The sequence below is a fragment of the Dendropsophus ebraccatus genome, chromosome 1, assembly GCF_027789765.1.
Source record: "Dendropsophus ebraccatus isolate aDenEbr1 chromosome 1, aDenEbr1.pat, whole genome shotgun sequence".
Taxonomy (NCBI): domain Eukaryota; kingdom Metazoa; phylum Chordata; class Amphibia; order Anura; family Hylidae; genus Dendropsophus; species Dendropsophus ebraccatus.
Window position 1 is genome coordinate 176,212,605 of NC_091454.1, and position 72,089 is coordinate 176,284,693.

The window sequence follows — 72,089 nt, forward strand, 5'->3', positions numbered from 1 at the left end:
AGCTAGAGCGCGCAGGACACGGGGAAAAGAAGACCGCAGCAGCAGCCCTGGAACGTAATGTATATCGTAGGCAATGTGTATCGTCAGTCGCGCACCGCTATTACGGTTGGCGCCCGACGAAGACAGGTCCAAACCTATATCAACGATCAGCCGATGATCGTTGTCATCGGCTGATCGTTGTATTTATTATATGGAGCGATAATCGGCCGAATCTGGCCGATTATCGTTCCTTGTAATAGTACACTTAGAATCATAGAGGGACAAGGGTTAAAAGTAGGGACTGTCCCTCCAAAAGGGAGGTATGCAATACGCTCCACCCCATCCTCATGTATTAGCACAGGTGAAGGAAGCAGATTGCCAGAGAGCATAAAGGGTAGGACCTTTCTTGCTCTCCAAATATCTCCTTTAAGACCCTGAATTTGTATTTGAGCTTTTACTAAATAAGTCTCCTTTTGGCCCCTGGTATTTTTTCCCTTAAAACTTAGCATACTGTTTGGGTTTTTGGGGTGTTTTGCGGACTTGAACTTTTATTTTAACAGTTGCAGATTTTAAAGGTAATGTATCTTCAGAAAATATGCTCTTGTTAAAATTAGTTTTTTTGGTAATTTTTTTAAGCATAATTTTCCATTTTACTACATATATTTATATATAGACAAAATCAGCCCAGCCTATGCCTCCCTGTAGAATGGTCTATGCACATAGTTCATAGAGCATGCTTACATGAGCAAGCCCTAGCAGCCTTAGGGCTCATGCAGTTTTTTTTCTGCTTTAGGGCTGCATACTCGAGGTTAACTCATCTCTAATGCTATACAAAGACACAACGAACATCTCCAGACCATACTCTCTGTATGGCATTAGAGATGAGCGAACCTCGAGCATGCAGCCCTAAGGCAGAAAAATAACTGTCTTTCTTGAGCTTCTGCATTTAGTACACTTTACAGCAAGCCCCATGGACATAGACACAATGAACATCTTCAGACCATATTCTATGTCCATGAGGCTTGCTGTAAAGTGTACTAAATGCAGTAGCTCAAGAAAGATGACTACCCCCATAATAATTCAACTAAATTGGAAATAAAATTAGAAAATACTTTAAAGTAGTTTTTAGTGTTCACACATGGAGTCTGGAAGAAAATGCAGCTTTATTTGTGGCAATATTTCTGGGACTTTTGTCTGCATTTTTTGGCCAGAAGTTAATGTAGGGATGCTGTGTATACACAAAAACATACAGCAACCATTAGTCTCCGGTATAAGGGGCAGGGGGTGCGCTCATTTCATGAATACAGCAGGTCCCCTGTTTTCTGATTTTTTTTAGTTAACTTTAGTTAAAAAGCTTGTGCAAAAGTTGAAGGGAGTTTTAGTCCTGTACCGGATTAAGCAGTTGCTCAGTAGTACAATCCCCAGAATGCATTGCTTTCCTTTAGCTCTTCCTCACAATCCTCCAACCCTGCCTACTACTCTTCCACAACACTACTGCCAGTTCCCTATCCAGAGCTGTTGCAGAACATCTCACTTCACTGCAGACTATCGCACAGTGAGGTTATAGCACCTTCTATGTTCATTTCCAGGAAGCTCCTCTAGCTGTGGCATTTGTCAGCAGAATGAAGCATGCTGTAAAGCGCACCTCATTCTCACTAAATGTTACAAGAAAGATATGTATAGGTGTATATTAAAAAAAGTGATTGTTATGTAGGCTGTAGGGGCTGCTCAAAGGCGGTGACATCAATCAGGGGGGGCAGGGCTTCAACTCAAATTAAAGATCCAGGCCTCTCGAGACAGCAGAGGCAGATGCATGGTCTCTGGAGAGACAGAGAAGCCAGGAAGCTGAAGACAAAACTCCAGAAATGAAGGAGCTTCACAGTGTCCTGTCTGGGAGAATCACACGAAAGCAAACTGAACCCAATACTATTTGTGACAATGTATTAGTAACAATAAAGTAATCCCCACAGCATCCAGTGGCATCTTCTGTGAAATTTGTTCATCAAGCAACATACATGAAAGCAACGTTTCAACCCAGCTGGTTCTTTGTCACGCCTACAAAGACCATGCTGGGTCGAAATGTTGCTTGATGAATACATTTCACTGAAGACTTACACTACTGGATGCCGTTGCATTACTTCATTGTTCTTTTGTATGGCCGCCTGGTGTGCATCTACCTTCTAACTTAGGCCCATTTGACTTTACATTGGTGCTGTTGAACCCTCAACTAACACTATATAAGTCATATTTCTCAGGGCGGCTTTAAAAAATAAAAACATGTTTTTGGCCTGCACAGAAATTTATTATGCCAGAAACCTGATGTGCAGGTCATATTAAGTTCCACCCAAAGTTTTTAATGAGCCCACAAGAACTTTTCCGTTTCAGTAAAGAAAAGAAGCCGGATATAATGTTAAAAACCTTTACTTGCATTTTCAATAAATAATTTACAGTATCTACATGAGTCAATGTCAATGAGCATATCTAAGAACAATGTTTTCATCGTGTTTTCCCTTTTGCCGTTGTGCGATATCTCTACATCCATCAGGTCGATCTTGGCAGATTTTAGACAGTAAACTTGATAAGCCAAACCAGAATAAAGTGCTTCACTTAGTTTCTTTTTTCTGAACATTGATTTTACCAGCGACAGTCTATTATTAACCCCATAATGACAGCGGTGTGAACTGCAAAACAGGCAATGCATTAGAAACCTATGTAATCTATGTAATATTCAGCAAACTACACACATTCAGACACACCCTGAAACATGCTTGCTGGGATACAGAGTGCAGCTGCACTACATACTAGCACTTGGTAGGAAACAGGAACGAGAATCGCGGCGGATGATGCCACTGATTCAGCTTACTTTATATTTGAGGCTAATGAAGAACGTCAACTATTGGGATTTAGTTAAGAAGGATTATGGGAAAAAGCTTAGGAGTACAAAAATGTGTTCAATATAGTTTTAATACATTGGTCTGCAAGCAATGGCTTACCAGCTACCATGAAACTACAGCGTCCAGAGTCCACAAACCTCACCAGCTAGGCCAATGTTATGCTGAATGCCAACTTAGCAGCAAACAGAACAATGCTGGGCCAGACCACTATAATAAGGCCATAAAGACAAAGCACAATGCAGTCCAGCCAAATGGCTATTTCACAGTGGATTTGTGAATATATCAGCATAAGTTCACAGCCTGAATTGTGAAACCAGGATGGATCATATATTCAGTTACAGAGGCTCAATGGTAAATGGTGGCAACTTTGAGAGTCGGTTCGGCTGACCACTATCTCTCCCGACTTCCACTTGCACGTGAACTTGTGGGACATCCCAGAATTCGTGTGTCCTTCATGGAGAAGAGATATAATAGGTTCAAGCAGTTGAAGCCCAATATGCCCAAGAGCATCTGTCGGGGAAGAGCTGGGAGGTCACTATACCCTTGAGACAGTTGTCTGAACTTTCCCACGTAGGAGGGGGTTTGGATAACTTTTGTCTACAGTGTATGGGCACCTTAAGAGTGAAAAGTCATGTAAGACAAAAGAAGTATTTATGGAGAATGACAGCTGTGGAAACACCATTCTTATCAACAGAAGCAGCCATTTTATGGAGGTTTTAACAACAATTTTGGTTGTTCTTCAGCAACCGGTGATATTTTGTAGGGTCTAAGCAGGATATACTTCATTGCCTTTTCTTTATTCCTATGTAGATTGGTTGGCTGAATGCTGGTAGGGCCACAAAATGGGTAAGTCCAAAATTTTCTGCGTCTGTTTAAACAAAACCTTAAAATTACCCACGAGTGCTCGAGATGTCTGCGGCACATTAGGGTAGGTCAAAATTCAATTTCATGGCATGAAAAGTAGTTACCACAATCTATTACACTGGAACACGTTACATATCTCCTATTTACAGTGACACCATTTAATAAAACCAAAGAACTACAAAAAGTTCCACATATTACAGACATGATAAATTATATCCAACACAAGTTGCATTATTTTGCTTTACATCTGACTCCTAAAGGTTTATATACACTATACATCTGCTCCAGTAATCAGTGTCACATCAGTAAAACAGCCTGCACTATGATCACTGGTCCAAAGACCAGGCTCTTCTATACATCGCTCCCCTAGAATTTATAGCCATAATATAACAAGCTGCTGCTTCTCTTACCACGGGATGTGGCATCATGGTGACATAAGCGCTCCAATTTCCAGCCCAGAGGCTGTCTGAATTACCTGCCATGTAGTTTCTACCAGCTCTTATCTTGATGCATCTGTAGCTAAAGGGAAGCAACATGTACCTTGACCAACCTACTCATAAAAGTGCTACCATAACAGCGAGATTTAACATAGTAAAATGCAACACGGTAACACAGGTCTGCCAAGATCCCAGTTTCCAAGGTTTTTGCATTTAGTTTGGCATGTATGCAGCACAGCTACATATACAAAGTGGATATGGAACAGCTTATTTCTACATGTCCATATTAATATTGGTCATCGTTGGTAGACCAACCGATACTAGTGAGCACCAAGAACATTGATCATGCAGTTACAGCTAATCATGAAATCACGAAAGCCACGTTCACAAAATACTAAGTTTCACAGCCACCATGATATCTGCAAGTACCAAGTCAGGCAGAGGAGGCAGTCTTCTCTCTGTGACTTCTATAGATGAGGTATGGTTCACATAAGCTCCACTTGGCAGATTTGATGGACAGGCAACACTCGTGCTCCATAATTATCGAGCTTCAAAGAGATGCACAAAAAAAGGTTAGAGGTCTCGACTCGGCGCTGGGCTAAAGGATTAGACACCTGTCCTACAGCAATGGGAGACACCTTCCTTGCTGAAAGATACATTACTACGATGACCTTTGCATTCTTTCTAGGCTTTAGATCATGAATGGCATAGCTTCAGTAGAACAAACCACAGACTTGATGTTAAAGTCCTCAAGCCCAGTTTCTGCAACCGATGTATATGATCAAATAAATTGTGTCATCATAACAGTGTCACAGAAACAAATGCATCCTGGGTAATCTAGCCCGCTCCTCTTACACTGCCCCCCACTACATTGCGTTAGATTTACACAGTAAACATAACATTACAACAACACTGTGCAACATTGAAACACATACACAAAAGCCACAAGGAATAGGGCCAACCCAAGGCCTGATTTAGGAGCTGCAGTTCCAGACCCCAAGTCCGTGGTCCTTTCATACAAATGGAGTTTGTCCTTGTTGGAGTGTAATGACTTCACATCCTCAAAGGCATAATAAGCAGCTAGAGTAAAATTCACATCCCCTGTGGTAAGGAGGTCAAAGACACAGGACTGAAAGTAGAGGTCCTCAACGGGCAGCTTTTCTTTGCATTTGGCTCCTGCCATTTGAGGAGTGAACGAGGATGCACTGGATCCAGTCCCGTGTCTCCTCAAGCCAGTTTCTGGGCTTTGGGAGTGGAAGGTTCGAAAGTCAATTTGCTGGTTCTGAGGACAACCCTGGAGGCACAGATAAAGTCCTTGGTTTTCTTTGTCCTCCACCGCGTTCACCACCTCCTCAGGCATGCGTACTGCAAAGGTCAGGTAACGACCAACTTGCCGCACCACTATTGTGGTACCAATATATTTGGCTTGTATTTCTATGTGTTGCCCAGCCACTTTTTCTATAATTTTCAAGCTGTTCGCTCCACTCTTGTCTCCACCATTCTTAGAGCCATCTACAAAAGCAGCGGGAAGCTCATCCATTTCAGCCTGGTAAACCTTCTGGTCCACACACTCCTGGAAGTTCTTAAAGATTATTGTTATCTGGAAAAAAAAAAGATATAGGTTAACCTATGAGAATTTTTGTTTCTAACTTTTTTTATTTTTATTCTTCTCTAGCACACTATGGCTGGAGGGTTCGCCCATCCATGGCGTTTTACACAACTATCTCTTCCAGGTATATGCATAGTGAACCTGTGACTCAACAGGAACACAAGAGAGAGCTGTGTTTCAGCAGCTTAAGATATTAAAATAAAAATGATCGATCAAGCTCAATGAACACAGATATGAACGCGCCAATGATTTATTACCATCTGCATTTTCCTACAAGCAACCACATGCTTCCACCTACCGGGACACACATGTAATTCTCAGAAAAGTCAAACTAGTTTCACAAGATCCTGAATAAGGAGGACAGGATTCAAACTATATTAACAATGTAGATGATATATCATTTTCTTATGATTTCTTGTGACAGGGCAGCATAGAGACTCTTTGTAGCACAACCTTCCAATCATTCCAAATTATAAAATTTGACCATCAATGTAAATTGTAGTTGACTGATATATATATACACACAGGGAATTTTGAACAAAAAGAGCTTCTACAAAGAGAGTCTCCTGATCTGGAGGACTAGGTATTTCCATTTACTATCATTTTTCTTCTTATTGTATGGTGCATGTTTCATTAATATAATTTTTGTTTTTTACATCAGTTTCCTCCACCATTGGATTTCCTTAGGCAGGGTTTACACAGTATTTTGGGCAGTATTTTACCAGGACCATGTCCAAAAAGCAGAATATGGGGCAGATCTTTCCATTATATTTTTTCTGTATGTGTATCTGCTGGTTTTAGCTAAAAACTGTCCACCCATCCATCCATGCAAATTGCTTATCATGAATAAACCTTACCATTGGAACAGTAACAACTGTAATTACAATATTAGCCATCAAGTATTGTAAGACAGGCTATAATTATTACCTAACCACGACCATGTAACAAAAGGAGAATCAATATATTTAAAAAGTAAATGTTGCTTTAATACAATGCCTTGCGAAAGCACAAATTGCACAAAGACAGGGTTTGCTGATGATCGGTGACAGCACATAATAAAGGTATGCAAATTAACCCTGCTCCAGAAGAAAGCCAGCTTATTTGCATACCCTTTTTCCCAGGGACCATTGCCTGGCCTATAGGACCCCTGGCTGTCTCTACAAGGAGTAACCCAATCCCCAAGTAAAGTCAGTCTATGGGACTGTAGAGGCCTTATAGCTACAGGGTGGAGATAGAGGCACGCAGTAGCTCATTCTTTAGGTCAGGATCAAAACACCTAGGCTGTATTTGAAAAAACTTTTAGTATGGCTCTGTGACAAAAGTTTTTTTTTTTTTTTTTACGACAGGTACACTTTAGAAGCAAAATAAACTAAAATGTTAAACTTCCTTTATCCTTAAAAGGCTAAGGTAATAAGTTAAAAAAAAAATCCAACATTTACCTTGCTGGTAGCTGTTGCTGTTGATCCTGGATGTACCGGAGTGTTGGTGACTTGTACATTCAAGTAATTATTGTCTATGAGAGGCCATGCTCCTTGTATTTTGCAGGTCTGGAAAGTGTCCGTAAACGTCCTAAGATGTGGATCCCCAAAGAGACCACAATGGGTGTAGTTAGGGGTTGCGGAGTGCCGGTGAAAATTCTTTTCATAATGACAAATCTCGGGGCTGTCAGACCTCTCTTGGCTATCCCATGGTGGAGGGGTACGAACACGTGGCTGGGAAGTGGGGCCATCTTTGGAACAGTTGTGTTGACTCATGAGGTCATCAATGCCATGGACAGCTGAATGGTAAGCCAAGTCTCCTCTGCAAAAGCGAGCAGTACGACGGGTGCAATGAGCATAGGTTCGTAGTGCCGTGCAAAATTCCACCGAATCCTCCGCTCCAGTATGATGATGGGAGTTTGAGGTGGTTGACCAAAATTCAGAGTTGCACTTCAGAATTCTACAGGATGAGCTGAAAGCTGCAAGAAAAAAAGAAAAAAGTTGAGTAACTTCATATTGTAATTTTAACATTTGAAAAAAAAACTAACAAAAAAAAAAAAAAACTATTGCCCTCAAGGTGCAGTATGCATCACCTCAACATATGATCTCCACTGAGAGGCCAGAACTAACCACCAGGCACTGACCTACAGTATACAATATACAATATACACACACACAATGGCTTAAGAAGTCACTAGTAACACTGTTCAGGCACGTAGCCCAAGCACCATAACTCACACAAGGTGCAAAGTGCCTCACATTCCCTTGACGTCACTGGTTCCAAGATGTTTGGACAATCTCTTGACTATGGGGAGAAGTCTACCTCCACTGTTTATGAAGGTCCACTACATGTTAATATTTACAAGTGTTCTTCAGCAGTTTTCCCCTCCATTAAATCGGAAAGTAAAGGCCAAATATTCACACTGCCATAGTATTATCATACAGCTCTTCCCAGTGGCTATAGACAAGCACAAGACGGTGGTTTATACTGGACTAAAACAAAGTACAAGTGGAGCATGAAAGCGAGCGGCTATCACGTAGCAGGCAGTAAAACACAGTACAAGCTGGAAGTGCTTCACTAATCCTGACACCAGTCCCCACACCCACACAGCAACCACAATTTATTTGATGTTTATGAGATACAGATGTTTATGAGATACATACTTGTGAAAAGGAGAAGGAGGGGGGAGAGGAGTCGGGGGTCTCTGGATTTCTGCAATATATTACTGAATGAAAAGCCTGGGAGACGTTACAAAGCTCACCACCAAGTAATGGAGCTAAAAATCACACAGATCTCCAAGGAAGAATATAAACAAAAGAATTCCACCCTTTCGAGAATCTTGCCTCGGCTAAAAAGGGTGCATACAAAAACTGCACGGTGTGAACAAGGCTGTGTCCACCATCTTTATAATTTTGCTTCCATTTCAAGATTATAAAAAGATGCGAGCAATAGAGTAAATGGATAAAGTTGTCTGTGGGTGTTCAAGAAAATGCATAATTCGTGGAACGCATTGCAGGCACCAATTTCTCTTCTCTAGTTGTGCCATATTATAGACAGTGCATGTGCCCCACCAAACAAGAATTCCCAGTAACCAGACAACCACAGTCATTGCTTTCTCCACTTCATCAATATAAGCTAATTACTTAATTGCTGCAATGGCTGGAAACCATATTCTGTAGATCTCGAAAGTCTTCTTGGCTTACTATAAACTTAGACAAGAAAAAAAAAAGCTCAACGTTCAGTGTAGTAACTTGTGCTTGGGCTGAGCTGTGAAATCCAAGCCTGGGGCGATGCAGGACAGCTGTGTTCCCAGGTGAGGCTGTTAGAGTCTCATTTCCTCCCACCTCCCTTCCCAAACATCCACAGCATTTAAGAGCACATACTGGCTGCAGGCATTAAAAGCATACGTCTAAAAGCTACAGCGATGCGTCTACGTGTCTTGCAGCGAATGAATGGCTATGTTCTTGCCAAAAAATAAACCAAACAAACAACTAAATAACTGATAGGATATTGAGCAGATCGGCAGCACCCCATGATACACTACAATAGTGCGACGTTCATGAACTACAACTCCAAGCAGGCACTTTTGGTGCAGTTCTGCATCAGTATTTGACTATCTTCCCCAAAGTTTGGCACATTTTTTATATTTTACTGTGTTATATGGAGTCAGGTCCTTGGCGTCTCTCCACCTCACCGTGCAAGCAAACACTGAGGAGGCAAACAGTCAACAGTGTATAGAAATTTAGTAATAAATCAATGTTGAGCCGAGTAGCTAGAGGTGGCGTCAGCGATCTACTACTACCGGGTGCCACTGTTTTCCTAATTCCTCCTCTGGCTGTGCATGCTAACTTCATTGCTAAAATATGTCAGCTCAATAGTGAAGCAAAAGCTTAAACATCTATACTGAAAATATGAAAGAATAAAAAGTTGAAGAAACACATTTAAAGGGTCTTTGGACACTATATAAACAGTTAAACTAAGGTAAGGTCCCGACTTGTTTCCTAAAAGTTAGGATACATTTTATAAATGGCTGTATCCAGGGGCGGAGTGATCAGAAGTGCAAAGGAAGCAATGGCAGCTGACCCTAGTGGTGTTTAGGGCAGGAACCCAGTTACAAATTTTGCACTGTGGCCCAGGATCTTTATATTATACCACTCCTTGGGTCCAGTTTTAAAAGACAGACAGATGCAAGTGGCAGAAGAAGTGGCTAAAGCTGCCATATGTGTTAGCTAAAAGTTGGACAATTTCGGCTTACCATCTAAATATATGTGGTGGTCTCCAGACCTTCTCCCCCAATGGTCAATGTCAGGGGACAAAAGGGTTGGGAATGTTGGATTTCAATGTAACCAACACTTGTGTTCTCATAGACCACCATGGGTGTCTGGTAACTGCCTAGCCCCCGCCCCATTCAGATTACATTCATGTTCAGCCAAGTCAACTGTGCATGTGGAGATCAGCGGAGACCGAGTGTTAAAGCCCTATTACACCAAAAGATGTCGGACAGATTATATTACAGATTTTTTTCAGCCAAAGCCAGGAATGGATTTGAAAAGAGAAGTCTTAGTCTTATCATTACGACCTGTTCTCTGTTTATAGTCCATTGCTGACTGGCTGAAAAAAATCTGCAATATAATCTGTCCGACATCTTTTGATGTAATAGGGCCCTTAGGCCAATAGTTATCTGTAATTTATTGGGCGCTTAAGTGAACTTAGGTATGTTCACTTTGTATACACAGTACACGTGATCATACCTTTGGATTATTTATTGCCTTGTTGCATTGGAGTACCTGATTCCGCTCTGTCGATGCCAATATGTGCATAGGATTTATACTTTATGTCCTCACCAAGTTCATATGCCTTTTCTTGGGGTGCTCTGGTTCAACTCCACAGTCCAAAAACATACATAGGCAAATGTATTTACCACTTAAAGGGGTACTCAGGCAAAAAAAAAAAAATTATTACACGAGTGCAATAATTTTTTCAAATTAAAAAAATATATATTTCAAATGAACTGGTTTCAGAAACTTATACAGATTTGCAGTTTACTTCTATTTAAAAACCTCAAGTCTTCCAGTATTTATCAGCTGCTGTATACCCTACATGGAGTGGTATATTCTTTCCAGTCTGACACAGCGCTCTCTGCTTCCACCTTTGTCCATGACAGGAACTGTCCAGAGCAGTAGAGGTTTTCTATGGGGATTTGCTACTAATCTGGACAGCTCCTCACATAGACAGAAGTGGCAGCAGAGAGCACTGTGTCAGACTGGAAAGAATACGCCACTTCCTGTAGGGCATACAACAGCTGATAAGTACTGAAGACTTGATCTTTTTAAATATAAGTAAATTACAAATCTGTATAACTTTCTAAAATCAGTTAATTTGAAAGAAAAAGATTTGTGCCCCTTTAAGACTGGGAAAATAGACAGTGGCAGTTCAGGAAGATTCTCCTAAGAGAGCTGTGGGTTATGTTAGTGCTCCGGTAAAACAATATACCCATAGAAATTAGAGTCATAATAAAAGCACACACCCTTTAACATTGCAATACTACTCTCCAATACATATTTCACTACCATATATGAACAATTATCCAGATACCTTATTGCCTAGGTGATTAATATTATTTTAACCTTCATTTGCTTTCTATATTCTGTCTTCATCAGACATAATAAAAGGAGAAAGGCCATGTATACCTCAGAATAGAGCTCAGAAACCGAGCGAGCCGCCATATACGAGATGCAGATTCAGTGCGAGACATTTGCTCAATGGCACAGTTGTTTAAAACCTGGAGAGATCACAAAACCTTTCTGTGTGACTCACGCCTGGCAGGAGATGTTGGTATTGTTGGCATTCATACCCTTAGAACTTTATTTACTTGGTTTTGACACAGAGGGGGGAAAAAAAGAAGACGACAAAGTGCCAACATATCTTGGCTTGCGGCTGCCAGATCTTTCAACAGAGCAACCAGAAGATTGAAAAATTAGCTGATCAAAATGAACACTAAGACGTATTCAAGGTTTCTCCTGTTCCCTTCACTGAGCCATGTCGAATGGAATTAGAAATTGTTTCTTCTCAATTGGTTGAAGCCTCACTCTGCACCCATGACATCCTAGGCCTCAGTCCTACCAATATTCAGGAGGCCCTGTTACATATGTATTAGGGAAAGAACAAGTCCTTTTTTCAGAATATTCAGTTTGATCCATTTACCTTGCATGCACCACTATACACCATGGCTCAGTACTTATAAGTATACATGCACACTTGTGGTGACAACTAGCATGTTCTATTCTTTCACCCGACTACTGATTTCAAGGGGCCCATACACGTTACATGCTGGGTTCTAACAAAATCATTGCTATCAATCAAAAACAGCGTAGATGATCCAGGATATATAAGGCTCACCATAGGGTCTTATGTTGTCTTTTTACAAAATTAGTCAATGAAGATTTTTTGTTCAACCCAGGGTGAACAAGCCCATAAAGCTATTTTTTTTTTCCACAAATTCGGTCTCACTTCATGCCAACTAGCTGCCAGCACTGCCACAGACAGGTGTAATTCAGGGCTATAATAAAAGATGCATGCACTATTTAATAATTTAACAACCTGTTGGAGTGAGGCCGAGCAATCATAAACTAACAGACATGCAACTTTATTATGGGAGAATCGCTGGCTGCAACCTGCAGGTTGTCATATCCCAAAGGTCCGGCCAATAACTGTCAGCTGCCGAGCCAGATAAGTAATCGGCCACTATAAGGGCATTAGCCACATGTGCAACACTTCAATTAGATGTGGTCGTGGGTATTGCAGGAAATATAGATTTACAATCCATGCCGATTTGTATGTTGGTGCCCTTTAAAGTGACTGTACCACCAGGCCCAGCCTGAAGCACTGGAGGCGGGCCGACCCACCCTTAGTGGGAAGAAACCCCAGCCCCTCCATGACGTGACTCCATTAGAATCAATGGAACCCTATCATAGAGGGGCTAGGGTTTCCTCCCACTAAGGGTGGGTCGGCCGCCTCCAGTGCTTCAGCCTGGGCCTGGTGGTACAGTCACTTTAAGCTATAACCTATGAACCCTGCCTAAAATTCCTTCAGACATGAGAGGTCTATGTGGCATGTATGTATTTAATATGCTCTACGGCCTTACTAACACCTCAATATTCCAGTCCTAATTCTGGATCTTCTAAATATCAATTAGATCGGAGCAACAGTGTAAATTTAGGCTAAATGGACAGTTACATTGCATGTAATATCTGAAAGGGTCTTCTTTTTGCAAACTTTGCATTCCCGGTAAGAAGCATGTTAGATGTAAGCTATATCATCATTTTCTTATCTACACAGCTGCAAAAACTAAATGGTCTTCTATTTTGCATGCAATTCCCTGGGGTTCTGTCAAATGACATGCAATTGTGATTTGATTTGACTTTAATATCAACCCCCCCCCCTCCCTTTTCAAAAAGAAGCCCTGATTTTACCCATAAGGCCACAATGATCAGAATTAATTGCAGACTAAACTCACAGCTAGCTGAAATTCAGCTAACAAAGCTTCACCTCCCCCACCCACCCACAAGTGCTTAGTTGATCAGAAGCCTCAATGATCACCATCCTAATGAAAGGATTTGCATTTCAATGTCCCAACAATCAGTTTTGTACACTATTGTTTACTGGTTACCCAGGAAGACTGTGAACACAAGGAATGCCCCTATGGACATAGAACTATGTGCTAGCTTCGTGCTCAAGTATTACATAAATGAGGTAACTTTTACCACTCGTTCCAATACCTCAGGAGTAGGACCTTCACTTTTCTTGTTTATTATGTAATGTGTGATTTTTTCATTATTTATATTATATATACACATGTACATATACATACACACACACACAATGTACACACACACACACACTGTATTGTAAAGTGCAGTGGAGTACGTTGGTGCTGTACAAAGATTATTATTATATTATGACTTCTTATGGTAGGAAGCACTACATTACTACAAGTATAATAAAGTTAACAATCTTGTAGGCAGGCCTGAGTTGGGAGAACTTGTTTGCGCGCCCCGGGGTCCTTCCAGTGACCTCCTTCGAACTGCTAATCAAGCAATCTTGCGGAATAATGGGCTGATTATTATTGTCTTGTTTGCATAACAAAGCAGCCCAATAAAACGTATTTGACTGTACTCAGAGGGGTGTGAAAGATCAGCTGAGAATAGAGCCTGTGGAATGTGGCAGCTTCACTAAAGCTCCAACTCAAGAATAAAGACAATGCAATTTGCCATCAAGAAAAGCCCAACAGGCCAATAAATTACCCCATGTGCAAAGGGATTAGATCAGGTTTCAGTTACACAGAAGGGGGATGGGTGGAGAAGGGAGAAAAGCTGTGCACTCTTAAAGGTACAGAGCCTCTTTTATGCAAAGCCTTCACAACAGGAAACCTTCAGAGACCTGTAGGTTGAAGCTCACATTATTACATATGGTAAATAGAACTTTTTCTATGGCTCTATTCATGTATTTGGGCATTAAACATCTGGATGATCGCATCTATGTTCCAAAACAGTTCACCAGGAGTAAACCGCCAAGGAAAACTGTTTTCTTCTTATAAATATTATGGGAATTAATCATAAGCAGTGTTGAGAGCCACATCCCCCATAGTTTATATCACCTACAGAATTTACACATAGTAGTTATTCTACAAAAATAAAACTACAAATGTAGACCCATGAGCTGCCAATATTGTATAGTCGTCTTCTTCTATTCACTTAAATGGCTTTACCAGTGTCCATAAACAGACACCAATACCATATAAATCTGTACTGACCAAGTCATGTACCATATCAATGCAGATGTAATGCCTTTCAGGATCTGTGAAAAGTTGGTTACTATGTCACCTAAAGAGAGAGGGGGGGGGGAATCTGGACATTATTGGAAATATGAAGATGTGTTATTTAAGCGCTCCCTAAATAACTCAAGAAAAAGATGAGACGCTGAGAAGTAACCACATGGAATGGATCAGGTTGACACCACTGTAAATACGTTTTGTGTGACGGTAGCTGAAAAATATCTTTCTCGTAAAACAGCGCTCCATCCAAGTAACCGGAGCTGGAGCGTCTGCAAGCCTAACAGCTCTATTGTGAGCAATATCAGCTTACCCATATCCTGTCCTAGAATCTTTTGCAAAGGAAAAAAAATCAAATCAAAACACCAACTAAGCATTATTATCATGGTGTAAAAAGGGGTCATCATCACCGACTGCTGGCCTGTAAATAAGGGAGGCATATCAAGCACATAATACATAGCTACATGCATTGCCAACTTTATGACTCTAATACTAAAGCGATAAAGTGTTATCATTACAATACAAATCTAAAGCTAGCCACACACAGGATTAGAACTGGTGAGAATGGGCCCGATTATATGCCGGTTCACCAATCCCATGGGAAACGTGCCAGACAGGCCAAAACTGTCAATGTATGTTGACCTCAGGCTTTGTTGTGTGGCTAGTTCAATACAACTGCAAAAGTGGAATCTGAAGAGTTACAAGAGAGAAACTGGTATTTTAACAGCTTGTTCTTCTCACCTTGTAAATCATCATGCGGGCCTTGAATAATGCTTGTACAAATCCTGCGTGACATACTTATCTAGAGATAAGAAACATGCTTCCCAAAGCTGTCACCATATTCCGAATGGCCAAATAATTGGACTTCACACTCAGCTAGGTCTTAAGGTGGGTTTACATGCTAGATCTTGAAGGCTCATCCAACTAAACTGGTAAATTCAATGTAATCACATGTAGCTCTAGGTGTGTTATTCAAGTTATATTGTGTAAGTTCCTTGTATGTGATGGTCAATAATCAGGGCACTAGGACAGAGCCAGAAAGCTGTCTATAGTGTCTGTAGATTTTAAAAAAAGAAAGAAGGAAGAAAAGAATAGCAGTAAAACTGGGCCTAAAAAGTAAAAGTACCCACTGTGATATTCTGTTGCTGCTATTCAGATGGCGCCCTGGCCTACTGCTCGCCCATTCCTGGTGACATGAGGAACTACTTGCTCAGCCAATCACTGGTGACCCCCCTCAGGCACTGATTGGTTAATTGGGCACTTCTGTCATGAGGTGAGCAGCTGGGACTGGGCACCATTGAAATAGCAACAGAGTACACTTTTTTTGGGGTACTTTTTCAGCTCAACCTGGCCACTTACAAATTTTATGAAATCCCTGGATAACCCCCTTTAAGTAAAACATCAATTACTTAGGGTCCCTAAGCCTAACATGTCACAGTACAAACCAGTGGTTAGCATTACCAGGCTTAGTGCTAGGGTGTTGGTTTTAAATCCAAACATGGATAATATATACACAGAAATGACATCCCCCCCCCCCCCCCCGATTATTTGCCAAAGATATGAAGCCAAAGCCAGGAACAGACTATAAACAGGGATCAGGTCATAAAGGAAAGCCTGAGATTTTCAAATCCAGTCCTGGCTTTGGCTTACAAAAACCTGTCAGATAATCTGTTGGTGTAATAGGGCCCTTAGACTCTCCTATGAATTTCACTATAGTGTGAATGCCTGAGATTATGAACTAACATGGAGTGCTGACCATTTTTGTACTGCACTGAAGAACATGTTGGTGCTATAAAAGCAACAGGAATGGCCAAATTAGCCATTAAATGGAGCAGTGACAAAACAGCGGTGTGGATACCAGACACAAAATCTAGAATATACACTCCAGAAGTGGTTACAAGTTCTATAGAAATGTGCACATTATCTCAGTACTAGGACATCCAACAGCATGGTCCTGCATACGGTGGGACAAAGAGCTTCTTATCCATCCGGATGGATAATAGCCTGGACAGAGTATGGGGGAGGGGGGACTGCTGAGAAGTGACTTTAGTATGCGGTGACAATTAGGAGTAATAGTATGCAAGTAGCCAATGTCCTGTGATGGAATAATATGAACAGAAGAGATAAGGTTTATCCTAACTTGGCTATAGATAGTCTCCAGAGTTCCTCTAATGCACACTATACCGCCAGCAATGTAGAACAGAATTCTGCGGCTTATGAATACATCTCTCACTTCTATACATTGTATGATGTCACCTCCCCCCTCCCTCCTTTTTACCTCCAGAAACTGCAAGGGTGTAATGAAGCACACCATCTGTACGGCTGAGGGCAACAGAGCAGTTACAATTCACTGAAATAATTGCCTGTTAATAGGCCCAATTATTTGACCAGGTGTATACATCGCCCGTGTGTTAACACAGGAAGCCAATGTAGTGTGCGCTCAGTATGGCGTGTACACAGGTGCTGGAGCTCACCAAGCCACCACCAATTATCCAGCTCACTAAATGCAGCCATTTGTTGAAAGAAGGGTCTGTAACATGCTGACCACAATAAATTCCCCATCTCCCCCCCCCTTAACCAAACTCTTGGAAACTATATTCAACCTAGGATGAGCACATAGTCGGTCTATTGCTTTTCTTCTTTACAAAGCCCAACAACAAAAAGCTACAGATAGTGTCCTCTAGCATAGTCCTCTAGCATAGTCTTCTTTTAAGTTTCTTCTACTACAGATGTAACAAAACTACACCTAACAGGCATGCTGGGAGTTGTAGTTTTCTAACAAAGCCATGGATTTGTCCCCAGAAACCTCCACAGCAGTGGTCTCAGCCAATGTAAAGCTCCCACAGGGACTTTCTTAGGTTCCAGGCTATTGCTTTATTTACCATAATTTTGTTCCCAGAAGGAGGAAGAAATAAGAATATAAGTTGAGGGAATGTCTAACTTTTTGCTGCAATGAAATTGGGGCACAAAGCAGAACATGGAGACATGAGCTCAATGTGTGACTAAATCCCTGCAGAGGCTGGCTGTATATAACATGAGTGACCTCTAAAGCAATACCTGCATTAGTAATACTGACAGATAACCCAGGCCTGATTGATCTGTCCTTGCTATGTAAATTTACTTAATACCCTAATCTCCAATTCTGAAACCTGGCCTAACAGTGATTTAAATTCAGATTGCCGGGCGCTGGAAGGTCACTTGTACCTTTCATTTGCACCCAAAGAAGAGGAACAACCCCCCTGGCAGGATTTACCTAGTAATGGAATATACAAGCAGTAATGGAAACTCCGATGTGTAAACATAGGCCACAAAGCTTCAGGTGTTACATTTTACTGCCGTGCTACAACCGCATACAAAAATGGAGTTGTTCTTTCAACTTTATTGCATGAGAAGCAGATAAGAATCCAAGAGTGCAGGATTTATGGGTAATGTCTAAACATCCCACAACCTGCACTCTCTGTTCCCAAGAGCTTGCAATCTGTACTAGGCCCACATAAAGCGCATGCATCGAAAGAAACAAATGTGTTTATTAAACTATTCGCAAAACAATACGATACGTAACAAAACATACAATAAGCAGAATGTGAGCAGCTTGGAGACACATGGCCTGCAAAGAAAATATTTTCACATCTGCGCTTCATCTGTGGATACAAGAGACACTGCTATTCCAAGAGGAGGGGTGGTTAACCCTTAGCCCCCCAAAAAATATTGAATGCAAACCTCTTTGCAGGACAAAGGGGATTCATCAAAACTGACAAAAAGCAGGATATTCACCTAGAGCAAAAGAGTCAGGCCAGGCCTGGGGTGAGCGCCTACTTCTACAAAGCACTTCAATCAATTACTGTATCATCTTCAACTACTTGGCTGTCAGGGTCAAAGACATGGGCAAATCAGCCCATTCTTATAAGATAAGGGCTAGAGAATAGTCTTCTAGCTGCTATTTATATCTATTGCTGGGGCAGCTGAGTGACAACCAATACTGCCATTAAATAGGTCATAACCCAACTTTTCTAGAGTCCTGCATTAAATCTTTGCCTAGTTATGTGGTGCTTCCAATCTGAAATAAAAACTAGGCAGATTTGTCAGTATGGTAAAAGCTAGAACTGGTTGTCACCCAGCTTTCCCAGGAACAGATACATAGAATTAAAAACATCTGATATTTGATCACAGTCAAACCTGCATACCGCATAAAAGTTATACAACAATAAACTGTAGGCAACCATAGACAGTCATTGTACTAGAAACTTTTCCAATTTTATTTCTTAATAAAGGAAAAAATAAATAAATAAACATGGAAAAAAAAAAGAATTTTAAGGACCATAATATAAAGAACATAGTGACCACTTGTACAGGTAACTAGAAACACTTGCACCTACTGGACACAATAAGGATACACTATACACAGATAACTCAAAATAATACAATTATTTAGGGATTTAACAGGACTACATTTCCAGGTGAATAAAAACCTTAAGTCTGCAGAAACTCGAGCCTTTGCAAGGAACAAAACCCCCAGTGTGGAGTCTGCCCTCCTCCCCCAACAAAAACAAGGTTGGCAGGAATTTGCAGGCAAGGATCAAGCCAGCAAAACACTAAGATTCATTGGAAACAGATGCCTATCCCGGGACTCATTCTATAGGTCCTGCGGCCCTACCTTGAAAAGCAATAAACAGGGAGACACCACAAATAAGCCAAGCATTTTCCTGATCCCAGCAGCGTTCTGGGGTAAAAGCAAGAGCCAAGAAGTGGGATCCAAAGGAAATGCAGCTAGAAAATATTTGTGGGTTAATAGGTGAGGACCATGTAAATATTATTAGAATGGCGGCACACAATAACAACTAAGCAACTGCAATAATAGAAAACTGCTTATACTTTGTAGCCATCAACTTTTTTCTAATCCAATAGACAGTAAATAATAGGAATGCACAGTGCTGCTCTGGCACACACATGTGCTTCCTATTCAGGGGCCCCTCTCAGGGAAAGGAGATCCTTCTAATAGACTTTTCAATAAATAAGACAGCCAGGGATTTCCTTACCTGTGTGGAATGTGCACAAGAAGACGGTGAGGATTTTGAAGAGTCCCAGGGCTTTGGGTCCTGCCCCTCTCCCCATACCCATCCATCCAGCTCGGGCTTTAACCACCACCCTCGCCCTGGACGAACAGTGAGAAAAAGAAAAGAGAGAATATATCACACTCCAGCAGACATCAACTTGTGCAAAGAGCCTGAGCCAGCAGCACTGCAATGAAGGACTACACACTCCCCCCTGCACTCTTCCCTCCCTCTCCCCTGCACAACACAGGAGCCATCAATCACAGGGATTGCCTGCCAATGGCTGCCCAGCTCCCCCTACCTTCCCAGCCCCCAGGAGGGATCCACCCCCAGCTCTTCTCCAGTTACACAGGCCCAGCGAGGAGGAGTCTCCGGCAGAGATTCCTCCTCACACATCCAGCAACTGAGAAAACACTTCAGCTGCATAATAAGTAAAGCCCTGAAGGGAAAATAAACAGGCACTGTACCTATGGAGGGCCCAGCCTCACCACATGTCACACATGGGGAACAAAGTGATGAAACAATTAGCACTAAATTGGTTTGCTGCATTTGGCCACATTCCTCATAGACGTGAAGCTGAGGGGGGTTTACATGGGACTGCAAGTAAACCTATGAGGTAGGGCTACACAAACACAATGCAAGGACTAAAGTGTAGCATTAGGCAGAACTTATTTATATAAGGCGACATTCACACACAGTATCTTGCTAGTGTCATTTTTTATTTAATTATTTTACAGACTGATATTGTTTGAGGGTGCGTTCACACGTACAGGATCCGCAGATCTGCAGCATATTTGATGGTGCAGATTTGATGCTGTGTTCAGTTATTTAGATCTAATCTTCTCCATATTTGTTGCGTATTTCCTGCGTATTTGCTGCTGATCGCAGCAGTAAATACGCTGCGTATACAGTGTGTGTGTTTATACCCTTTGGGGACGTTCACACTTACCGGATCCGCAGCAGATTTCATTTAATTAACTGAACACAGCATCAAATGTGCACCATCAAATCTGCTGCGGATCTGCGGATCCTGTACGTGTAAATGCACCCTTAAAGGGATTTTCTGACCATTTACAAAACTTTGCAACGATACCGGCATAAAAAACCCGTACTAACGCCTGAACTGGTCATTCCAGTGCATTGCCGCACTTTTTGATTTGGCATTTCATCCCCTGTGTTTTTGTTATTATGAGTCATGTGATTCTTTTATCATGTGGCTTAAAGGGCATCTTCAGTGAATTTTTGTTCTCTTTTAAATCAACTGGTGTCAGAAAGTGCCAGAGATTTGTAATTTACTTCTAATAAAAAAATCTCAAGTCTTCCAGAAGTTAACAGCTGGTGTATGACATAGACATAGATATGCAGGACAAACAGCAGCTGATAAGTATTGGAAGACTTGAGATTTACTTGAAGTAAATTACAAATCTGACACTTTATGACACCAGTTGATTTAAAAGAAAAAAAAATGTCGCTGGAGTTGCCCTTTAAGGAGCAAAAAAATAAATAATTAAATGCCAAGCAACACATATGGCAAATATGGCATTTTTACAGGAAAACACAGGGTGAATCCGACTTTCCTGCTACCATGTGACAGAAGGGACCAGGCTATGTAGCCCTAGCCTTAGAGGGGTTGAAGAGGCTTATAAAAACTGGCTACTTTCTTCCAGAAACAGCACCTCTCCTGTCCTCAGTTTGGGGGTGGTTTTGCAGCTCACTTTCACTGAAGTGAATGGAGCCGAGTTGTAATACTGCACAAAACCTGGGGACAGGGGTGGCACTTTTTTTTTTATTTTTAATCCTGGATAACCCCTTTAAATAGCACATAAAACAACTTCAAACCTGTTCACCAAAACAGTTCAAAACAGGGATCTATACAAACACATTTACTTACACTGATCTCAAATGCAAAGAGGAATACATGGTAAGGGTGGGTTCACACTACGGAATCCGTGCGAATAAATTCCGGTGGATTCCGTCGCTAGTACCCGCTCACGGCCACGCCTTATCCATAGACACCATTCTATGCACGGCCGGATTCCACATTCTGCCGACAGTATTGACTTGTCAATTCTTTTGTCGGATAGCGGAATTGGCCCGTGCATGGAACGGTGTCTATGGAGTCGGCGGAAAGGCGCGCGGCCTTAAGTGGGTACTAGCGACGGAATCCACCGGAATTTATCTGCGCGGATCCTGTAGTGTGAACCCACCCTTAGGGCTCGTTCCCACTGAGCAAAAGCAGCTGAATTTCTGCGCTGAATCAGCGCTGAAATTTCAGCCGTTAAAATAGGTGCAGAGCTAATTTCCATTGTGTTGAATGGAAATTCTGCTCTGCAGTTCACACAGTGGAATTTCCGCACTGAACTAATCCGCTTTCCGCCAGAAGAATGAACATGTTCATTCTTCCGCTAGCGGAAGCCTATACAAATCAATGGGGCTCTGATTTTCTGTTTCAGCGCGGATTCAGCGCGGATTCAGCGCGGAATACAAGCGGAATACAAGCGGAAATTACTCGCTGAATCAGCGCGGAAATGGGGAAAAGGGGGGGGAGGAGGATTCTAGTATATGTTCTGGTATAGTCTAGTTTACTCACCAAATACTCGCTGAATTTCAGCGCTGAATGCATGCGGATTCAGCGCGGATTCCTCGAGTATTCCGCGCTGAATTTGTCAAGAGCTGATTACGAGCTGAACACTTTCCTAGCAGAATACGCAGGGATTCTGCTTGCATTCTGCTTATATTCTGCTCGGAATTCAGTGTCAGTTGATTTCAGGCGGAAATATTTCCTTGCGTAATCCGCTCCTTTTGCTCTGTGTGAACGTAGCCTAAAGGAGAAATTCAGCTCTGCTACATTTGGATTTCTTAAATCGGGAATGCCATGTTTGTTTTACCTCACATTGTGTCATGAGATAATCATTCGCCTTTTTCCATTTGCAGCAGTGTGTTACTGTTCTTAGCCAAGTGATGTCATGTGTCTGCGTTCTCCATTTATATCCTGGAGATCTCACACCTCTATATCGGGAGAGTAGGGGAAGACTAAACATTGTTTTCCTTTCACCAGAAATCTGAGGCGGATATGGCCCTGGATATGAATGATAGAGGAGCATAGTCTCCAAGCAGTACAGTGAAGGTGTCGGGGTAATACATGTGTAGGAAGCTAACCATTTGTGAAATCTACAGATAATAGAGATGAATAAAGGGGAACTCCGAGTTTACTTTTGCAGATTATCCTCATGCAATAATTATGTTTTGTGTAAGAGCAGATATTCATGGCAATTCTATATAATGTGTCTGGTATAAATTGTTCATAACTATAACTTTAGGTGACCATATATAGATAGATAGATAGATAGATAGAGAGAGAGAGATAAACATGTTACACAGATAAACAAAAATCTGTACAAAGTAAAGATTAAATGGGTACTCAGAAATCAACTGGTTTCAGAAAGTTATCAGTACTTATCAGCTGCTGTATGTCCTGCAGGAAGTGGTGTATTCTTTCCAAACTGGCACAGTGCTCTCTGCTGCCACCTCTGTCCGAGAAAGGAACTGTCCAAAGCAGGAGGGGTTTTCTATGGGGATTTGCTGCTGTTCGGGACAGTTCCTGTCATGGACAAATATGGCAGCAGAGAGCACTGTGTCAGACTGGAATGACTATACCACTTCTTGTAGGACATACAGCAGCTGATAAGTACTGGAAGGCTTTTTTTTTTTTTTTTTTTTTTTTTAATAGAAGTCATTTACAATTCTATTTAAATTTCTATCACCAGTTGTTTTGAAAACATTTTTCCCCTCTGGAGTACCCCTTTAATTTCATATCTACTCTTCAAGACCCTGATACAATGTAACCAAGAAACAACACAATAATCATCCTCGTCACGTCATATCCTGAACACACAGAGATAGACGTAGCGTATTTGCCATTTAGAATCTGTCAAACATACATATCACCATGTGCAAGTTTTAGGAGTGGGATGTTTCAGCTTGTGGTCTGGACAGAAAAACGACTTCAACTTGAAGCTTTCCTATTAACTCCATGCATCCTGGAGCACAGCCCATCCAACACGAGACACTTGTAACAACTTATTCACAGCAATGGAATACGGAATAAGTGAGATCATTATCAGGAGTGGCCAAATATTTGCCTGGCAGATCATTTGTCATCTTCCAACTACAACCACATGGTGATCAATTCTTATTGTATTGACAACGTTTACTGTTAAATAACATTTGTTGCATTGTTCTTTTTATATTTAGCACAGAGCAGTACATTTCTAGACTAGTCCCAGTCTATTTTTGTATCTTCCTGGTCTGTAAGCTACAAAAGTGGATCCATTCCCCCCTATTATGTTTGATGGAACAGTCTGAAGAGTTCTGCCAACCCTATGCCCTAGATGTACAGTTACAGACATCAATTGCCATTGATATAAACCCATACTCTATATTGTATACAATTTTTACATAGTTCTATTAAAATTTTAGTTGACTGCAATTTTTGTTTGGCTAATGAATATCTGTATGTATACTGTACAGAGGGAGTATTACCTGGCGTATATACATCAAAACATAGTGTGACCTGGACCTGTGCATATACCCTCATAAGTAATTGCCAATAAAGTGAAACTGGCTCAGTTGCCCCTAGCAACCAGTCAGATTCCACCTTTCATTTTACAAAGAGTCTGTGAGGAATGAAAGGTGGAATCTGATTGGTTGCTAGGGGCAACTGAGCCAGTTTTACTGTACACCATGTTTGATAAATCTCCCCCCATATGTGTAGCATTTCCCAGCATTAAAAGGGTACTTGAAAATTACTATTATTTATAAGTACTTATCAGTTGCTGTATGTCCTGCGGGAAGTGGTGTATTCTTTATAGTCTGACACAGTGCTCTCTGCTGCCACCTCTGTCCATGTCAGGAAGTGCCAGAGTAGGACAGGTTTTCTATGGGGATTTGCTACTGCTCTGGACGGTTCCTGACAAGGACAGAGGTGGCAGCAGAGAGCACTGTGTCAGACTGGATAGAACATACCACTTCCTGCAGGACATACATTATCTTATTTTTTTTTTTAAACCTGAGGTACCCCTTTAACATTGGCAAGATTAAACATCACCCCAAGTCCCACTCCCAAAATATGCTCATTTTGTCAGGGAAAGCCTTAGCCAACCGGGCATTTCTACAGGGGAGATGTAGTATTACATGGCAACCATTCAAATGAATGGTCACTCATGTAACACAAGGACTGATCAAGTCCACCAGAATGTGAACAGCTTGGCTCTCTTTTCTGCCTCATAGAGGGATATCCTGAGCAGGGAATGATCTTTTTTGGTTTCTACATGTCCTAATAGGGTATATAGAATAGGTCTGGCTTATAGAACAATCCCCCTTTCACAGACCCTGCTGAGAAACTGAACCACCCACAGAACCAGGATAACATAACTAGCTGGTCATTTATACAGAGATTTCAATCTATAGGTCATCTCCACAGGTCTATGAAGAAGCTGAAGTTGACATCTATAACTCCTGTCAAGTCACGGGACTGGTTCACTTCCATATAAGATAAACCTCAATAAAATTCTTCCATCTAGAACACAGTAGTCTAGTATTGCTGCTGCTTCGGCAACAGAAAAAAAAAGTTCTGGATCAGAAGGACAAATATCCACAGTCTGGGCGATTGGTAAGAATTCAGATAACTGGCAAAAGGCATGAGGAACAAGTATTAGGGAACAGGAGATCATTTGTCATAACCTGTGTATTAGGCTATGTTCCCACAATGTAAAAATAAGGGCGAACAATGGCCATAAGTAATGTTTATCATAATAACTGCCGTTGTTTTGCACTTATTTTTACATTGTGGGAACATAGCCTTAAAGCGACTCTGTACCCACAATATGACAACACCCCCCCACCTCCACCCCACAAACCACTTGTACCTTCGGATAGCAATCCAAGATCTGTCCTGGGGTCTGTTTGGCAGGTGATGCAGTTACTGTCCTAAAAAACAACTTTTAAACTTGCAGCCCCGTGCCTAACAGCCGGGGCTTAGAGTATCTGTGCCCTAACTTTGTACCCCACCCATCTGTCCCTCATCCCCACCCTCCTGTCTGAAGATTGCACAGGTGCCTTAACGATCCAGCCCATGTTCAGTATTCACACAGCTGAGGAATAGGAGAAAATCTGCCTGGAGCATTCCTAATGATGAGGAGGGCGGGGAGGAGGGACAGAGAGGGTGTGCCAGCCTAATGCATACACAATCTAAGCCCTGGCCGTTGGGCACAGGGCTGCAAGTTCAAAAGTTATTTTATTTAGGACAATAACTGCATCACCTGCCAAACGGACCCCAAAACAGGTACAAGCGGTTTGGGGGGGTGTCAGATTGTGAATACAGAGTCGCTTTAACATTACAAACAATGATCTTGAATCCCTTCATTCCTTGTATGCCAATCTAGACAGTAAAATAAAAGGAACGCCAAAGGACCCCATACACATTAGAAAAAAAAAAGGAAAAATTGTATATTATTGAAAGAGAGATAGATCTGGCAAGTTGCAATTCAACTGCAAGATGTTTTTGTTCTTGTAGAGATAAGCCTCTGCCAGAGAAATTTAGCTGAAGCTTACCCCCCTTGTTCCACTCAAAATGCAAAAACACTTGGCTGGTCCAAACATTCATGTGCTGAATGGGATAGAGAGAGGGTGGCCTAACAGCTATTAAATTGTTTAAGGGCTGTATTACATGGCCTGATCACTATAATAAACAAGTACCAATCTGCTAGAGCCTATTACATGGCTCTATTAGGCCGTGGGCTATATGTATATATCGTTACCGATGTCCATGCAGCCCTTCTCTTAAAAGTATAAAATAATAAAGTAATAATAATAAAATATAGTAAAATAATAAAGTCTTCTTGCTCTCCGCAAGAGCCGGTCTCTGAAGTGACAGACTGCTCAGCCAATCACTGGCCGCAACGGTTCAGTCCCAGTCAGCGATTGGCTGAGCAGGCGGTCACTTCAGAGACCGCCTATGAGTTTGCACTGTCTGCGGGAGCTTCGTTTAGATGAGCGACTTGCTCCTCTCTGTGCAAGATGTTTCATGCAGATTCGCTTAATCATAGTCATGGTTTACGCTATCCCATATACAGATTGCTTGCAATGGTACCTGATGCACCTGCAATCTACTCATCCTAAAAACATGACGTGTCGGTGGCGGGACATTTTGAGAAACACTTTAAATGGTAAAACTGCTAGAGAAATTCAAGGTAAAGAAGCAGGCTTGCTCACAATTAAGTATTATCTTTGTATCCATGTAAATTCTATCAACCCTATGGAAGAATGATCCCTGTGGGAATATTACATGTGTTGGACTGAGGGCATGCTCTACATTTTCAACCATTTGGTAATGAAAGTTGGTTGGGTTAGATGACTATCTGCATACACAGCATTTTTTTTTACTATTTTGCAGGTAGTTTTGCGATTGCCCTAACATCGGAGCAGAGGCGACGCTCCTATAGGGGAAGCTTCAGGATGATGGTGATTCTAGTAACTTCCTTTCTAAAATTCCATGATAAACATAGTTCCTGCGATCTTTCTATAGGGCCCCCTTGGAAATGAAAGGGTTAACAGGGAGAAGTGTCAAATCAAGGTAAGATGAATAATTTTTACCAGGCTTTTAGTATAAACATTTATAAATATGTTATACAGAGAGCTGATAAAAGCAAGTCCATGGTGAGGAAGGATAAGCACCATGTCATCCTCTTCCATTAACAAGTACACGAGTGATTAATCAGGCACAGGAGCTTTCACTCCGCTGCACTCGGAATGTCTTTTAGGACTAAATTCATGTATAATATTTGGCATGCCTGCTGGAAGAGGACTATGGGTAACGCCATGCATCAGGGAAGCCATTACTTGACTGTTGCTGTGTAGGAGGTATTCACATACATGTGAGGAGCACATACAGGTAGCAGATAGCAAGTCTTTACAGGTACAATGGACTGGGGTCAGGTTTGCATATATAGAGTGCCTAAGGTTGTGTGGTCAGATTGGAGACACTGGAAAAGGCTACTAGTCACATGACTAGACAGCGACCAAGCGTGTATGTTCAGAAGGAGGACAGGGCAGAAAGCCACTGCCAGATATCTCTGCTGGTGTCTTCTCTTCCAGAGAACAAAATAATGGAGCAGTTGATATTCAACAGGCCCAATCCATTTCTTCCCTGTCATCATCTGTCATGGGAGAGCTATGAGGCCCCCATATACATCAGAGTGCTGTGCGGTCCTGTCAAAACATCTAATCTGTATGACCAACCTTAGTGCCTTCACTTCTCTTAAACGTCCTAGAGAGTCCAAGATTGTGACCCTTTACTAATAGATCTAATCTAAAACTAATATTTGCGTTAAAGGGGTAGATCATGAATATATATATATATTCTGATGTACAATGGCTGGACCATTTGCAAATAAAGTACTTCTTGGCTCTTGTGTTACCCCAGTCAACCTGGTCCCTCACTTCTTTTGTGTTTTTGGCTGTTTTAATTCTGTAACTCTGTAATGTGTGTATGTAATGTTACCCCTGTATTGTGCAAGAATAGCACTGTTGGCGCTAGTCAAATAAATATTATAAATATTATTATATGGTTGAGAGTGATTGGCTAAGTCAGGTAGTTCCTACAGGAAGAGGCATCCTAGGAACCAGGAAGAGGCTGTGATGAGCGGAGATTGGAAGCCAGTGGAACATCAGCTCTGGGGGGATTGGGGTAAGTGAGTATTACTTCTTTAGTTTTTCACTACCCATATAAAGCACCATCACAGACCATAGTCTTCTATAAATCACAACCGGATCTCCAGAAACCGCAACATTCATATTAGTTAATAAGAATTCTCCCCAAACGCTAACAAGCCTAGGATAGTAGGATATTGATGTGCTCATTCACTCAGGTAGAGTGCAGAATTATTTTTACATTGTACACCCATATGAACAGGAACCTAAACTATTCTAAACATTATGTCATGCGTCGTCTGCCTTTCCTTGTCTCCTATTCTTCACGGCTATATCACTTCCCCCACTGAAGTCAATGTGTTAGAGGAAGGTGTAGGCAAGTCCTGCTCTGTATAAAACTAAACATATCTCCAACAAGACAAATTAGTGTGTACGCACATACCCCTTTAGTGCCTACGCTCAACCTCTTGTAAAAACATAAAGCGGAAAATAAGTGAGATGAGCCACCTGGAAGTTTGACAGGATCTCTCTTCTCATAAAATGTAGGTGAGGTTTATGAGGCTTGTAAAAACGCACTGAATTCTAGGTGCATTAGCAGGAAAAAAAAATGATCTTGATTTCTAGAGAATAAAGCAGGAGCTGCAGAGAACGGCTCCAAATGACTTTTGATTGCCTGCTTTTACAAGCCTCCATTTAGCTGCCCGATTTACAAATTACAAATTGTAAGACTTAAGCGCTCTAGATTAGAGCTCCCACACACTAATAAATATCATTTCTGTGGTTTATGGTACTGGTTTCTCTTATGCAACGCTATAGCCTCTCGTCTGAGGCCATTCCAATGCCCTGTGATCATAGGGATAGAAGAAGGTAAAATAAAAACGGACTGTATTATATAATAAGTTATACTAGGATCGAGCCACAACGAGATTTTACATCTGGGACTTAATCAGTGGTTGGACAGTCTTATTGTGGGAAGCCGATCCATACTTAATCTTGGTAATTCTGCAGAAACCACTTATGCTGAAACATGACTTATTAAGGGTTTCACAATTGGCAGCTGTAGGGATTAAAGGGTTACTCCAGCGAAAATATTTCTCTTTTAAATCAACTCGTTTAAGAGTGTTATATAGATTTGTAATTTATTTCTATTTAAGTTACCATACCTGCCAGCTACTGTATGCCCTGCAGGAAATGGTGTTTTCTTTTCAGCCTGTCACAGTGCTCTTTGCTGCCACCTCTGTCTGAGACAGGAACTGTCCAGAGCAGCAACAAGTTCCCATAGAAAACCTTTCCTGCTCTGGACAGTTCCTGTCTTGGACAAAGGTGGCAGCAGAGAGCACTGTGACAGACTGGATAGAAAACATTTACTGCAGGACAGACAGCAGCTGATCAGTACTGAAAATCTATATAACTTTCTGAAACCAGATGATTTAAAAGAAAAAGATTTTTGCTGGAGCACCATTTTAAATACCCCAGAGCTTTGCCCACAGTATCAAGCCTTAAAGTCACGTGCTACAATGGTGTTCTGATTTATTGGGGCCACTGATGAAAGGTTGGGCAACAAAACATTGGATGCTTCTAGAAGGTCAATGCAGTTATACAAATAGGAAGGGATCAACTTTGGGGCAAAATACTGTCTGCTTTTCAATGTCACATAAGCTATTCAACGTGTGACTATGTTGTACTACTAATCACTAGAGATGAGTGAACCTAGAGCATGCTCGAGTCCATCCGCACCCGAACTTTCGGCATTTGATTAGCGGTGGCTGCTGAAGTCGGATAAAGCCCTAAGGCTACGTGGAAAACATGGATATAGTCATTGGCTGTATCCATGTTTTCCAGACAACCTTAGAGTTTTATCCAAGTTCAGCAGCCAACACTAATCAAATGCCGAACGTTCGGGTTCGGATGGACTCAAACCTGAACCTGGCTCACTCAGCTCTACTTATCACCAACATAAAGGTGGCAGCAGCCTTGTGTGTCAAATTTGTAAAGTGCCACATGAAAAGGATTTTTTTTCCATCCAATTGGCCATTAGTTCCTATAATAAATTCTGATTGACTGAGATTCCTGGTATATACCTTGGGTTTCTATCACAGTTTGATCTTCATGTTGTTAAAGGGGTTGTCCAGCGAATATCTTTTTCTTTCAAATCAACTGGTGTCAGAAAGTTACACAGATTTGTAATTTACTTCTATTAAAAAAACTCAAGTCTTCCCATACTTATTAGCTGCTGTATGTCCTGCAAGAAGTGGTGTCTTATTTTTAGTCTGACACAGTGCTCTCTGCTGACATCTCTGGCCCGAGACAGGGACTGTCCAGAGAAGGAGAGGTTTTCTATGGGGATTTGCTTCTACTCTGGACAGTTCCTGTCTTGGCCAGAAATGTCAGCAGAGAGCACTGTGTCAGACTGAAAATAAAACATTTCCTGCAGGACATATAGCAGCTAATAAGTATGGGAAGGCTTGAGATTTTTTTAATAGAAGTAAATTACAAATCTAAATAACTTTCTGACACCAGTTTATTTGAAAGAAAAAGAATTTTGCTGGACAACCCCTTTAACTCTATAAAGTTATTTAGAGAGGACAGGTGCCTATGGTTAAGGCAAAACTCGCCAGCCACATGGCATCAGGGGACTGCGGTCCACAACTTCCAAAAGTTACAACTTTCTGATAAAAAGACCCCAAAAATCAATTATCGGCTCCGGATGACATATTTTTGGCTGCTTACCAGTGGTTAGCTACCTTTATGGGCTTGTCGGAATGTTAAAGGGCAAAGACAATGGGTGGGGAATCTTAAGGTATTTCTATAAACTTGCATTATCTATGGCTCCACTGACTGTCTTCAATGGACAGAGCGGTCCGATACATTGATAGAGTTGTCTGTTATCCTGAGCTGTCTCTGAGCCGCTAGCCAAGTCTGCTCAGCCCGGTTATATACACTGTATGTATAAAATAATTGCAGTCTACAATGGACTTAATAGCCCCATAAAAGCAAAGCAGGTAGAGGGTGTCACATATTGTATGACACTTCAGTTTCCTATGCAAGTTTGTTCTTCTCTGAAGAGCTTTCCAGAAACAGACTCATATAGTTTTATGGACCTGAATGTGTGTGATCTAGTTACAAGTCAGTGATACTGAAGATAAAGGTGGACTTTCAAACGTACAGAATGCGGCAATAATAGTTGTATCTAGTGACATCACTTTCCCATACTAAAAATAAGACGGGCACATCAATCACAGCGGCAAAATGGTGGAGAATGAGGGATCTGGAAAACATATCAACATAAACCTAACATGGCCACTTGTAGTACTCCATATTACAGCCACAGCACCTGCACCTAGGTTCTATGATGATATTAAAGATATTAAAGTCCGACAAAAATTTTTATTAAAGTAATGTATTGCCCCCCCAAAAGTTGTACAAATCACCAATATAAACTAATAATGGGAAATGCTTATAAAGTGATTTTTTCCCTGCACTTCCTACTGTATCAAGGCTTCACTTCCTGGATAAAATGGTGATGTCACGACCCGACTCCCAGAGCTGTGCAGGCTGTGGCTGCTGGAGAGTATGATGACAGAGGGATGCTTAGTGTCCCTCCAGTGCCCTGTGTCCCTCAGTGTCCCCCTGCCATCATCCTCTCCAGCAGCCACAGCCCGCACAGCTCTGCGAGTCGGGTCGTGACATCACCATGTTATCCAGGAAGTGAAGCCTTGATGCAGTAGTAAGTGCAGGGAAAAAAGCACTTTATAAGCATTTCCCGTAATAAGTGTATATTGGTGATTTGTATAACTTTTGGGGGGAAATACAATACTTTAATTAAAAAAATTTGCAAGACTTCTCCTTTAATCTAAGAATTAGAGTTCCAGAAACCCATTACCACCTGCAGATCTTGCATCTATATCTACTTCTATAGCACCACCACACAGCACAGCGTAGTACAAAGAGTCTAGCTAGTTGTCTCTGTCCCTTTCCAGCACACATAATAAACTGAATAACCCAAAACATATTTTTGGAAATGAAAAATAAAGTTGAAAGCCCAGGACAGAGAAGCGCAGCTACAATATATTACTTCACAGGTTTTTCAGGTTAAGAGACGTTTTGCTTCTTCCAGAAACGGCACCCCAGTGATTTTTCCATGATCCCAGAATGCTGTATAAATCTGCTGTACCTTGATTCACACTACAAGGTTTGGCAGAAGGCTGTGGTCAGTCAGTCTGCCAGAACTGCGGAGATCACACCCTTATATGTGCATGAAACCTATCTCAAGTCCTATCAACATGCAGGGGATGGAAGCAGGAGAAGAGCGGCTGCTCCTGGCTCACACCCAGTGTGGATGCTACGCTAGATGGAGCCCTTGTTGTGTGGCCCATAATTATAAGATGCTTCATATAAACTCATATAGCACAGGAATAGCACCACATTTAACCCCTTAACAATGGATCTTGGAATATGAATATGGAACCCTACTGATCTATACAAACTTACCAGGGCTTGACATATTGATCAAGCACTAACCTGCAAATAGTAATCAGGTATAGGTACAACTTACGATAAACTTTCAATCCCAGTTTTGTTTTCTAAGGTTACGTTCACACGTCCAGGATCTGCAGCAGATTTGAAGCTGCAGATATCATTGTTACTTAAAGGAGAAGTCCGGTAGATTATAAAACCCGGCAGGGGGGAAACTGATTACAAGCACTACTAAAGACCCTATTACAAGAAATGATTATTGGCCGTATTTGGCTGATTATTGGTCATTACAGTTGATAATCGCTTCATGTAACAAAGATTGTTGTCTTTTAACATCTTTCAAAAGACAACAATAGCAATGATCTGCGGCCGTAGCTCCGAGCAACAGTCCAAGTCTATCATCTGGGTCGTGACGTGTCAGCAGCGGAGATTCTGGAGCCTGCCGGGGGTCCCGTGGGAGTGGTAAATTAGTACTTGGAAACAATTTACTCCCAGCCAGCTGCAGGAGCTTGTAATCCGCCAGATTTCTCCTTAATGGTGCGTTCACACCTACAGGATCTGCAGCTGATTTTCTGCAGCAGATTTCATTTAAATAACTAAACACAGCATCAAATCTGCTGCAGATCCTGTAGGTGTGAACGCACCCTAAATGACTGAACACAGCATAAAATCAGCGGCTTCAAATCTGCTGCAGATCCTGCACATGTGAACGCACATGTGCGACAGTGCGAGGGACTAGACTACTATGCGGAATGATATAGTCATTGGCTGTCCAGGCATGATGGGAATTGTAGTGTTGCAGCAGCTGGAGGGCCGCAGGTTCCCCATCTCTGCTTTATGTGCAGGATTTGTATACATGTTTGGGCTGGAATGGCACTTGCAGTTGTCGATCCAGATGAGCTGCAATTTCTCAGCCAAAGCAGAAATATAAAAAGTACAAGTCCTTCCTTTATATTCCCCATTTCTTTTTAACCCACTTTAGTGCATGTGTGATTCCAGCCTCAGTAATCTGTCCTCCCATAGCATCTGCTCCTATATCTTAACTAGGGGTATTGAGAAGTACGCCAGTGCATGATGGTGTGAAAAAATCATTGCTTTTCAACAGACAAAGATAAGGCAGCAAAGCCGATGTAAAATGGCTCAGAGAACGCTGCCGGAAGCAATTCCTGACAGCTGTAATGTGATTACCGTTTTCTATTGAATTTGTGATGTTGGTTTGTTATTTTAATTGTGAAAAACTGCAAAATACACAATCCAGCCGGCTCGAAATATTGTCAGCAGCTTTCTCAGCCAGCTCTCCAAATGAGGTTACAGCAGAAACGCGTCAATAGCTATTAACTGCGACTGTACATTGGTCGCAAAAGGTCTCCAGATATGCCCAGACCTCGGCCTGGTTTGGAAACCCCTTTTCACACTTAGGCGCTCAACTTAGGAACTGTGGTAAAAGGTGAAGACACCTATGGTCCTGTAAAGCTGCAAGCAGTTTTAGTGAGGGGTACTCGGGTGAAAATAAAATCAGCCGGTGGCAGGAAGTTATATAAATTTAAATTCTATTTAAAAAATCTTAAGCTTTCCAGTACTCATCAGCTGCTGTATGTCCTGCATGAAGTGGTGTATTATCTCCAGTTTGACACAATGCTCTCTGCGGCCTCCTCTATCGATGTTAGGAACTGTCCAGAACAGGAGAGGTTTTCTATGGGGATTTTCTACTGCTCTGGACCATTCCCATCATGGACAGAGGTGGCAGCAGAGAGCACTGTGTCAGAGTGGAAAGAATACACCACTTCCTGCAGGACATATAGCAGCTGATAAGTACTGGGAGGCTTGAGATTTTTTAAACAGAAGTAATTTACAAATTTATATAACTTAATTTGGAAACAATTTTTTCCACCATTTTTTAGGACCTGTAACCAACCCCACAAAATGAGAGGTCATTAAATAGCTTATGGTGCCCTGATTACACATAAGTTTACAGGTTCTCCATACACCCTCCTGTCCCTGATATGGGGGTTTAGAGTTTGACACTTAATAGTCAGATGGGCGTGACCTTGGTTTTTATAATGGAAGTACATGTCAGGTGATGGGTGGGATTATACAATCAGGGTGGGTATTAGACATACATGACCCTCAATGTTAGAAACATTTACGCCTCCTGACTGTATAATAACCACCTGATAGTAACTCCTATTAATAAAATTACTTCATAAAATTCATAGTCAGATGGGTTACTGCCCATCTGTCTATAAAATGAGTTGTCACAATATTAACCCACATATGTCTGGAACAGAAGGGTGCATCAATGTGGCATCAGGGCACCCTTATGGTAATAACATCTCATTTGGGGGGTTAGTTCTTAGGGAAATATTAAAAAATATTTAATAGAAAAAAAAAAAAACTTTAAAATGTTTGAGGTCTCACTGTCATAGAATTCACAGAACCACGTCAAGATGATGATGTTGTGACGGGTACACCAAGGCAAGGTCTGATCCCTACGTTGTCTACTATAGAGGAGAATGATAGCATCATCCGCTTTGCAACATTGAGTTTTCCTGGGGGAGGGGGTTAAAACTGCTGATTCTCTTAAAGGGATTTTTATGACCGACATTGTCAGGTCCCCTCCTCTTGCAACTTGAAAGATAAATATATACATTAAGTGATCCATTTTACTAGAGTGTTAATCTTTAAAGTGCATCTGACACCTAAACACCGTGTAGGCTGTCATTTTGTGGGTTAATCAATAGTCATGCAAATACACCCTACCAGTCATGTAAGAAGCAATGACATTGCTGCAGGCTGTCAATGGCACCTTGGGTATTGATTCCCTGTGTCCTAAAGAGTATTGGTCCAGAAATTGGTGATGGTTTTGCAGCGTTTAGTGCTTGGTACTTGGGAAGGAATCACACGGGCAGCTTTTAAGTATAGTGTTTTTGTTTGTTTTTTTAATCTTTTATATTGCTTGATTCCTGCCTTAGTGTCACCTTCTGTGTTCCTTACATGACACAGACATGGCTATTCATTACAGCTATAGTGCCAGAAACCTACATGATGAACAAGTACCTTTTGCTTACACAGGGCTAGGGAACCCTGGCTCGCCAGCTGTTGCAAAACTACAACTCCCATCATGCCTGGACAGCCAAAGCTTTTAGCTTTGGCTGTCCAGGCATGATGGGAGTTGTAGTTTTGCATCAGTCGGAGAGCATAGTTTCCCTATCCTGGCTCTAACACAAGTGATAAAGATGAGCACTAACCTGAACATAGAGTTTATGCTACATACTGTACATGTAGTACACTGCGGATTATTACCAGTAGGTGGCGCTATTAACCCTAATCCTCTTTTTTTTCTTCTTCTTCTTCATAAAGTGAAATATATAAACTATGATTTAGGGCTATCATACACTTAGAGTACATAGTTGCTCCGGATTGTTGATGTTGTGAAGCCGGTATATTAATAGGCTTGCAGGATCTAAGTCATGAAATGACACTGCCTGCTGCTGTGCAATTCCAAGGGAGAAGAAAAAGTGACTGGGAATTGTGAAAAATCTCTCTACTATTCTGTAATCTCAGACCTCTGGTGTAAAACAATGGGAAATGATGGAAATAGGAGGAATCTTCCCATGGTGCGATCATTAGGATGTAATTAAATGAGACGTATGGAGGATAAAGTTGAAGATGGATTGAGGTGGCGGCTGTTCATCCGTTTCATTCTGCTCTATGTTTATAGGGATACATATGTGCGCCCACCATTAGCCTGACAGATTAATGATAAAGCTGTTTAATACCGCAAATCAATCATTATTTTATTCCATTGCATGTGAGGGGCTCAGCTGAAATCACTTGGTATAATATACATGGCATGAGATAGCTCCCAATAAGCTGTGAGACCAATCCATCATTACACAGACACTACAATGCTCACGCCTTTAGCCTAACCTTACTATACTAGAGACATCCATGTATATATATATATATATATATATATATATATATATATATATATATATATATATAATTCTTAGAACAAAAAATATCTGATGCCATTGGGTCCAACAAAAATCTCAGGCGGGGGTCTTATTATAAGGATAGTGGGCAGTCCCATCCTAAATGTTACAACTCTTGTAAAGGAACAGCAATGACAATTATATGCCGCCTGAACATAGAGATACCTGTGCCAAAGTAACAGTACCGTATCATAATGAATTACTGTAATTGTTTCGGCAAACTGGCCATGAAATTCTCATAAAGAGCAATTTGGAGGAAACACTACTTTGTTGCTAGAATTTCTCTACATGAATAAAGGTGTCACTCGAAAGATGCTGCTAAGTATGGGGCATCTACTAAGGAATGATGGGGATCCATGCTCAGCTTTATAGGGTAGGAAGCCATAGAGAATGGGGATACACAGAAACAAGGAGGTCTATACAGCACATAGATAGGATACAGAGTGCAATAGCCAAGATCATTTCAGTAAGATATACACAGGAAAGCTGTGAAAAACGGCATGTCCAGCTGAGACACCGCTTCTGGCTACTTTATATTGTAGAATAGTGCGTCCATGACCAATAGTAGCTGTTTATATAGGTGAAAGTAAACCAACAAGTGCATAGGTACATCCATCTCACAAGACACAGAGAGAGAGAGATAGACAAGGGATAGATAGATAGGAGATAGATAGATAGATAGAATGCTGCACTCCACATTTTATGCAATAAGGTGCAATGTATTGTATACATGGACCACGGGTAGATAACAAAACCCTAATTTAGGTCTAAAACTATGCGGTTACTGCTGAAAAAAAAAACAGATTTTTTTATTATTATTATCATTTCCGAGTGATGTGGAGATTTCTGTGGATTAGCTGGAATCCATAATTACTACATGTTATTCACAACCCATAGTATCCGGACACCTGACAAGTCCTAGACATATGCATGTACTGTGGGCTGCTGTCACAGATGTAACTAAGTCCATGTCATGTAATATCACAGTGGGTTCCTGTGACTTTGTACACCTAGTTCAGGCTGGGAGATGTTCTTGTAGTACTGTCCTATCTGTCCCTATAGTCAGGTGCTTGCTATACACTGCAGGTGCTTGCTATACACTGCAGCTACCTGGGAATCCACAAGCATTTCTCCTGCCTTGTTAGAGACAAGTACCAGATCCAGCAGTACAAGATATACATATATATATGGGGGATGATATAAGTGGGCATATCTGTATATATATATATATATATATATATATATATATATATATATATAAAGCTGAACTTTCTTCACCAGAATAGCCAGCTGCCAGCTATACAGAGGGCAGGAGGTAGTGTCTGGTACTAACACCGGGCAGACTGACAGCAGAGCTATAGACAAGTCAGGTTTAATAGCAGATCCCAATGAATCCCTATTGTGGACATGATAAGCAATGGGTGTAATATTGCTCTATGGCCAGGTCCATGATGTGTCCTCACCTCTGATGGATCGTGCCCCGGTCACACACACATGATCCTGACCACATCCATCACCAAAGTAAAGGTCACCATATTATATTACCAATACCCCCTCCTCTGCCATGCCCATCCATGTCTGCACTACACCCGCTGTGATAGGGGAAGTTCTCAGCAAAGTTGCTCATGACATTGAGAAGCTGCAGCGGAGCCTGAGCTGAATGGAGATCCCGATGAGCCACTCACCTTGTCGGCTTCATGAGCCTGCCCAAGCCGTGGGGTCACCCTCCCATAGGATAGATCCAGCGCTCATATGGGGGGCACCGCGCGTCTCCCCCACATGCTGCAGCAGCCCCGACACACACACTGTCTGCCCGACACACACACTGAGCCGCTGCCTCCCTGCCGGCCGCCCCTCCCCCGGCTCCTCCCCCTCCCCTAGCACTGGCTGACATCACTGCACACACACTGCCCGACACATGGATGCAGCCGGCACACTGCACTATAACAGGTGCAGCAGTCTCCTGCCACAGGGCTATGTAAGATGAAGCAGAGCTGAGTGTGTGATGTGCAGCTGGACTGGGTATACAGGGGGCTGCAGAGCTGAGTGTGTGATGTGCAGATGGACTGGGTATACAGGGGGCTGCAGAGCTGAGTGTGTGATGTGCAGCTGGACTGGGTATACAGGGGGCTGCAGAGCTGAGTGTGTGATATGCAGATGGACTGGGTATACAGTGGGCTGCAGAGCTGAGTGTGTGATGTGCAGCTGGACTGGGTATACAGGGGGCTGCAGAGCTAAGTGTGTGATATGCAGCTGGACTGGGTATACAGGGGGCTGCAGAGCTGAGTGTGTGATATGCAGCTGGACTGGGTATACAGGGGGCTGCAGAGCTGAGTGTGTGATGTGCAGCTGGACTGGGTATACAGGGGGCTGCAGAGCTAAGTGTGTGATATGCAGCTGGACTGGGTATACAGGGGGCAGCAGAGCTATTCAATGTTATATATGTCCCCCAAGTCAGTACAATTATTACAATATGTAACTTGCATAACTTTTATTTTATTTGATGGCTTTTAAAAAATTAAAAAAACAATAATATATGTTCCGTAAAATCGCTCTATTACCAGGCTTATAACGCTTTTATCCTTTGGTCTATGGGGCCACGTGAGGTGTAATTTTTTGCGCCATAATATGTTCTTTCTATCGGTACCTTGTTTGCATATATGCGACTTTTTGATTGCTTTTTATCATAATTTTTCTAAATTTGATGCGACCAAAAATGCACAGTTATGCACTTTAGAATTTTTTTTTCCGCTTACGCCGTTTACCGTGCAAGATCGGGAATGTGATAATTTAATAGTTCAGGCAAATATGCACGCGGCGATACCAAAGATATATATATATATATATATATATATATATATATATATATTTTTAAATTTTTATTTATAGAATGGGGGATGATTCAGACTTTTATTAGGGGAGGGGATTTTTTATTAAGAATTTTTTTTTTTTTTTAACACACATACTAGAAGTCCCCCTGGGGGACTTCTGGTATTACTACACTGATCTCTCATTGAGATCTATGCAGAATACACTGCATAAATCAATGAGATCGGTGTTCTATTGCTCTCGGCTGCTGCAGCCGAAAGCAATGAATAACAGAGCCGGGATCTGCGCCAATACGACGCAGACCCCTGGCCAGACGGGATGCAGGGACTGCTCCTCCGTCATCGAGTCGCGGGGGGCGGTCTCGCCACCAGACCACCATGGATGGGGAAAAAAGATATTTAGATGCAGCTGTCAACTTTGTCCGATTGCCGTGCCCGCTAATAGCTACGGTCCCAGGGTGCATATACAACGCAGCCCTCCTCTGAACTCTCCTAGTGACGCCAGGACGCAGATTTACCTTCTAGTTTGTCGAGGGGTTAAAGGGGTAGTACAGCACACACACAAAAAAATCTTTCAAATTAACTGATGCCAGAAAGTGCCAGAGATTTGTAATTTACTGCTGTTTAAAAATCTCAAGTCTCAATACTTATCAGCTGCTCTATGTCCTGCAGGAAGTGGTGTATTCTTTCAAGTCTTAGGATATGTGCACACTGAGTAATTTTGACAGAAACTCTGTTGCAGAATTCTCAGCTCGCGCCTGTTAGCGGACTGCGCGTGTCTCCGCCCGTGTCATAGACTCCATTCAATGCATGGGCAGATTCTTTCATCTGTCCAAAGAATAAACTTGATCATTCTTTGGACGGATGAAAGAATCCGCCCGTGCATAGAATAGAGTCTATAAATCAGGCGGAGACGCACGCAGTCCGCGAGCTGAGAATTCCGCGACGGAGTTTACATCAAAATTACTCATTGTGCATATACCCTAACACAGTAATCTCTGCTGCCACCTCTGTCCGATACAGGAACTGTCGAAAAGCAGTAGCAAATCCCCATAGAAAACCTCTCCTGCTTTCCAGACTGGAAAGAATACACCACTTCCTGCAGGACATACAGCAGCTGATAAGTACTGGAAGACTTGAGATTTTTTATTAGAAATAAATTTAAAATCTCTAGCACTTTCTGGCACCAGTTGATTTGACAGTTTTTATTTATTTATTTTTTTATTTAATTTTTTTTTTGCTGAACCACCACTTTAATTAATCTGATGCAAAATGCATTGAACAAAGTGCTAAGTGCTGGGTTTTCTTTAGGCCCAGTTCACACTATGGAATCGGTGACGGGATTCTGGGCGGAACTCCTCCACACGGACTCGATGCCTACTCCTGCCTTCTATCAGTTACAACGAGAGGGCACATGCACCTCCGCTCTGCAAATTGGTACTAATCTAGAACAGTATGAGGCCAGGTTCACACTACGTAAAAAACACATCCGTATGTCATAAAAACGGTCGTATTCGCGCAAACAACAGCCGTTGTTATGACATACGGCCGTGTTTTTTACGTAGTGTGAACATAGCCTGATAGTACATATTACATTAATGTAAAGAAAATCTAACTTTTTTTAATGAAATCTTTTATAAAATGCTGCTAATGAAAACAGCCCAAGGTTGTAAGGATTACCTGAGTTAATAATAAGTCTCAATCCTAGCCCCGGATTGCCTGGCTCCATTCAGATATTTGTCATTATGATAAATTCACTTGAAGGGGAACTTTATTTTACAGCTCAGCAGGTGCAGAACACTGTTCACGGCCGTACTGGTTCATATGGCATGTGCTTGTTATGTATTACACCAATGAGAAATTACACACTGTCAAGGACAAGGCCAGAATGTCAGGAGCAAGGTCGGGATAACATATGGAAGGTGTAATTTTCTTTTTTTTTTTTTTTTGCTTAAACATATATCTCTGACAATAAGAAATAAGTAGTAAAAATAGCTAAAAGAAAAAAAAATCATCAAGAAGTTGGACAAATATAGTAAAGCTCAGATCTCCTACACACACACAGACACACACTGACATTTCTCCAGCATTTTCTTGCTTTGTAACGTTATTCATTGTGTCTTTTATAAGAACGGCCGTTATTTGCGCTTATTCTTACATTGTATGAGCATAACCTATATCTGCCATTTGATATGTCACAATGTTTTCTGCCATTTATCATTAAAGGGATTGCCCCAGGGTATAAATGAAAGTAGTTGCACAATATATAAAATAACTAAACAAACCAAATATTAACCTCTTATGTCCCTTGTTGTCTGACCGCTGATATCTTAAAAGTCCCAACTTGTCTCTCGTTCCTTTTCCTGGAGGAGCAACATGGCCTCCTCAGTGATGATAACGTGTATGTGACATGACTACTGAGGCTGGTGATTGACTGTAGACATGAGCAAATCTTGAGCATGCTCAGGTTTGTCCGAATCTGAGCGTGCAGCATGCTCCATTGACTTCTATAGGATTCCTCTAGCGGAATCTGCCCAAAGAACCATGTCAATTCTTCTGGCGAAACATGGATCGGTGACGGAATTTACAGACAGAAAATTCTACCGTGCTAACTTTTTACAGGCGGAATTTCGAGCAGACGCAAAATCCGTTTGAAATTCCTCAAAAATTGCTCAGTGTGCATATACCCTTGAGGATCATTGTTTCTGCCAGGGTTGGAAGTTTATAACAGAATACAAGAACAGTATATGGGCTTCTTGATTTCCAACTTCTAATAAAAAAAAAAAATATAAAAAAATAAATTATTTTTGTAAGGGTGTAAATATACATCTGGTGTAAACTGCCCACAGCAACCAATCCCAGCTCCTTTTATATTTTACCAGAGCTGAAAGCTGAGCTTTGATTGGACCCACATTCTGTCCCCCCCAAAACATCTTCGGATAGCTGCTTTTAATCCAAGATCTGTCCTGGGGCCCGTTCGACAGGTGATGCAGTTATTGTCCTAAACAACTTTTAAACTGGCAGCCCTGTGTCAAACGGCTGTGGCTTACAGTATCTGTGTCCTAACTTTGCACCACCCCTCCGTCCCTCCTTCCCACCCTCTTCATCATTAGGAATGCCCCTAGAACATTTTCTGCTGACTGAACATTGCACAGGTGCCTAAACGATCCAGCCCATGTGCTGTGCTAACATAGCTGATGAATAGTAAGCAATCTGCCTGGAGCATTTCTAATGACGAGGAGGGCGGGGAGGAGGGACAGAGAGGTTTTGCCAGCCTAATGCGCAGACAATCTAGGCCACGGCCATTTGGCACAGGGCTGCAAGTTTAAAAGTTATTTTTTAGGACAATAAATGCATCACCTGACGAACGGATTCCAGGACAGAACTTGGATTAAAAGCAGCTATCCGAAGGTACAAGCGGTTTGGGGGGGTCAGATTGTGGGTACAGAGTCGCTTTAAACCCTTTCATAAATCTCCCCAATAGTATTTAAGTCAGTATTTGGGTCAATACTTTTGTCAACAAAAAACAGGAATGGGTCCAAAACACAGAAAAGGGTGCTATTCTTTCCATTATAATTTTTGTCTGTGGGTTTCTTTTCCTTGGTTAGGCTATGTTCCCACGTCGTATCGGACCGGCCTTTCCTTGACCCGGCCGGGTCACGGAACGGCGGTCTCTGCCAAGATCATCCCGGTCAGTACTGCAGTTATCTTTATGGTCTATGTGGGCACATCAGCGCACGCCCGCATCAGAACTCCCCATAGCACACAATGAAGCAAGCGTCCGGAGCCGCTCGCTTTATTGTGTGAACTAACAGGGTTTCCTACGGCCGCAATTCACTGAATTGCGGCCGCAGAAAACTGACATATCACTTCTTTGCGGCCCGGCATAGGATCCCGGCTGGAGCGTATACAATGTGTATACGCTCTGGCCGGGATCCCATAGAACAAGAGGCATACTGTATTAAGTACGGCCGTTGTTGCCATTGGCAACAACGGCCGTACTTTTACGTAGTGTGAACATAGCCTTAGGGTATAAACCCACACACCGTATACACAGCAAATACGCAGCAAATGTCATGGTGAAGATTTGATGCTGTGTTCAGTTATTTAGATCTAATCTGCTGCGCATTTGCTGCGTATCGCAGTAGTAAATACACTGCATATACGGTGTGTGGGTTGATACCCTTATAGTACATTGCTGCACCAATCCACCAGTATCTGGGAGACATGGGGCATAGCTCTTACACATCATGTAACAGACTTTAGAAAGCACTATTTTATGGTGGTGAAGCCTTTCCCCATTGCCGGCAGGCTGCAGATATAGTAAATCCACCAATTAAGGTTACATTCACACATTCAGTAGTTTTTCAGGACCGTATATGAGATCCGCAATCTTTGTCCGTAATCCGCAATTAGTCCGTATTGCATCCATATTGCATCTATAATCTGTATTTTTTGTGGATCAGCAAAGAAGGGGAAGGTGAGATAAATAAGTGGGAATGGTTTAAAATAATTATTCATCAATATTTATTTTTATTTTTTATATTTATTTATATTTTTATTCACAAAAATTACAGACGCTCGCATAGACTTCTATGGGACAATCTGTGCTGCAATCACAATCCGTACTAAGGCTTGCTAGTCCTGCAGCGGCTGCAATTTTTGCAGATTAGGGATCCGTAAAACTGTAGACAGTGTGAACAGCCCAATTCAAATCAGTGGGCCGTACATTTGTCCGTAATTGCATGTGCGCAATTATGGAGAAACTTACGGAATGTGTGAATGTAGCCTGAGTATTTACACAGTATTTGTACAGTGTCCATGTATGTACTGTATGTTTTTCTGTAACTACATTAATTGTTAACCCAAAGGCTACAAAGTCATCAGTTCTCATGAAAACGTGTAAAGTGATGCCAAGGTGTTTTCTAAGCCTGTGGATTTAATGATTCCTAGTGAATAATAAGGGCCGCCATTGTTTTCTTACATCATCTCGGAAGCAGTCTGGAGTACTGATTATGCCATTAGTAATTAGTAACACCTTATTAAGGATTGTGGTAACATAATGAGGCGTGCCGAGAGCAGAAGATGATGGACAGCGGCATTTGTAGAGTGTGGAAGAGCAGACTATTCTGCCAGCTGCGGTTTAAAGAAGATACAATTAAACCTAAGGCTAATGATCAACTAATAAACAGCAATTAGTTCTACAAATTGTATCTATGACAAAAATCACCTTCACCGTTAACACCTGGAACAAAGGATAATCACACTGCACTCCTACTATCTACTTAATTGGAAAATGATTTTCCTATACATTATAGTTACAAATATCACAATCTGCCAGTGATTTAGAGAATTAACTGATTTATTAGGTTATGTTTCAAAAGTTTTGGTCCGTTTTATTGTGCTGAAAAACATCCACTTTATGGCCAAAAACATCTAAAATTTCAGACCCTTCAGATGGTCTGCCATTTGGAATGTTTTTTTCAGCCTTTTGTTTTGTGTTTTGTATCATTTTTTTGAACCTTTTTAAACTTTTTTCTACTTTTTTTTTCAGAAATGTTTGATCTCCAGCAAAAGACCTAATTAGAGTTTAGGGACCCTCAAGCGCGTTCAGGTTCATCCGAACCCTAGTGTGCACAATTTGATTACCTGTTGCTGAAGATTGCAGTCCTTAGGAGTCCTGGAAAACATGGATGCAGCCTGTAGCACTGTTGCACATTTTTTTCTTCTTATACTTATTTAACTTCTTACATCTATATCAAATATGACAGAATAAGGTTGTGCTCCCACTTTGGGAACATATCAGGAAAGGCAGCCACCTCGTAACATAGACGCCCGCTAATAATGATCATGACCATTATTAGTGATTGTCTATGTAACAAGATGACCCCCCCTCCCTGATATGTTCTTGAAATTAGAACATAGGCTACATGACATGTCACATGACAAAAAAAAGTGACAAAATAGACAAGAGTTTATCAAGTTAAAATAATACCACAACTGTGTTGATCCAGAGGAAAGCAAAAAAAAAAAAAAAAAAAATTATGCTGCTGATGCCAATTGCTCAATTCCAGGGGGAAAAATTCCTTCCCAACACCTAATATATATGGCAATCAGAATAATCCCTGAATCAACTTCCTATCACATGAAATCTAGCGCCCATAACTTGTAATATTATATTTATCAAAAGCATCCAGGCTTCTCTTGTACTTATGTAATGGATTGTCCCTAACAACATCATGTGGTCTCACATAGTCTTGTGGTTCCATAGTCTCACTGCTCTTACAGTAAAGAATCTGCGTCTGTGATGGTGATGAAACATTTTTTCCCCCAAGCGTAGTAGATGCCCCCTTGTGATGGTTACAGGCCTAGGTGTGAAAAGATCAATAGAAAGATCTCTGTACTGTCCATTCATATATTTGTACATTGTGATCAGATTGCGCCCAAGCTTAATCTGGAATCTGGTCGTGGTAAAAAGAAAAAAAAAATCTATCTATCTATCTATCTATCTATCTATCTATCTATCTATCCCCTATCTATCTCCTATCTATCTATCTATCTATCTATCTATCTATCTATCTATCTATCTCCTATCTATCTATCTATCTATCTATCTATCTCCTATCTATCTATCTATCTATCTATCTATCTATCTATCTATCTATCTATCTATGCCCTATCTATCTCCTATCTATCTATCTATCTATCTATCTATCTATCTATCTATCTATCTATCTATCTATGCCCTATCTATCTCCTATCTATCTATCTATCTATCTATCTATCTATCTATCTATCTATCTATCTATCTATCTCTCTATCTATCTATACAAAGTTGTCAGTTTATGCACACACTGTAAAAAATATTTATTTACAATGTTTACAGCCATTTGGTGCTATAGAATAAGAGGTTCTTATTATGATTTTAATGGTTTGCTGAGCTTTCCTTCTTGTTTTTTTCCATTAGAATAGTTGTTTCTTGATAACATAAGAGATCTCCAGAAATGGACCCAACCTTGAAACCGATTTGACATAGTAAAGTAGGGCAATATTTTCTCATAGTGTAGTAGACACTAGTATTATTATTCCCACTACATGCCCCGTCTGTATGAGCCTGAAAAAATATATTCCCAGACCCAGCCTGTTATAGCAGACTGTGAATTAGCCACCAGTCTCGTAGAAATAAGTACTTGCTCGAACAAAGTGCATATTGTTGTGTGCCCACAGCTGAGCCGTACAACTTGGGCATTCTGAATCCGAACGCTGCATTAAATAAGCATCTGCTATTTTTACCAGACCATTTAACACCAAATGAAATAAATACCCAAACAGAGGGTGCGTGCATTCGCAGCCAGATTCCCCATTAGCGAGAAGGCAGGGGTAACACTTGCAGAATTCACTGACAAGATAAGCAGAGACTAATTAAACCTATTTATTTATGAGGGAACATACAGCTCAGCTCAGCCTGAATGGCATTTTCACTAGGACTCTGGTATTCTCTAAGTGGGAGGCACGGTTAGCAGAATGGCCTTATAGCACTGGGGTCAGGAGCTCGCATATGACTACCATCTCCCTGGATTTGTGTGGCTTTTTAACTACATAACAATCAAGTTTTGGTTAATTGTTATCGTAGAAAACTAGCTCATGTATCTGAGGTCAGGTCCAATGTGAGTCTCGCTATACACACTTAGGAGTGAGCCGACCATAAGGCAGAACATGCAACATGTACAGAGGGAATCCGCTTCTGATGTATCCCATCTCCTTTCCATAGAACTGGCAATGTTAGCGAATGGAAGGGGAGGCAGAATATTTGTCCCAAGGGTCATGGAAAGAGATGGAGAAAGATATAAACCCCAGGCCCACCTGTCCTAAAATGCAAAACTCTACAGCATAATAGGGGAGACCTCTTTGATCTCTACTATGGTGCTTGTAGGCCACTGACTGTATACCGCAGGAACTAGGCATTAAATCATAACTTGCAAAGTGAAGGCAAGACGAAATAGCGGCCACTAACCATAACGTGCAGGTTTTATTCCTACGCTAGTAAGCAGGCAGACATACAGATCGGATCGGGCACCGAGAGGTAGTGCTGAGTACCTATCTTTGTACCTTGGTGCACAATTATATTATAACTACATAGATAACATATAGTAAAGAATTTCCTAATAGAATGACATTCTGCCCAGTCCACCAATATTCATTTAACATGTCCCAATGGTTATGTCCCATAAACAAACTCTGTGCAGTCTGGCGGTGAAGTTACTTTGGAGTAATCAGAAAGTAAATGTGAAAGAAGTAGACAAATGTTTTACTGGAGTCAGGCTACGTTCCTACGATGATTTTTTTTAAGATAAAAAATGGCCATTTTTTGATAATGATGGCAGTTCATAATGATCATGATCATTATTTACGGCTGTCATTATAAAATAATGGCATTTATTTCACCTAAAAAGATGTTATGGGAACATAGCCTAAAAATATAAAACAGAAATATGTAAAAGGATTTCTTTTAGTAGTGTAGATCTGAATTGATATCTGTATAGCATTGCTCTTGAAATGTCCTAGGGAGAACACAAGGAAACCACAGGCAGTGAATATGTAGTGGGTGTTACAAGCTCCTTCATTCATCTGACCATGTGGCATCCCTCTTGTGCTCAGTCCACTGCTTGGCTCATTACACCACCGGACATGATAAAGTGCGGTGTCACCTATGATGAGTGGTTGAATCCATGCAGCTAGGAACACAATAGAGCGCCCAGTCTCTTGTTCGTGAAAAATCGGTCTTTGGTATTGCACTACTGAGGAGGGTTTGTTCAGCGGTTTGTGCTTTACTATACTTTTATCCTTTAGATATTGTGATGACTTCTCTTGGTGACATCACCTTGGACAATGTTTCCTATACTTCATACTCACCACTAGTCACCACTACGTTTCGGCCATGTGCTAAAAATGTTTTTAAAAAAAGTTTTCCACCACCGTTCTGCAGTTTATAAGCTCTAAGTGAATACGATTGTTTATTACTGCCACATAGAAGCCACTATTCTAGGATGACTTATAGTATAGTGGGTGCATTCATGTAAGGAACACTATAGACAATGAAGCAAGAAAAGAAATAGATTTCTAGTAGAAAACTTTAACTAGTCTATACATGCCCATGCCCCACTTCTCCACTTGTTTCTACTTTTCTTAAGTAGGCCTGTGTTCTCATCATTACAATATCAATGGCTGGGCAGTGAAGCATATGTGACCAGCAGTGGTCAGGGTTGACTATTCATCTTCTCTTTTTAAGAAAAGACAGTCAGTGTTCCTCCTTTCAAAAGCTGAGATTCCACTACAAATTGTTGGTGAATGAATACAGAATAGTTTCTTTTACTTTGAGAAAGCCTCCTATTAGCATGTTTATGGGGATAAAATTCTCCGCCATGTGACTGATACACATACACCCCTGCTATATACTGTTAGGTGTAACCCACTGCCATATATAAGGGATTTCGTTTGAGTAAAAAGTTGCTGTATAATTATCTAACAGGTAAATTTGTTAATTTCTACCATCATTGACACACATCCATTCTGTAAGGTTATCCCTAAAATTCTAGTCCTATGGTTTCCAGCCTGTGGCTCTCAGGGCATGATGGGAAAGCCAACACTATTTCATCCATCTCCAATCAATCTTATTGCATTTATGTTTTTGTCCAATGGAAAAACCTAATATACATGAATTGGATTAACCTACCAAAGGTCTATCTTGTCTCTGTGATAGGTCTGATACAATAACAATGATTAGAGATAAGCGAACCAGGTTCGGGTTCGAGTCGATCCGAACCCGAACATTCGGTATTTGATTAGCTGGGGCTGCTGAACTTGGATAAAGCTCTAAGGTTGTCTGGAAAACATGGATACAGCCAATGACTATATCCATGATTTCCACATAGCCTTAGGGCTTTATCCAAGTTCAGCAGCCACTGCTAATCAAATGCCGAAAGTTCGGGTTTCGGATCGACTCGAGCATGCTCGAGGTTCGCTTGTCTCTAACAATGATGTTGATTTAACAATAATCATTAAAGATGAGCAGACTTCGAGTATGCACAGGCTCGCCATAGGCTGTATTCTATATCGGCCTTAGGGCTGCATCCAAGTTCTTCAGCTACCGGTAATTAAATACTACAAAAGTTTTTGCCGTATTACAGGCAAAGGGTTCCAGGCCATTTTTATCTGAAATAGTTAGATTTCCTACAGTAGTCGATTATAATAGGTCAGTTTTGGGTGGTAGCCCAGGGGCCTGAGCTCGTGGGGGGCCCATGGCCACCCAAAAAGACTTATACTTTCAGTAGTGTATTGTCTCCTGGTTACAGTTCTGCCATGATTTGCAGAAAAAAAATCTGCTTTTTTACTGCAATTTTGTACAAATCAGGGCATCATGGCATTTATTATCCTGTACTGTAAACACCACGCTAGTGCTGCCATAGTTACAGTGGGATGGGGGGGCCCAGGCTTGGGGAACAGTTAATCTGCCCCTGATTTCCTAGTTACAGCCCGAAATCTATATCTAACTTTTTTTTTCCCCCTTTGTAAACATGGTGACCTTTTTATATCCAGAAGGGTAACAAGGAGACAGATTTTCAGGCAGCCAGGTGCTATCATCACTCTCTCATGCAGATTTATGCATGTCATTTACATGCCATTAGCCTATTTATACTACAAACAAGAGAAATCTGCAGAGGTGTCAGGCGTGAGATGTCATTTCACGTCCTCAGCTTTGTAATTAGACAAGAGATCAGTAGTCACTTAGCACCATTTGTACAGAAGGGAGTAGCAGATCACAAGTTGTTGTACGCTTACAAGGTTTATTACTGCTCCAAGTACTTCTAATTCTCTGGTAACATAGACGGCCACAAATAATGGTCATGATGATTATTAGCGGACGTCTATTTAACCAGACGGAGGCAAAGTGGGAACATAGCCTAAGCATGTTTGAATATATATACCAACCAAGGATCTGTCTAACAGATTAGGCCTTTAGAATGTAGATGTGGATATGGATCCACACTCGACAATGTTCATCAAGAAGAGTTTATTAGTTTTTGGACTTTTCCATGCAATGCAGGCCATGGAGGACTGTCTGTGAAGGAGGAGGACAGGAAGGTAGGTCTGTTGGGGACAAGGAGTACAATGGGGACTGTCAATAAGATGGGGCCAGGCAATCAATTTATTGGGGAGGGAGAGTTGGGGGGCTTTCTGTGAGAGAAGGGACAGCAAGGCCAGCTTTATTGGAGAGAAGAAGCATGGAGGGCGGTCTGTAAGAAAAAGTATAGACTGGGCTCAGAAGCCAAACTACATACTGAGTTAATGTATTCCACCAGTGGCTAACACTATCCATTTGTGACCAACATCAGGGTTAGACCAGTCATTTTATGCACTAAATAGCCCCCCCTTTATCATGGCAGCAGGGGGCTTTATGAAGGCCTTAGTGGTTACCAAGATACTGCTCCTGTTAGCTATACAGCTATAGGCAGGTTGTAATAGGTGAACAGCAAAATGCCAGGACACTGCAATACACTAGTATTAGTATTGCAGTGTACTGTACAAGTGATTAGTGTAACTACCATAGGGGGGCTGGAAAAGTAATACAAATATATATATATTTTTTTTTAATCAATACATTTAAATGACCTCCTTTTCCCATAAAAAAGTGTAAGCTACGAAAGTATAAATATAGTAAGTATCACTGTGTGAAGTAATGTCCAGAGTATTGAAATATAATGTTTTTTATCCTACACCACGAATGGCACTTTATTGCTGCCATGGTTACTGTGGGGAGGGGGAAAAGCCCAGGGCCTATGGTACACTTAATCCACCACTGCTCCTGAGCCATACATATGCAGGTTCATTGGTATAAAAATAAGATTGATTCTCACACCTGTTAAAACATTGTATAATCGTTGGAGGAACAGGTTTAGGAAAACAGCGGTGAGGAACCACATTGGTCCCCGCTGAATGCAGGATGTTTGACTGCAAGTGTTAAAAATGGAGTTTAACTGATGGAACTAGAACAACTGACAGTCACAGCTGCCTGGAAATGCAGTCCAGGAATTCTCAAACACAGCTGGACAATGCTGACACCCAACCCCAAGCAGAGCCGGAGGAAGCAAGTTCCAGCAATTAGCTGTTGGTGAGGGGTAAGGATGGTGGAGCGGGCAGGAAGAATTGTTCATAGACACCACTCATCGGCCGCATAACAGAGCACATCAAAGAGCAAAGCCCTGATGTGATTCTAAGCCACCTGACACGCAGCGGGAGGTCAGGAAGGGCTTGTTGTAATAGGTGGGATGGGACAGGTCTTGACAACTGAAAACACTTCTGCTCAATAAATCTAAGGGGAATTATGTCTAGGCCACCAAATGACACCCCAACATGGGCCCCATGCAAGTATTAGAATACATGGACATTATATCTAGTATGCTGGTGTCCCAAGCTGAAAGTCACCTGGGAAACTTGTAGTTTCTGGGTCCCAATGCAGAAATTGAAAGAGTGCCCACATCAAAAACATGACATTTTTTGCCTTCTTATTGGGAAAAGAGAAATTTGGGCACCATATGCAATTGCTACTTCTGAATCGCCTGTAGGTGTAAAGTATATAGGCCTTATTGCATGTAGCGATTATTGTTTAAAAATTTGCTATAACGATTGATCGCTAGTGAAAACTAACGATTTTGTAGCGAACGATTCTGAGGTTATTGCATTTCCCGATTACTGGTATGATTGATCATTTTTATGTCCTTATATGGTCGCTAATCGTTCCTTGGGACAACCCACACAACACGTTTTATCGGTGAACGACTTATTACACAACAGATCCGCAAACGATCGGCAAACTACCAACAATAATTTTTCAACATGTTGAAACACGAAAATGAATGTTTCGTTCGTTGTTTGATCAGTGGGTGTTATTACACGGACAGATAATCACTCGCTTTCGATCATTATAGCGAATTTTTAAACGATATTCGCTCCTTCTAGTAGGGCCTTTATACCTAAGAATAGAATCAGTAACAAAGATAAAAGAAACAATTCTGCAGCATATGTTTTATTCCTTGAGTTTCATTTACTTGGGGAATACAAAAATAAATATTTGCAAAACGGAACAAAAATATGTGTGTATTTTTTTCTTTTATTTTTCTTTTATGCTTTTATATGCTTATATGTTTTCCCTATGCCCCTGTAGCAGAGGGGGATTCACAGTTAGACCATTTTTTATCAGTAAAAGATGATAGACATGTAGATTGTGGCGTTTAGTATGAAAGCACTGCTGGGATGTCCAACTGTAGATTTCAATGAGCACTTCGATGTTTTAGGTAAAACAGTAAGCGAACATTGTACAAAAAATGTACCCAGTCTTATGGCTCGTGCAGGCACTGACAGTACATGACAGCTCAGTTTACAGGAATCTATGACTTCAAACATTTCTTCAAGGGATAAGTTTAGCCGCCTAAGAACAGCTAGTGGGTTATAGCAGATACTCTCCACTCCAGCTATCAAAAAAGATTGATTATTTGCACCACGCTTTACGCTTTCCTAAGGCTCCTTCCTTGCAAGGAGCTGCCTGGCAGTCTTATATCCCTTCCACTAAAGCACACAATTCCAAACAGGGAAAGGATATTAAAAGGAAGCTGGACATATTCAACCAGCTTTATAAATCTGAGCCGGCAGCTGTGAAGTGAACTCATGTTACACATTACATTTACATCTAACTCTCCTTGGAGGGATTCAGCTTTTTCACCATATTAGAGCTTAGTAACCACACAATATATACCCCTGATGAGAATATACTAAGATTCAACCTGCCTCAGAAAGGAGTGGAACCTGCAGGAACCTTATTGTTACTATATATTACACTGCGCTGTAGGGGATGTAGTAAACCTATATATATATATATATATATATATATATATATATATATATATATATGTAAAACAAATGAGTATGCAGTTAGTGTTCAGCACAGCAAAAGGAGAGCGAACTGCATATATTGGGAGAAAGAACCCTCTTAGGGGCAAATGGGAGATGGGAGCTGATATAAGAGGTTTGAAAATGAGTAAGATGCTGGCTTCTTAGAAGGTGTTGTTGAAACAGTTGTTGCAGGAGACCTAAGGCATGTCACACACTTGTTGCAAAAGGATGGATGTAAATGCATGAGGTGTGGAATTCCAGAGAAGAGGTGAGATGAGATCTTCTCACTAACTGTACAAATGGGATATGTACAAAGTGGTTTACAATTTTAACAACTTATTACTGTAAAGAGTTACCATGTGAATGTACTCTCTTTTGACATACCAGGCCCACTCCATTGTAAATGATTAAAGTGTACCTGTCACCAAAAAAAAAAAAAAAACTTTTCACATGTCAGAGAGACATGTCAGAAGTTCTTATAGGTCTGGGTTTGAGTGTTCAGATCCTGACCAATCAATAGAATGAGAGAGGAGAGCATTACACTACTGCGCTGTCTGCTCCCCGCTCTGTGTCAGTGAAAAAGACATGTCCCATAGACTTTCATTGTGAGGGCGCCTTATCATGTGACACAGAGCTGGGAGAGGATCACACTGAGCTCGGCTTTTCCTGGCTGGTTTTCATGATCGGTCGGGGTCTGACTGATCAAAACTTTTGACATGTCTCTCTGACATACTAATACAGGAAAGGGTAACAGCAACCTGCAGGTGCCAGGACTTACCACACATACTCCCTCCAGCATACTCCCGGTAAAAACCTGTTCTAAATATTCTTTTTTAAAAAATGAGGTTCGTAGCAAACTATTTGATCAAACAGAATGTACCACCTCACTATATTAAGAGTTAACTTTAACCGTTCACAGTGTGAACAGAGGCACTGGAGTTTTTGCTTTTTGTGTTATATGTGGAGTGTTTAGCTGCCTCCTGTTGGCTTGCACTCCACCCATCTCTTGTGGGTGTTTTAAACAGAGATAAGTTGGATCTTTTATGCCCAGTTTGTAGGCTTAAATGGGTTATCCAGCAAAAATCTTTTTCTTTCAAATAAACTGATATCAGAAAGTTATATAGATTTGTAATTTACTTGTATTTAAAAAAATCTCAAGTCTTCCCATTATTATTAGCTACTATATGTCTTGCAGGAAATGTCTGACACAGTGCTCTCTGCTGACATCTCTGGCCAAGACAGGAACTCTGTCTAGGTTTTATATGAATCCCCATAGAAAACCTCTCCTGCTCTGAACAGTTCCTGTCTCGGCCAGAGATGTCAGCAGAGAGCACTGTGTCTGAATAGAAATAAAAGATAATTTCCTGCACTAAATATAGTAGCTGATAAGTATGGGAAGGCTTGAGATTTTTTAATAGAAGTAAATTACAAATCTATATAACTTTCTGACACCAGTTGATTTGAAATAAAAAGATTTTCGCTGGACAACCCCTTTAATGTCCAAGAGTTCAAGAGAGGCCATTGCTAGTGTATGACCATCTCTCTGAGGTCACCATAGCATGGTGATATGGTACACTTTGTTTTATCAAATAGCTTGCTAAAAACGTAATTAAAAAAAAAAAACTCTTTAGAAAAGGTTTTTATTGTGTGTACTGGAGTATGTGCGGCAAGTCCTGGCACTTGCAGGTTGGTGTTGCACTTTCCTGTTTTTGTCTGTATTTTAGCCATAGTGGCATGAAACCTGCATAGTGTGAACAGGGGCTTTAGTTTGCTGGCCATATTTTGCTTTTTATGCCTCTCTGAAATGTCATTTTTTTGTGTGACAGTGCCTCATTAAGGTTCCTTTATATGGGCAGATCACTCCCTAGTGCAAGGGATGATTGACAATGTAAAAGTTGATCAGCATAGGTTAAATCATTGGGAGTGAACAGCTGCCCGAGCAATCGCTGGATTGTTCCTCCGGCCATTCACTTCCATCATTGTTGCTGCACTTAAGATGCTATAAACCAACAAACAAGAGTGATAATCTACTTTATGTAAAAGGCCCTTATGGCCTCATACACATGATGAACAGTAGAGGGCAAAGGGTGCTATAGAGACTTTGTCATGTGCCATATGAATGGAACTATTCTTCCCTACATATGGCTTCTGGTGGACCATACTACAGTAAAAGCCCCATGCAGTTTCTTATAATAAAACATATTCCTATAATATTCCTATATACACGTTTAATGTTGTACGAGGTATTGTAGAGGGGTGGGTATATATCTAGAGAGAGAAGAAGAAGAAGTTTAGTTCTTTGGCAGAAGGCCTGTTTTATTACAGATAATGATGGGATCGCTTCACCATTGTACTCAATTGTCTTTAAGTATTGATGCTGAAAGGGTAATTCCATGGAACAATGCTGCACATACTGTAGTGTCCTTCTGCTTGTATCCATCCATTACTGTAGCAACTAGACAGACAAAGCTCTTTAATTATAACTTTAACAGAAATGTCCTTCTTCATTGTTCACTCCAATTTCCACATGAATAAGAGATCAGTGTTGTGATTTGCTTGCAAATCAGACAGGAATCTCAGATGACTGCTTCCTTTCAATGCACTAACCATATTCAACACCTCCAGAGTTTGAGTGTGAAACGAATACTTGCAGATTAGAAGAAATGCAGTAAACGGCGACACTCTTTCTGTCAACAGGCTCGGCTTGCCACCCACACTCTGAATGAAAGACACTTACAACAGGGCTGCTTTCATATTACCTTGGAATGCTTAAGCAGATGAGCAAAATTATCTTTTTCTACACTTTCCTTGTCATTTAATTGGAATTATCAGCTCTACTTATCGTATCATTATCTTTAGCTTCAATTGTTGTAAACTGTGTAAAGTTTCTTATGTTACCTGTTTAGGTGTATTATACATATTGTATTATAGATACCAGATGGTTTTGGAGGGCTTAAAAGGGAAGCTGAGGATGAAGGTAAGTATTTTATATGATTATTAGGTGTGCAATTTTCTTAGCTTAGTCAATTTTTCTTTTGTTCTGTCTTACCTTCATCCTCAGCCCCGTTAAATCCCTATGCTAATGACATAGTTTAGTGTACTGAGTGCGGGACTATTGCCTACAGTACACCAAGGCAGAGTCGTTGCACTGAGGGTGGTAGTCTTATCCCACCAAATTGCCCTGGCCGCCCGCCAGCCTGCCCACTCTGATGATATTAGTTAGAAGAGGCGAGCCACCCAGTGCGGATTGGTGCACAAAGGCGGTAGTCTTGCCCCCACTGCACCAATCCGCCCTGGCCTGCCCACTCTGTTAGAAAGAGTGGGCCAGTCAGGGCAAAACAATGCACTGCACTGAGGGCAGTAGTCCTGCTCCCAGTACACCAAACATCCTCATTAGCATAGAGATTTAACTATAAATGGCACAGAGGATAAAGGTAAGATGTAACACGACAGCAGGTCAGATGTGGTCAGTTTTCCTTTAAAGTGAATATATATTTATATATAATTTATTTATTTTGAATGAATAAAACCAATTACTGAAATATTTTCTGTTTTTCTGATTGTAATTTTAAGTTTGTAATTGGAAATTTGGATTGTAATTTTTTTTCATTTGGACATAGGCACATCAGCCCAGGGGGGCCCTATTTACTCAGATAGAAGTGTTTTGGGGCAAGATCTGTGACCTTTACAGAGGTCATTGTGCAGGGAAAGGGAAGTTGAGCTCTGAACATCACCACTGGCATATGACCTGGTCCCATCTTATCTATATATTCTTGTTACCTTCCCACTTAGAAATTACAGAACAAAAAATGTTAGCTTATTATTAGGCCAAAAGGACAGAGTAAATTGCAAGATTTTAGGATAATTTTGTAAGTTACATAGTATAATGGAAAAAAAATTGTTTTATTTTTTTCTTTCCAATTCTCCAGCAAGAATGTAACGTGAATCTCGAACACAGGTTTGTTTGAACCCGAATGCTCTGCATTTGATTACCTGTGGCTAAAGAAGTTGGATGCAGCCCTAGGTAAAACATGGATACATTTCCCATGTTTTCCAAGCAATGTCAGGGCTGCATATCACCTATTCAGCCACTGGTAATCAAATACAGAGCATTCGGGTTTGGACAAACCTGAGCATGCTCGAGATTCACCTATTCTAATTTGCATCTTCAATAGCTGTTGGCCATGTTTGTTCAGCTGACAGCTATCACTTGAAGGTTTCACTCCACCAAAAATTCATGTTTTTCAGTGAAAAGAGAAGGGAGGTACAAGGGCCCTCTTACGGGGCACATGTGCAGCCGCGCAGGGCCGCAAAAGAGCACCGATCAATAGAGCAGCCAGATCATACAAACAATAGCTATATTGTTCATATGACCACTTAAATTGTTATGGACTGCACCTCTCCTGGTTAGAAAGAGATGCGTGTCCAAAAATCATGATTTTACCGACCACGCGAAATGTCAAATCAGCCGACGAGTGAGCATTTGCTTGGTTGATCACTGGTAATAGGACTTTAAATCTTTTCCAGACTCCTCTGGTTTTGGATTTTCTCTCTAAGAACAGGTGGGTTGGGCAGTTTAACTCCAACACGGATTACACTCCCCACCTCTGAAGAGTTGAGAACACTTAGGTGGCTCTCATACATATACTAGTCAGTTGGCTGGTTTTGGTGGGTTTGACTAACTTTTCACTAATGCGTATGGATACCTTTACATGGCCAGCCAGTCCTGTCAATATCAGCATGTTTATTTGACACTTATCTAATATGAATTGTCAGTTTTACATACAAAGACTTTTTACTAGTAGCACTTTTTTCGCTGTTCTCCTTGAGTTCAGTGATTACTGTGTTTTGTTGGTTGATTTGTTATTGCCCCAACTAGCCAGAATCCTACTCCACACTGACGAGGGGCAAATACCCCAAAACGGCTGTCTGTGGATGGAGGCCTGCCTTGGCAAGCCCTTGTCATGATCGCAATACTCGCACCTTGAGTTAGACATTGACAAAAAGAGGCCACCCTGGTATTTCCCTGTTTGTTTTCCAATACTCGGAACCAAGTGGGACTTAAGGGGCTATTTATCAGGGTGGTGTGGTGCTCTCCCCATCATGGAGGCACCCCGTGGCAACAGGCTAGAGATATCTGGCTATCCCATGTTTTGAGACTCGCAATCGAGACTCCACGGACTCCTGTTTTGCATATTTAAATTTTTGGGGGCATCAGTGGAGACTCTTGATTGAGTACTTCATTGGAGTTTTTTTCGCTGTTCTCCTTGAGTTCAGTGATTACTGTGTTTTGTTGGTAGATATTGCACTCCCCCAACAGAACACCGTATTTATAATCAATTTACATTATGTTCTTTTTTTTATTCCCTTCCGTTTTAAATCATGTAGACTTGCTAGTCGGCGTTCCACAATCCTTATTTTCAGCTATTTTCTTCCTTCTATTATAAAATCCCCTTGTGTTAGACAGGATACTACCTTAATATAAATAGGAAAAAAATAAAGGTTAGTTATATTTTACCCACATATATTTGACTGTGTGCCAAGGACTTCTTCCATGGGTATCCTTTGGGAGAGAATGAGTTACATGGCCAGCAATTTGCCTGTGTTATAAATGAGGATGAGAGATGAAAGGCAGCAACTGTTGTATGCAAACAAGGGCCGCATCCTGCAAAGTGGGATTAAAGCACAGCCTGAGATTAAAGTGGAATTTAATACTGCGCTCCATTTGCTCATAGCTCTGTGTTGTATGCACCATTTCTACCTCTACCGGAGTGGATTATTTTTTCATTAAGTGTTGCATAAGTAGTGATTGAATTTACTTATTCTATAGCTGTTCTTTAGAAATGTAAAGCTATGGGATGAACCAGATGCAGATTGTCAGATTGCAAGAGATGACCAAATGACAGAAATGATTAAAGAATGCAATTAACAAAAGAAATGCACAATAAAAAGAAACTCTTACATATGTACGGTACTTTCAAATATAATATAGCAAAGCTTAGTAATGAGGCAAGCATGTTACAATATAAACTACAAGGTTAGTCAATGTTGGGGTCTGCATCAAGTTATCAGTACTTCCCCCAGCCGTAGACTATACAAAAGGGGACAAAACAACCTTCTAAAGACCCTTTTAGCTGCGCTTAGCAGGTCCCTATAACTAGCACCAATTTGAGTTTGTACATCCTGAATGGTCATTCAATCAGCTTGTGTAGGCCATATTGACCTCTTTGTACAGCTGCATCATCGGTGGGTAAGGAATGAGGTGCACTGAGTGCTGGGACCGCCTCCAGGGCACTGAGCAAGCTAATTTGCATATAAAGTGTTCTGATCTAAAAACCAAGGACATTGTTGAGCTCTGAGCCACCAACCTGCCAATAAAAAGAGGTTAGTTTGGGTTATGTTAATGCTAGACAAGCCTATTAGACCAGTTTTACGCAATTTTTCTAAGTCTTACTAAAACACATAGCATCCAAACACACCCAAGGCCATAATCATACACAATGTGAATGTTACTGCTATAGTTTGTTTCATCAGCAAAGTATACCTGAAGCTCTCAGGCAGTCATATCTCATATCTCAGGTCTTGTCCTATATAGCCATTATTGGCATTAAATAAAGTCAACCTGTAATGAAATTAAACGTTTGACATGTCATGGAGACATAACCAAATGTATAGAGATCCAACAGCACCAAAGTATATAGTTCAATGGCGCCAAGTCCAAGGTTTATTTACATCTGTTACAGGAAATGTGAAGTTTCGACCCACATGGGTCTTTATCATGCTTGACAGAGACTCATGTGGGTTTAAACGTTACATTTCCTGTATCAGATGTTGAAAAGAAAGCTTGGACTTTGCTTATATTGCGAATGCTGTGGGGAGTATACCATTTCACACGTCATTGAGGCATGTCAAAAGTTTTTATCAGTCAGAGTCTGAGTGAGTGTTCAGACCCATTCTCCTCTCCTGCTCTGCATCAGTGTGAAGAGATTGCTCCATAGACTTACATTATGCAACCAGCCCTTTACGTGTCAAGGGCTGGGAGAGGACTGTGCTGAATGTGGACTTCTCCCAGCTCGTTTCTCTGATCGGCACACACAGTCTGCACACACAGACCCCGAAATCTTTTTTCATAAGAGTGCCTCTTTAAGGTTATTCTGACTAGGGGTCTAGAGCCCTCGCCGAACATATCTTTAATATAGCGATTTATTTATTTTATCAAAACAGGAAACAGGGATGTGAACAAGTAAACGGGCGACAGACTGTTTCGCACGCGGCTACGTGCTTCCTCTTGGCCGTGTTTAGTCTAGCACCAGTTCACACTACCTGTGATATCTCTTAGCAGTAGTGCCGGGACAACTCTACAGATGTTTTCTAGAATTCATAATCCCCCATAGCAAAATAAGCCCCACCACCTTGTAAACAGCAGAATATGCAGCAATACTTAAAGGTATAAAAATTAGTGCCATATATCAGACAATCCATTTAGCAGTGCTAGATATAGCAGAAAATGCCTCCAATGTGGTATTTCCTATAAAAATACAAATCTGGGTGTGCGTCTCAAAGTCTAGGCCCCCCCATAAGCCACTGTGGCAATAGTTACGCCCATGCTCTAGCCCCGTTTTAGTAATGACATAGCCCTAGCTGCCAAACTGCTTGCGCTCATGAAATGCTATGCAGGATACAATAGTGTTATCCAGTAAACCAATACCTCAGTTATGGTTCTTTTATCTTAAAGAATGTAATCACACATACTAATACATATTGGATGCATTGCTATTCTTACTCTGCAGAGCCTTCTGGATTCACAAAAGCCCATAAGCACAATTGAAGGCCTGATAAAGATGTAAATTATATGGTTGGTAAATGACTACCATTAACCGGCTATTGGGGTACCGGTGCTGCAATACATCTTCACAATAGACCTCGGTAATGGCTAAAATGAAGGGAGATACTCATCACAGCGATATTGCATGCAAGAAAATGATATTGTTCCACAACGCTTCATTTCAGAGCTATGTGTTTATCAAATTCTAAAGTCTTCTCTAAATACGCTTCCTTCATTGAATTCTTTAACAATTTGGATACATTTCCGAGGCAAACAACCCCGTTATTGATTTTCCTCTTGTTATGTGCAAAATGCATCTTAAATAAAAGATTACAATGTCTGGGCTGGGATTATGTTCTGTGAAATTTAATAATCACGCATCGTTCCCGAGTTTCTCCTTCTACAACCCCTGCACTCACAGGCCGGAGAATATAGATAGCGATTTTATAAAACCAATATACATAATTACAATATTACTTCTTGTTGCACAGGGGTCAATTTTCTGTTTCTCTGGGGAGATTAACCGGAGGAAGAACAAAAGCGGCGTGTAAATTAAATTGCGCCTTGCCTGGTACAGAGTTGGGATTTCAATTATAAAATAATAGGGTTTTTGTCATTCATGGAACACATTTGTAAAACTCATTTTCGGTGACATCTCCAGAGAGGTTGGTATCTGTAGAGCTGAGGTTCTCATAACTCTAGTGTAAAATGTTAAACTTGTATAAGCCTATCAGGATTTGCAGAACCATGGTTTCCAAGGAGCTGGAATCAGGAGCTCAAGTGTGTCTTCTAGGTTTCTTTGAAACAAATGATCAAAGTCAATCATTATTTTTTAGGCCCCTCTCACATATATCAGGCGGTCCAACTCCATTCTCCTTTGGTGCAGTAGCAAAGCGCCGGAGGGAAATCGACATTTGAACTGATCCCATTCATTTGAATTGGACAATTCAAACCATGCGGCACTTGAATCTGGACACTGGATTGACGGACACAAAGGATGGAAGAACACATCTTGAAGCGTTCCTCCTTCCGTTGCCTCCAACAACTGATGGTCAATGGGAAAAAAAAAAAGGTTGGAAGCCTGATGACGACTGATGAATTTTCCCCACCAGTTTCTAGTAGAAGGAGGGAGCTGGACAGCCAGATCTATGTGACCCCAGCTTTATGGATTCACTGTACGTGTTTTCTCTATAATTTTTTTATATATCGGTCTAGCACATTAAAAAAAGGTTTGTCAAAGGATTGTCAATTATGGAAGTCTGGGCACTGCCAAACCTTTAAAGCATCTGTACCTTGTATGGACAGTACTTTTCTATAAAATCAGATATTATTTATAACATTTTTTTTTTTTATAAAAAAAAAAAAAAAGGAAATCAAAGAACAAGGGGGCACAATCGGAGGTTAGTTGGAGAAAAGATAAGAAATATTGTCAAGAATTATCATTTTACTGAAAGAGTGGTAGAGGCTTGGAACCTTTCGAGCACCCACACTAGGTGCTTTGCTTTGTGATTCTGTCATTATGGATATCCATCCATTACAATGGGTGGCCGTATATCCAATCAGCCTCCTGGGGCATGCTAGGCTGGCCAGTGATACAGTACTTTATAACCAGTGCCAACCTGTACCTCTTAAGTGTCAACTTATAGGGAAATGTTTAGTCCTCCACACTAGTGATGAGTGAACATGTTCGTAAACGTTCGTATGAATATGACGCAAATTGCTCGTGTTCACCCATCACAAACAATTTGTTTGATGATTGGAATGGTTATAACAATAATTTTCGAGCATAATTAAACTTGCGAACATATGCAACTGCATAATTTAGGCTTTGTACCTGATAATCTGTACGCATGTACTGTACATGGACCGAAATGTACGCTTCTACTGTACGTTCCTTATTTGTTCTCATCCACAGCAGAAAAAGATGGCACCATTTTTTGGGGCCAGGCTACACACTGCATGTTTGCAGGGTAAGAAGAAATGTAAGGATGGATTGGGTTCTATTGTGGGATGAGCATGGATTTGTTGAAGAAGTTCCCTATTCAGTTCAATTTGAAAGTTAAAATCCACAAAAATTCGATAAACTGTATTGTTATAGGGTCTGCCGAGGACCACCAACAGCAAGATGTGCAAGGCCAATTGTAAACCTATATATATATTTTTTTTTATTGCAGATTTGTTGCATATTTGCTGTGTAACTTTATTGCAGCACGTCTCACCAATCTGGAATTCCCCTATAATTAGAATGATCACCATTATTAGTGTCCAGACATTAAAAAGTATGATAAATGCAACAACATAAACCAATATGTATTTAAAGAGTCCACAAAGCTTATGATATTTATGAGGGATGATCTACAAGTGGATGATATTGTGGTTTAGCCAGTCTGAAGTCAAATACAGGTTTATCTGCTCTATCACAGATAGAGCAAAGCCCCTCACTAATCTTGACAAGAGTGATTTAAAGGGTTTATTATTACCAACCACATTATTATTCTCTGGTGTAATGAAACACATAAATCTATGGGATGACATGTGTGTAAATATTAAATACATTAATAAGTGCTGCTATTACTTTCTTTTATGGTGTATGCTCAGCTGTTTTACTGTATCTCCCTTATAGGAGAATGGAGAGTGACCACCATCTATGCCCATTACTAGGTTAGGAATTGAGAATGGTGTCAAAATATTACATGGTTACTAGATTTTTTTTTTTTAGAGATTTTTAGTTCTCTGATCTGAAGTTGAGAAGGAGTTTTTCCTTTAAGATGAGGACAGCTGGCTTCTACTTCATGGAAGTTTTTGCCTTCTTCTGGATCAATACTGCAGAATGATAGGCTAAACCAGATGAATACCATAAAATGTCACTGTCGTTAATTTATTTTTATTTTTTTTGCAGAAATCAATAGTACAGGCGATTTTGCAGGCTGTCTTCTTCTCCCGGGTTCCGGTTAAGTCATGACTTAGGTTCGGCGTCATAAACGGGTGGGATTTAGCCCACTCAGCCAATCAGTAACTGCAGTGGTGTCTTGCCCCAGTCACTGACTGGCTAAGTGGGGCATCCGTTAGCTGGTTTGAGACGTAGCCGGAGGTAAGCTCAGAAGAAAGCTGGTGGGGTCCAGGAGCAGATGTGGCTCGGCGCGGGCACAGGATAGGCTACTATAACTTCTTTTTTATCCCCCCACCCCCTGCCCGCAATGATTTTTTAACCCCTTGCCGGACTTCTCCTTTAAATGCCATGAGGTTGGCTTTGATAATTATGAGAATATAGAGCTCTGTACCAGCCATGTAAATAAACATTTCACTTCTCTCTATGGAAAGCAAAATTCTAAATGACATAGATCTTATAAAAAACATAAATAGGGTCTGTATGTGACAGAGAAGCTGATACTCCCCTTGTACAGCTGTAACACATCTGTCTGTAGTGCTTGTAAGAACTCTTACACTGATGACAGAAATCATTCTTTATTGTTTGTGAACTCTAAATTATTAGTCAAGTATGTATTACATTTAAACAGGACCCAGCTAAGCTTCTATACAGGATGTGCATATGCTGGATTGTGCGGAGGTGCCTATATTAGGCCAGGTTCACACACTGTGGTTTACTTGTGGTGAACACATTCCAGAGAGGTGAGAAGGTTAAAGCTTTCCTTTATTGTTCTTTTTTCTTCTTGGGATCCATTCCTACTTTCTTTAACTAGAAAAAAGAAAAGAAAACCCCAAACCCTACCTTATATGCTTTGATTCTATATTTACTTCCTTTCTTTCCCAAAATGCACTATTTTTAGAAAATCGTTGATTTATGGATAGATTTTAGTGATGAGTGAGTACTAAAATGTTCGGGTGCCTGTTACCCGAGACAAATATTTCCCGATACTCGGGTGCTCGTTTTGAGTAACGAACCCCATTGAAGTCAATGGGAAACTCGAGCATTTTTGCAGGGGACCCAAGCTCGGCAGAGGAAAGGTCATGTGAAAACTTGTTAACCTCAGAAAATGATGGAAACACCACGGAAATGGACAGGAATCAGCAGGGGCAGCATGCATGGATGCCTCTGAGGCTGCCTATTCGCACCAGTACGCCAAATTCTGGGCAACAGCATGGCAGTGATCACACAGGGAAACATTAAAACACAGGCAGCATATGAACCACCCCAAAATTTAGCCTGATACAGCATGGCAGTGAGAACACAGGGAACCATTAAAACAGAGGTAGCATATGGACCACCCTAAAATTTAGCCTGACACAGCATGGCAGTTAGAACACAGGGAACCATTAAAACAGAGGTAGCATATGAATTACCCCAAAATTTACACAGCATGGTCACACTAGTTTTTGGAGGTTGTCGTATAGAATCTGTGGGTAAGTACTGCTATATGGTAAATGCCACCCTCTTACACAGGACAATCAGCAGTGAGCTTGGATATGGCTGCAGATGAGTCATTGGTCACACTAGTTTATGGAGGTTGTTGTATAGTCTGTGTGTAAGTGGTGGTATATGGTGTATGCCGACTGTTACACAGGACAATGAGCAGTGAAGTTCTATGCAGGTGTACTACAAATTACAGCAATACAATGTACAACAGCAGCAGCACCAGCCACAAAAAAATATAATAGTACTAAGGACTTCTTAGGGGTGTGTATGCAACACCTGCTGTCCCCTTTCTGCCAGCAGTTGATCACCACAGTGTGCTGCTAAAATCATGGTAGCTGCACTGCAAGTCCCAGCCAGCAGTCTGGAGTAATTAAAAAAAAAAAAAAGATTTTAAGCCCTTACAAGGGTTGTTGTGTTCTTTCTCTAGTATTCCCTGCCTACAGGAACACTAATTCCCTCCCTAACGCTCTATATGACAATCAGCAGCTCTCTCCCTAATCTCTTCCAGCTTGCATGTGAGCCGAGCTCCGCCAGCCGAGATTTTTACATGGCAGGGTCATCTGATCTGGACAACCAATCGCTGCTATCGACATGTATGGGTCCCAAGTGATCGCAGGATGTACCAAAGAGTCTCCAGCATGTTGATTGGCTAGAAATTGCACCCACACTTACAGGAAAAAGATGATGCCATTTTCTTGAGTATCTCAAGAAGCTCGTCCGAGTAACGAGTACCATCGAGTAGCCTAATACTTGAACGAGTACCAAGCTCGGACGAGCATGTTCGCTCATCACTAATAGATTTATTTTCCTGAAAAAACATGCTCTTATTACAGTGTGCAGAGTATACGGATCACTGTGAACAAGGCATCGGGCCGGAGACCAGGCTGTAACTAGTCACAGCTCTCTGCCTGTCAGTGCTCTCTGCCCATTATAAGCCTTTTGCCTGCTGAATTTCGTTGCTTTTGCTCAGTGCGAACATACCCTTAGGATCCTTTTACACTGTAAAATTTGTCGGCCACGGGGGCCGCAAATGAGCGCCGATCAGCGAGATTGGTGCTTGTTTGCAGTGCTTTTACATGACACAACAAATCAAGCATCCCAGGCTGCGCGTACGATCCTTGTGTTGTCAGAGCAGCCCAAGAAACCGACAGCACAGAATATGATACATTTAAAAGCTCGTTCTAGGGACCCGATCAGCCATGGATTGGACATTTCCCCCATCCTCCGCTGATCCATGTCACTTTTACACGGACCAATTATCGGCCACAGGAGCTTTTTTTTTTATTAATGATCATTGTTGATAATCAATGCATTTCTTGCCATGTTTATCGGCACTGGCTGTGGTCTCAGTTACATGGCTTGATGGGCAGCTTTCTCAGCTGTGTAACCTGAAAGTTGGGGTTGAAGAACTTATTACTCCATACTTTCCTCTGGCCTTAGCTCCATACATACCCAGGCAGTTCCTGTGGCCGAATCTAGAGAAGGGGAAGTCAGGCTGCTTCATACACTTGACAGGCATTGGAACAGGCCAGCCTAAAGGCCAATGGTGGCGATGTGGGCAGGGCTAAGTGGCACTTTGGCCGTGAAGCCCCGTCCAAGTAGCACAATCCACAGATGATAAAAGATCACTTTAAACTGGAACAAGCACTATGACGTATGATATTGCTAATTGCAGAGCCTCCACTTCCAAGACAAACTCGTCTCAGGAGTGACAGCCCGCCCACTGGCCGTGGGGCTGTCCCGTCTCAGTCAGTGATTGGCTGAATGGGTTGTCACTAGAGAAAACTTTGTCTTGGAAGTGGAGGCTCTGCAGTTAGTGGTGGACCCTAGCAACACCAGAAGACAACACCCGGGGCGCATAGGATGTTTATTGTTTTATAGCCCTAGCAGCAGTATATAAAAAAAAAAATCAAACACCAGACAACCCCTTTAAGCCTGAGTAAGGCTCGATTGAGCAATAGACCTACAACCTTTTTAGTGCTTTCTCCTATTTTAACCTATAGGCTAGTGTAAGTGCTTTGCTCTCTACAGATTTACCACAATATAAAAATTAGATGACAGCTATAAGGCACCAGCAATATAAATGACAAGTACACTATGTAAAGTACAAATACAAGTATATACATGACATAAAAAGGAAATAAATTGGGGTTCCACATTCAATAACTAGAAAGTAAGGGCTTCAGGCTATGATATGGGTTCAGAATGTATAGATGAACTGTGAGTTTTTTTTATTTCACTTGGCTGTGATTGCAATTTGTTCATCTATTTTATGTCAAAGACAGTATCCAATCCCATTAGAGAGAAGCAGGGATCTTACCTCTAATGATAAGTGATACTATTTTTTATATGAAATAGACTCACATTGTAGCAACCACAATCGTGCCCTTACCTTGTCTTGTCCAACCTTAAAGGGGTACTATTTTTCTTTCAAATCAACTGTTATATTGATTTGTTATTTACTTCTATTTAAAAATCTCAAGTCTTCCAGTACTTATCAGCTGATGTATTTTATTTTTTTAAAGATAAGTAAGTTACAAATCTATATAACTTTCTAAAACCACTTGATTTGAAAGAAAAAGATTTTTTGCCGGATTGCACCTGGGTTAACATAAAAGATCTACAAGTGCTTGTCTACTTTTGGATGGAAGCCAGTAAATCTTGGGAATTCCCAATGGAATAGTATAGGGGGTGTCCGGCTTGAAGCCTTGATCACAGAGGCATAGAAGGACACACCACAGTGATACCACTGTAAATTTGTCAGATGTCTGCCTCTCCCTAAACCTAGATATGACCTCTAGACAATCCTGCATATCAGTGTCTAAGCTACATATGCAACTGCAATATTCCGTTATCGTCTTACATAGTGCTGTTCAAATAAGACACATATCCATCAAGTTCTTCCAAGAACACATAGATAAGTTGGTGGGTATAGGTAACTTTAGAATTTTGTTTTCTTTCTGTGATCTGTTCCAATTTTTAGAAATAAATGGATCTAGTATAGACTATAAAGCCCTATAAAGAGTCATATGCAAAACCCCTGTATGGCTGCACTTGCAACCCTCATGTTTCTGTGCGTGTCGCCATATTGTGCCTCTGTATGGTATCTCCAAAATATGACATTGAACATGTAAGACTCATACAGAAGAACATATATTAGTAGCTGGCCAAAATGTCACTATGTGAATCCATCTTATGTTTATTTCTCATAACCATACAATGCATTCTCCACCAATAATAAGAAAGCTTTTTTGCCTTCATAGTAGGACTTCATTTGTCAATATCTGCCATGGAACGTTATTTTAGTATAAGTCCTCCTGGGGCACTTTTGTATAAGAACATATATGTTATTGTGCCGGTCTCTGGACATAAGCCCTTTGTGCAGGATTCTGTGTCTGCTTATTACACATTGACCTTTTTCTTTCATGTTTTCCGACAAGCATATGTGACTTTCTAACAGGCATCGGCAAACACATCACCTCACCTCTTCCAGTTAATGCCGCAACAAATTACCCAAATGACGGCTATTTTGCCAGCTCTCCAGCAATGAAGCCATTGATGTCAAAACATTTTAATTAATAGTACATGGCAGAAAACAGGAATATTATATACACCGCTCTGTGCGCTTACAAAGAATACGATGGAGTATGTCTGTGTCCGTGTTAGGCAGAAGCCACGCGCCAAGGCATCTCATTAATTCAGTGTCCATTATCATTTCATTGTTGCTTCCCAACACACGTGTAGGAACCTCGCCGTAGCCTCAGATGAATATTCACACTCGGAGAATCACCTGCTCCTCATAATGAGGCTTTTGTCATGGTCCAGAATTCATCATGCGCTCTTCTGCCCCCTCTTCCCATCACTATGGGGGGGCTTTTCTTCAAGGTTAAATTGAAAAAGAAAAGACAGTGGCTTTGCCTTGACAGCCTTCAAAAATTCCCTGCCTTAATTTAATTCTGATTGTCTAAAAGAACATACATCAAGTCATTTTAAATGCGATTTCACATCCAGATTATTGTGAGGGCTGAGTTATATCACGGGTCGATCACAGAATATCAATAATGCATGGTGCTGCCTGGAATCTCATCAGGATTTTTATTTAGCTTGTGTGTTTTAAAGCTTTTTTGTAGCGAATGAGATTCTATAAGAATAGTTCTTATTTGTTTTGATTTATGGCACGGACAGACATTGCTGGCGGCCTTTACCTGGGACAGGGGAGCTGTGTCCTGATTTCTATAGACTTTATGCACTCGGCCATGTTAGGGTAAATTCACACCTGACAGACTTGTTGCACTAATTTCTATCCATCCTAATAGAATTGCTTCAGCAGCATGTGCAAGCCCCATAAAGGTTAGTCTGAGAAATTTCTGCAACAAATCTGCTATGTATGAACTTACCCATAAAGGTCTATGTAATCTCCAAATTTCAAGCAACAGTAATATGGTTTTTTTAACCATATTTTTTGTAACCCAAAAGCGGATTTAAAAATAATAATAATAATAAAAATATATATATATGTTTACACCTGTATTTTCAGCTGTTTTTATTGCTTTTTAGCAGTTTTTGCATTATTTTTACGGGAGTTAATTTGGTCATATTTGTAGCTTTTTTTGTCCATTTAGGACATTTGAAGTGGAAATGGACTTCAAAATAGCCTAAAAGAATTGCTTACAAATAAAGACAATAAAATGAAATAGTTAAAAATTATGTTTTTGGGGGTATTAGGTGCAAGAGTTAACGTTTTTTCTGTATTGCTACCCCTAGGATCACATGTTAAGTTCATGTTCACACAACGTATGGTTTGCAAATTGCAACAACGGCCGTGGTTTATGCAAAACATGTTTTGCATTTGAATGAATGAAATCCCGGCCGGAGTGTATACACATAGTATACGCTAGGACCCGGATTCCATCTGGCTGCACAAAAAACTGACATGTCAGTTTTCTGTGGCCGCTATTCATTGAATAGCGGACGCACAAGACATATCAGTTCACACAATGGAGCATACGGCTCCGGCCGCATGCTGCATTGTGTGCAGTGGTGAATTGGGATACGGGCCCACACAGATGCGCCCACATCCCAATTAAACAAAAATGAAGATAATCCGGCCGGTACTGCTGACACCGACTGTTCTGTAACCCGGCCTGGTTACAGAACTGCCGGTATCTTACGTCATGTGAACATGGCCTAAGGATGTAAGGAGTCTCTCAGGTAATTTCTTCCTCAAGTGAGATCCGAGCTAGGAATCTCCAAGGTGCAACCTTTTTCTTAGTGAGAAGCAATTACTGGAGACTAGGGATGAGCGAATTTACAGTAGGAACAAAGCAAAGTGCTTCGTTTCTATCTGTATTCTGTTTGTTTGTTATGATAAATGATCGCAAACAAGATTGATTATCGTTAACCTGAAATCGTTCACCATATTACACAGAACGATAATCGTTAGATGCGATCGCTACTACGATCGTTATTGCGATCATTACTATGATCGTTTATTCCTTCTGATCCCAGCAAAGCAATGAACACTGTACAATTACACTGAACGATTATTGAAAAAATGCCAAACTTGAGCGAACGAATATGGAATTACAGCGACCGATTAGCGAACGGTTAACGATAATTTTAGGTCCAGATCTAAATTAACGATCAATGACATACAAACAATTTTTCAATCATTGCCTGCAATTACACCGAACGATTATCGTTTAAATTCGAATGAAATAGCGATGTTTCGCACGATAATCGTCCCGTGTAATAGGGCGCTTAGGCTAGATGCAGCCTCAGGACTGTATCCAACTTCTTCAGCCACTGTTAATTAAATGTGACGCGCTCGGGTTCAAATAAACCCAAACATGTTCAAGGTTCTCTCATATCTAATATCCAAAGACTAGAGACTGGAGACTTGTATTCTACAGAGCACCAAATCCTGTTCAAGTTGCTATCTTCATCAGATTAAGGTCAAGAAAACAGTATTGTAGGAGGTATCTTCCCTAGACTGTCTACAGTCCACTCTGTGAGGACAATTTAACTGTAAAAAATCTATTCCAGGTCTTACTGGGTGAATGGTCAGGCAGTACAGGGAATATGTAAGCAATGACTCTCCTGGGACACTTGACACTATGTGGGCTTCCAGTTGGAGCTAGTGCCCAGTGGTTTCCACATCACCCCCATCTTTAGCGTAGACCCAACACTGGGGAATCATGCTGCAACTAACCATAAGTAAACTGTGGGGTCCTCTCAGGGGCGGTCTTGGCATTTCTGGGGCCCCAAGCGAAGTTATGTCTGGGTCCC

The 72,089-nt window shown here is 41.1% G+C and overlaps 1 protein-coding gene across 1 annotated transcript; it reads right to left on the reverse strand.

The window, feature by feature from the left end:
- Window positions 1-2,384: 2,384 nt before the first annotated feature.
- On the reverse strand, window positions 2,385-38,636 carry RGMA (repulsive guidance molecule BMP co-receptor a). Its single transcript, XM_069984951.1, has 4 exons — window positions 38,512-38,636; window positions 19,629-19,744; window positions 7,223-7,740; window positions 2,385-5,774 (listed from the first exon to the last, which is right to left on the reverse strand). The coding sequence occupies exons 1-4, from the start codon at window positions 38,523-38,525 to the stop codon at window positions 5,076-5,078; spliced, it is 1,347 nt and encodes a 448-aa protein (XP_069841052.1). The 5' UTR covers window positions 38,526-38,636; the 3' UTR covers window positions 2,385-5,075.
- Window positions 38,637-72,089: the final 33,453 nt, after the last annotated feature.

Bases quoted from the DNA above. Each gene is read 5' to 3' on its own strand.
- RGMA (XM_069984951.1), bottom strand. The intron at 7,741-19,628 runs GTAAGGAAATCC...TTTTTCTTGCAG, and splicing joins CTTGTGCACATTCCACACAG to CTTTCAGCTCATCCTGTAGA. The intron at 5,775-7,222 runs GTAAATGTTGGA...TTTTTTTTCCAG, and splicing joins CAGCAACAGCTACCAGCAAG to ATAACAATAATCTTTAAGAA.